The 62,816-nt window shown below is 41.3% G+C and overlaps 1 protein-coding gene across 2 annotated transcripts; it reads right to left on the bottom strand.

Moving 5' to 3' along the window:
• Positions 1-6,504: 6,504 nt before the first annotated feature.
• BAK1 (BCL2 antagonist/killer 1) lies at positions 6,505-60,565 on the bottom strand. 2 transcript variants are annotated; one of them, XM_072137164.1, is made up of 6 exons: positions 60,443-60,565; positions 26,836-26,952; positions 25,855-25,972; positions 23,267-23,410; positions 8,952-9,132; positions 6,505-6,944 (listed from the first exon to the last, which is right to left on the bottom strand). In XM_072137164.1, the coding sequence occupies exons 2-6, from the start codon at positions 26,900-26,902 to the stop codon at positions 6,834-6,836; spliced, it is 621 nt and encodes a 206-aa protein (XP_071993265.1). In that variant the 5' UTR covers positions 26,903-26,952; positions 60,443-60,565; the 3' UTR covers positions 6,505-6,833. The 2 variants fall into 2 exon arrangements, with proteins under 2 accessions (XP_071993265.1, XP_071993266.1); XM_072137165.1 differs by having other exon boundaries at positions 25,855-25,967; positions 60,443-60,466.
• Positions 60,566-62,816: the final 2,251 nt, after the last annotated feature.

A 62,816-nucleotide genomic window follows, 5' to 3' on the forward strand; every position in this document is an offset into this window, starting at 1 on the left:
TGAGGCGTACTTACTAGAATGTCAAAAGAGACAGATCTTTCTGCTTCTATCAGATCTCTGACCCTTGCTTTACTGGTCTCCATTATTTGAGAAAACTGCAAGTGTTGTGCAATACCCAGGCTATATTTGTCATTGAATTCCTGCCAGGTGAGCCACCTGGGTTCTGGCTCATGTAGAAGATGCCCAACCTTCTTTATCCCTTTTTCTTCCCACTCCCTAAATAGTCTTATCTCTGACTTGTCTGTATAACGGGGTTCTGTTGTATAGGGGCATATTTTGAAAGGCAGAACGGTTTCCCATACATTTTTCTAATTGCTTTCCATGCCCCCTCTGCATCCTTTAAAAAATAGTTTTTTTTTGATAAGAGAGCGGAGTTCCGACCACTTAAGGTGTAGCAGACCAAAGGGGCATAATTCAAATTATACGTCTGTGATGGGAGCCTGCTCATTTTAATGCCCAGATAAGTTATTTTAGAATGGCTCTCCTCCACTCCCTGCAACCAACTTTCCCCTGTCTGTATTCTTGGTGCTCGTGTGCTCATGGGCAAGAGCTGACTTTTTGAAACATTTATTTTGTACCCTGAGAAGGATCCAAAGTGGTCCAGAGTCTGTAGTATGTGCTGCAATTGGGTCCTGGGGGTTTTAGAAATAAGAGGATATAATCTGCAAAACATGCTAGTCAGACCTCTTTCGCTCCTACCTTTATGCCCGAGAAACGGTTCTAGTGTGAGATCAAATAAAAGGGGCGACAACGGGCACCCTTGCCTCATACCCTTCTGCAATTCTATTGTAGGAGATAGGAACCTTGAATTAAAAACCCTAGCCTTGGGTCTTTTGTATGCTGCCACAATATAACTGTGAAAAGCACCTTCAACTCTGAAAGTGTCCAGCACTGCTTCCATCCATCTCCAGTTCACATTATCGAACACTTTTTCGGCATTAAGTGTCAGCGGTGCTGGACCTTCTTCTGAATCTCCCACCCCCTCCTGAACCGCTAAGACTGTTCTTATATTTGTTACCGCTGATCTTCCTTTAATAAACAATACTTGATGGGGCCCTATTAATCGTTGGGGGGAGCAATGCTGGCCTGTTGGCAAGAAGCTTCTATAACATTTTTATGTCCTGGTTTATAAGCGATATAGGTCTATATGCCCCCGGCTGTTCTGGATCTTTTCCGGCCTTTGGTAGCACCTTCACATACACTACTTCCCCTGAGGGCAAAAAGTCGCCAGTTTGCATCACATTATGATAGTCCCCTTGTTAAGGTTGGTACTTTCTCCGGGCAGTTGGAGGCGGCGCTGCGCTGCCCTGAGAGTGGCAGCATCTGTGCTGGACTTCCTGAAATGCGCACAGATGCGGAGCAAATCAGACAGATTGGGGTATGTCTTGAGGAAACGCTGAACTATCAGATTTAACACATGGGCCAGGCATGGCACATGTGTCAGTCTGCCGAGTTGCAGAGCCGCCACCAGGTTACGGCCGTTGTCACACACAACCATGCCTGGCTTCAGGTTCAGCCACAGATCAGTCTGCGCCATGATGCCCTGTAATAGTTCTTGGGCGGTGTGCCTTTTATCGCCTAGGCTCAGCAGTTTGAGCACCGCCTGCTGTCGCTTAGCGACGGCACTGCTGCTGTGCCTAGAGCTAGCGACTGATGGCGCCATGCCCACGGATGGTAGTTCGGAGGAGGAGGTGGAGGAGGGGTGGGAGGAGGAGGAGGCATAGTAGGCCTGAAAGACCTGGACCGAGGTAGGCCCCGCAATCCTCGGCGTCGGCAGTATATGACCAGCCGCAGGGTCAGACTCGGTCCCAGCCTCCACCAAGTTAACCCAATGTGCCGTCAGCGATACATAGTGGCCCTGCCCGGCAGCACTCGTCCACGTGTCCGTGGTCAGGTGGACCTTGTCAGAAACGGCGTTGGTCAGGGCACGGATGATGTTGTCTGACACGTGCTGGTGCAGGGCTGGGACGGCACATCGGGAAAAGTAGTGGCGGCTGGGGACCGAATACCGAGGGGCGGCCGCCGCCATGAGGTTGCGAAAGGCCTCGGTCTCTACCAGCCTATAGGGCAGCATCTCCAGGCTAAGCAATCTGGAGATGTGGACATTAAGGGCTTGGGCGTGCGGGTGGGTTGCACTATATTTCCTTTTCCGCTCCAGCATCTGGGGTATGGAGAGCTGAACGCTGGTGGATGCTGTGGAGGATCGTGGAGGCGACGATGGGGTTTTTGTGCCAGGGTCCTGGGCAGGGGGCTGACTATCAGCTGAGCCAGGGGAAGGAGCAGTGGTGTGCACGGCCGGAGGTGAACGGGCTTGGTACCACTGAGTGGGGTGTTTAGCATTCATATGCCTGCGCATACTGGTGGTAGTTAAGCTAGTAGTGGTGGAACCCCTGCTGATCCTGGTTTGGCAAAGGTTGCACACCACAGTCCGTCGGTTTTCCGGTGTTTCCTTAAAGAACCTCCAGACTTCTGAAAATCTAGCCCTCGCCGCGGGAGCCCTTGCCACGGGAGCTTCACTACGTGACACATTTGGCGCTGATGCACCAGCTCTGGCCCTGCCTCTCCGTCTGGCCCCACCACTGCCTCTTCCAACCTGTTCTGGTCGAGGACTCTCCTCCGTCTCAGAAGCACTGTGTTCACCCGGCCTCTCAACCCAGCTTGGGTCTGTCACCTCATCATCCTCCGATCCCTCAGTCTGCTACCCCCTCGGACTTCCTGCCCTGACAACAACTTCACCACTGTCTGACAACCGTGTCTCCTCATCGTCGGACACCTCTTTACACACTTCTTCCACTACGTCAAGAAGGTCATCATTACCCACAGACTGCGACTGGTGGAAAACCTGGGCATCGGAAAATTGCTCAGCAGCAACCGGACAAGTGGTTTGTGACTGTGGGAAGGGTCCAGAAAACAGTTCCTCAGAGTATGCCGGTTCAAATGCCAAATTTTCCTGGGAGGGGGCAGACTGGGGGGGAGGAGGCTGAGGTGCAGGAGCTGGAGGAGTGCCGATTTCAGTGACATGGGTGGACTGCGTGGAAGACTGACTGGTGGACAAATTGCTCGAAGCATTGTCGGCAATCCACGACATCACCTGTTCGCACTGTTCTGGCCTCAACAGTGCTCTACCACGAGTCCCAGTAACTTCAGACATGAACCTAGGGAGTGTAGCTCTGCGGCGTTCCCCTGCTCCCTCATCAGCAGGTGGTGTCTCACCCCGCCCAGGACCACGGCCTCTGACCCCTGCAGTATTTGGACGCCCATGTCCACGCCCTCGTCCTCTACCCCTAGCCCTCGGGTTAAACATTTTGAAAATGAAAGTTATAACTTTTATTTTTTTTTTACTTTTTTTTGTGTTTTTTTGTGTTTTTTAGTTTTTAAAACCAAACGATGCTATCCTATTGCTAAGGCTATTTTCTAGCCAAGTATGAAAGCACACTGCTATGCCAGATGAGATGACGCTGAATTATGAAAAAATAAACGTAAAATAAAAAGTAAATGGCAGACTGTGCCTAATTGAAATCCAACCCCTAATAAATTGTCCCACTTCGGTCTTTGCAATGGATATGTGCGTCACTAAGCGCTAAACACAACGGTCGCAAGTCTCACTACAAATTCCTCACCATATGGTAGTAGATGCACTACAACAAGGACAGCCACCAGCAGATCAACCAGAAATAAAATATATAACGCTATTGTAGGCCTAAGTAAGCCGTTTGGATTCTCCTATGGCTATTTTCTAACCAAGTATGAAAGCACACTGCTATGCCAGATGAGATGATGCTGAGTTATGAAAAAATAAACGTAAAATAAAAAGTAAATGGCAGACTGTGCCTAATTGAAATCCAACCCCTAATAAATTGTCCCACTTCGGTCTTTGCGATGGATATGTGCGTCACTAAGCGCTAAACACAACGGTCGCAAGTCTCACTACAAATTCCTCACAATATGGTAGTAGATGCACTTCAGCAAGGACAGCCACCAGCAGATCAACCAGAAATAAAATATATAACGCTATTGTAGGCCTAAGTAAGCCGTTTGGATTCTCCTATGGCTATTTTCTAGCCAAGTATGAAAGCACACTGCTATGCCAGATGAGATGACGCTGAGTTATGAAAAAATAAACGTAAAATAAAAAGTAAATGGCAGACTGTGCCTAATTGAAATCAAACCCCTAATAAATTGTCCCACTTCGGTCTTTGCGATGGATATGTGCGTCACTAAGCGCTAAACACAACGGTCGCAAGTCTCACTACAAATTCCTCACAATATGGTAGTAGATGCACTACAGCAAGGACAGCCACCAGCAGATCAACCAGAAATAAAATATATAACGCTATTGTAGGCCTAAGTAAGCCGTTTGGATTCTCCTATGGCTATTTTCTAGCCAAGTATGAAAGCACACTGCTATGCCAGATGAGATGACGCTGAGTTCTGAAAAAATGAACGTAAAATAAAAAGTAAATGGCAGACTGTGCCTAATTGAAATCAAACCCCTAATAAATTGTCCCACTTTGGTCTTTGCGATGGATATGTACGTCACTAAGCGCTAAACACAACAGTCGCAAGTCTCACTACAAATTCCTCACAATATGGTAGTAGATGCACTACAGCAAGGACAGCCACCAGCAGATCAACCAGAAATAAAATATATAACGCTATTGTAGGCCTAAGTAAGCCGTTTGGATTCTCCTATGGCTATTTTCTAGCCAAGTATGAAAGCACACTGCTATGCCAGATGAGATGACGCTGAGTTATGAAAAAATAAATGTAAAATAAAAAGAAACTGGCAGACTGTGCCTAATTGAAATCAAACCCCTAATAAATTGTCCCACTTTGGTGTTTGAGGTGGATATGTGTGTCACTAAGAGCTAAACACAACGGTAGCAAGTCCCCCTGCTAATTCCTCACAATATGGTACTAGCTGCAAATAAAAAAAAAAAAATGTATAACGTTATTGTAGCCCTAAGAAGGGCTGTTGGGTTCTTGTAGAATCACTCCTGCCTAACACTATTCTAATAGAACACCCTAACGCTTTCCCTGACCAGCAGCAGCTCTCTCCCTAGCGGCATCCAGACACAGAATGATCCGAGCAGCGCAGGCAGGGGCTAGTCTATTCCAGGGTCACCTGATCTGGCCAGCCAACCACTGCTATCGACGTGTAAGGGTACCACGTCATGCTGGGTGGAGTGCAGAGTCTCCTGGCTTGTGATTGGCTCTGTTTCTGGCCGCCAAAAAGCAAAACGGCGGGAGATGCCATTTTCTCGAGCGGGCGAAGTATTTGTCCGAGCAACGAGCAGTTTCGAGTACGCTAATGCTCGAACGAGCATCAAGCTCGGACGAGTATGTTCGCTCATCTCTATGTAGGATCTAATCCGCCCTATAAAGGTAATTTTAGCTGAGTCCCAATACAGGAAAATATCCTCCTCATGCTCCACATGATCCCCACAGAATTCAGCCCACTACCCTCTCAGGAGATTTAAAAAAAAGTCTCATCTGTATATAGGTAAGATGGAAACCGCCATAAATGTCTGTCCCTCCCTTGAAAGCATTTCTTAAATCTAACACCACGGGTGCTTGGTCCGAGGTCACCAAATCTCCAATGTCTATTCTTATGTGCTCTGACATGCACTGTAATCTGTGATGTCTTATATAGACAAATGAGTGTTTTTTTCTAATCAAGTCTAATTAGTTTACTTGAACACAGCTGGACCCCAATGAAAGAGTAGACCCATCTCACGGAGGACAGAAGGAAAGGGACAGTATGTGATGGTGTATATTATTGAGCAAAAAAAACCCACCCATTTTGATCTTACCAATTGGCTGCAATGAAACAAAGAGTGAAAAGGTCTGAATATTTCCCTTGCCCACCGTGTGTATATATATTCAGCTCATTAATAGATAATTTCTCTATTGAATAGCTGAAACATTGGTGGTCATTTATTATTTGTCTGACTTTTTTTTATTGTGTCATAGTTTCTTAATAAATTGTTTCACGGCCAAAAGTGTCTGAGATTAATCCATATTCATGGTAGAGAAATAGAACTAGGTAGACTTGCTTTTTGTGGGTCTAAGTGAGCAACACAAATTGCATCATAAAAAAATAAACTAGAAACTAGAAGAGCAGGCAAGCCATTGGGCAAATCAAGCAACAAAATATACTGGCGAGAGTTTTGTTATTAATATGTGGCGCCGACAAATAATAAATAAGACACACATGGTGAAGAAGCGAGGCAAAAAAGTGGCTGCCAAAAAAATGGCAAAAAAATCCTACAATAGATGACCACTGGTGTTTTGTACACTGAATTATGAATAAAATCTTCTTTTGACTTATGGAGTGCTGCTTCCTTGTATTCCGTTTATTGGCTTGTAAGACAAGGTTATTCAGAAACGTACACCCACCTGGGACTTGGATCATTTTATCCACAGTGCTGTTTCTTTTTTGTCATATATATGCATTGATTGAATTGTACTTACACTATTGTACAATAGAAAAAACAAAAACAGTTTGTAAAAAGGAAGGTTTATTAAAAACATCAATGAATTCTAGATACACCATAACAATTTACCTCTTATTCCCTGAGACAGCAACAAAAGAAAATAACAAATTACCTTTCACGTGTTGCTTTAAGTAAAAATGTTGGTGTTTAAAATGTAAATGTTATCATTGATATTGAATAAAATTAAGTAAGTCCTTAATAACAGCCCTATAGTTTACACTGGGTTAAGAAGAAAAATGGTTTATTCACAAAATGGAGTCCTCATGGTCATAGCCAAAGACATAATTCATGCCATTCACCTGAATGATTGAGACACACACTCCACTTGTCCACTCATCAGCGGTCGAGTGATGATACACGACGCATCACAAATTGTAGGATCAGAACAATTCCCAAAGCCATAAGCACATACTTAATGCTTTCATTTGTAAGTTTAAGCACAGCATTCTGTTTAAAAAAAGAACAGAACAAAGAGAAAGGTAAGGTATAAGACAGAGATATATAGTTATTTGTTTATACTAAAAAAAAAAAAAATGAGCTTAGGGTAAAAATAACAACTCATTCCTCACCACTGCTTAAGGATAGAAAAAGCTATTTTCTTGCCATTAGTAATCATTTTTTTAGTTTATAAACCAATTTTCAAAGCCCTTATTACCGTAATCAGAGTTACAGAGAATGTTCTTGCTACTAAAAAAGGAACACTGTCCTCAGTGGATTTTGAGGAACACATTGGAAAGGTAACTTATGTTACATACAGTGGGGATTATTTACTAAAGTCCCGCGGCCGCACTTTCGTCGAGATTTATGACATTTATGGGATTTGCGCCGCTGGGACAGGCATTTAACTGGGGATTGTGTCACGACTGCGCTAGATTTCATGCAACAGAAATGGGGAGGGGGGTGGCGTGCCGTCGGATGACCCGACAGATTCGGACTGAGCGCGGGATTTAACTTTCAAATTGTGTCGCAAGATCAAGCACTTACATGCACCGGGAAGAAGAAGGTGAACTCCGGCGGACTTGAGCGGGGAAGCGACACATGCAGGATATTGGGCGCACAAAGCACTGCTCAGTCTACAAAAAACGTATTCAAATTTATGACCGATTTGCCAAGCTTTGTGTGCACTACATAAATAAAGGAATTATTACACAATAGATTTCAGTCAGGGTCTACAATTCAGTCATTCTCCATGAATATAGGTCAATGGACCTAATAAATTCAGTAAAGAAAAGCAACAGGCCTTCTTTGAAATTCATATTGGTAAAAGCTCACTCTTCAAATGCATGCAACCAAGTGATGCTATTCAGTATAAAAGAATAACACAACACAAGAACTACAACTTTACTGCCTTGTTTTAATTTTATGTTTGAGTGTTTCCTTTTGTATAGTTCCTAATTTCAGTTTGGACAGTTTGCTAGGACCATATGCATACAATAATGTACACTCACCGGCCACTTTATTAGGTACACCTGTCCAACTGCTCGTTAACACTTAATTTCTAATCAGCCAATCACATGGCGGCAACTCAGTGCATTTAGGCATGTAGACATGGTCAAGACAATCTCCTGCAGTTCAAACCGAGCATCAGTATGGGGAAGAAAGGTGATTTGAGTGCCTTTGAACGTGGCATGGTTGTTGGTGCCAGAAGGGCTGGTCTGAGTATTTCAGAAACTGCTGATCTATTGGGATTTTTTAGGAAATGCCTTGTTGATGCCAGAGGTCAGAGGAAACTGAGGCTACAATTTGCACAAGCTCATCGAAATTGGACAGTAGAAGATTGGAAAAACGTTGCCTGGTCTGATGAGTCTCGATTTCTGCTGCGACATTCGGATGGTAGGGTCAGAATTTGGCATCAACAACATGAAAGCATGGATCCATCCTGCCTTGTATCAACGGTTCAGGGTGGTGGTGGTGGTGTCATGGTGTGGGGAATATTTTCTTGGCACTCTTTGGGCCCCTTGGTACCAATTGAGCATTGTTGCGACGCCACAGCCTACCTGAGTATTGTTGCTGACCATGTCCATCCCTTTATGACCACAATGTACCCAACATCTGATGGCTACTTTCAGCAGGATAATGCGCCATGTCATAAAGCTGGAATCATCTCAGACTGGTTTCTTGAACATGACAATGAGTTCACTGTACTCAAATGGCCTCCACAGTCACCAGATCTCAATCCAATAGAGCATCTTTGTGATGTGGTGGAACGGGAGATTCACATCATGGATGTGCAGCCGACAAATCTGCGGCAACTGTGTGATGCCATCATGTCAATATGGACCAAAATCTCTGAGGAATGCTTCCAGCACCTTGTTGAATCTATTCCACAAAGAATTGAGGCAGTTCTGAAGGCAAAAGGGGGTCCAACCCGTTACTAGCATGGTGTACCTAATAAAGTGGCCGGTGAGTGTATACCCTGAGTGCCTTTAAAGCATACAATTTGTATTCACTTACCCAACCCCCTTGTTTGGCTATCCATTGAGCAATTCTACTTTCCACTATATATCTAGCAAGGCACTGAGCAATTTTCTTTAAAAATCCATGTTGTCCTTTCTTCCAAATGTAAAGCGCCATCCGATATCCAAATCCAAGTAGGGTTAAAATGCGTCCCCAGTTTACTCCTGTTTCAAAAACACTGCAAAAGAGTTTTGTTATTAAATATTGCTTTATGGGTTCTTTTAATGGACAACAAAATAACTAACAAATAGAATAATGAAAGGGGGTATACAAAACATAAGCAAGACTACATACTGATTTCATAGAAAACCAAAAGTGTTTGAACACAAATATTGTGAAAATATTAGAAAATTACATTGAAATGAAAACCAGTGCAGGTACTGCAAAGAAACTATAGAAATGAATAGAGCTTAGTTGCAATACTACACACTACCCATTGTTAGGAGGGGAGGTGCTTTGGGATGAAAGCACCTAAAATTGTAAGGAAACTTGGCTAGTGCTCATTACATGAGTTTTGCAGCTTCTCTAGCTCTTTCATGCTCTAAAACTGCAGCTGAAATAAAAGGGAATGTATCAATAAGCAGGATTCTGATAATAAGCATATAAAAAAACCCTCCTAATTGCTCCAAAACTGACAACAGATGGGCTTTTTTATACATTTTATTAGCATAGAGGATTTCTAGAAAGCTTTCCAAAGACCCCCATAAGCCAGCTTCTGACCATAGCTGCCTATGGGAATGATGGTCCTGTAAAAGCCAGTCTTTTAATAGAGCATTAATAAAGCAGCACTGCTTATCACGAATAAAAACAATGTAATTTAAAAAAGTACAATCAAAAATATTTTGAATAAAGGGTGATATTTTTCCAGGATTTCAAGTCTAACAGCATGTCTGCTGCCATATATGGTTGAAACGGTTACCCTTAATGACCTTATCAGGTGCAGGCTATCTGTTACTATGACATGATAACCTGAGAGAGGCAGAATGCAGGGTCTATAAGACAGAGATAGAGTAAAATGACAAAATATTGCAAAACAATTTTATTGGAGGATGTTATATGAGCGATCAGACTCCCTAGGGTTCAAACACCCTGAGGGGCCTAAAAATGGGAAGCACCCAATCACAACAATAAAAAGTAATAGTTTCCCAAACTGGTATCATTGTAAACATCAATTTACCCCCATCCCCCACCGCAAAGGATAGGACGATACAGAATTTATTTTTTAATTTTTTTTAATTAAAACAGAATGAAAACTATATACATTTGCCCCCTTGTTCATTCTCACACAAATAATTAACGGACATCTACCATCAGTTTATGGGTGGTAGACTCTCCTACAATGTATGCCCATTACCTCCAGGGGATGATTGAGCCATTCTCAGCTATCTCCGGAAGATCTGCATTACCCAGAAAATAAGCTTATAAAAATATGTAAATGAGACTGAGGCACTCAGGCTCAGGTCACCTAAACACCTCCTGACTCCTCCGCTAGTTATTTAAGCAGGGGCGTGAAAATGTTATTCACCACTTCCCGTCACTTGTTGGGCCCAGACAGCCAGTGAAAGATAGAGTTTCATGATTAAAACAAATGGTTAGGAGAACTTTTTTTTTTTTAGTTCTAATTAAATAGTTGTGAACGGCACATTGTAAATTGCTTGTACATGGAGGAAGGAATAGAAATTACTTTTGGAGAAATATCACAGAGATTTTAATGTTTACCTAATAAATGTTTAAAAACTCTTTCCTTTCACTGTCAGTTCTGCATGGACGTAATTACAAATTAAAAAGGGATAATTATTTTTCATTATGCAGTTAAATCAACATATTACATTTGCTTGCAGAATGCTAGTCTAGTGTATTTTTCTTTACAAACATTACTTACAGGAACAATCCCCCCTGGGTTCTGTATAAATCAACTTCAATGTTGTCACAATTAATCCAACTCTCTGCACAGCATGAAAATCAAAGAAATTCGGATGTTCTCTCATTTTAATTCTGAGGTGATGCTCACCGATACACCCCTGCTGACTACATTTTTTATAATTCCACCTTTCAGTGCTCTCGGGTTACATCACATCTTATACATGCAGTTCTTACAAATAATATGTTCCCAAAAAAGCAAAGAGCATGTAATTAAAGTAAAGATTTTTTTTTGTTTGTTAATGGAAAACAATAGCAAATATCCAAAACGAAAAATTACATTCATTTTATGTTTTAGCATGTAAGTATCAAAACTGGAAAGTTAAAGATAGCACAAAACAAGATAGCAAAGAGGATGAATAGAATTAAAGTAAAAGGCAGATATAGACAATTTTAGTATGAAATTACCTGAATGGAAAGTTCTAGCCCGTAAAGAGGGCTGGCAGGCAGAGAAAAGAAAAGAAAAGTTATACAAGCACACCCTGATGCCCTTCATATCTCTATTTTGTTGGATACAAAATTCACAATATTCCATTGCAAAAACATTTTATACAAAATTCTGTCTATTATATGCAATACAGACGGTCCCCTACTTATGAACACCCAATTTACAAACATGTGAGCCTTTTTCAAACCAAGTGACAAGTGCAAATGGTGCATATATATATATACATTAATGTGTATATATATGCACAAGTGGCAAGTGCAAATGGTGCATTTATATACACACCGTGTATATATATGCACCATTTGCACTTGTCTTGAAAAAGGCTCACATCGAGCCGAAACGTTGCTGTATTGGGATATGAAATAAATAGGACTTTTTTGATTTGTACTGGAACCCTGGAGTACGAATTTCTCCTCCCTTCTAATTTTACTGTTTTCAACCTTTCATGCCTTACATAAGGTACACAAATGGACGTCACAGTTTAAAGGGTGACCGATTGTGTCATGCATTGGATCCCTATATTAAACATATGTAGACACCGTCTTGCGACAATTTGTTGAGGCGTTGCCCTCCTGCCTATGTGACACCACAGGCCTTCTAAATCATCTGTAAGAAATTACTATTGATTAAAATATGTGGCTTGCCAGCATAGATGTAGAGGCATTATACTCCTCCATCCCACATGAAAAGGGAATACTATCTGTCCTCAAGGGGAACTCTGTTTAGGTTGCAAGGAGAACCCAAGTTCTCCTTAACTAGAAATTTCTTTCTTTTCGATGCACGCATCTACCACCAACTCAGGGGCACAGCAATGGGGAGCCCATATCCCCACCGATAAAGTATACCAAAAGGCTAATACTTGCATGCAAGGAGAAATTGTAGTTTGGAGAAGGAATTTCTGAAGGGAAGCGGATAGACTGAGAATGTGATTTAGAGAACAAGGGTACTCAGATTGTGTACTTAGAAAGGCATTCCAGAGCTGTCACAGGATCAAAAGAGAAGAATTACTTGCAAGCAAAAAGAAATCATAAGTACCAGAGGAAATTAAAGTAAGATTGATAGTGACTTTTGGTAAAAGCGCAGATAAAGCAAGACAAGTGATTAAAAAATATTGGCCCATCTTACAGATGGACAAAAATCTAAAGGATGTGATAGGGGAAAGACCCGTTATCACATTTTGGAAAAGGCGGTTGCTAAGAGACAAATTGGTAAAAAGCCATTTTGTGGCCCCCAAACCCCCAGGATCCTGGTTGGATTGGAGAATCAAGGGTTGCTACAAATGTGGAGGATGCGTGGTATACCTATATCTGACAACAGACCACATTACCACATTAAAGACTGCATCAATTGCAAGAGCACAGGGGTCATTTATAAAGCAACTTGCATATGAAGCCTCCTATATATAGGAAAAAAACATCAAGGAATTGCTGAGGAGAATAGGAGAACACATCAATGATACCACCCATAAAAAGCATAAACCAGGGCTAAACATGTAGAAATTTAACATGGTGGTGATCCGTCGGTAATGAGATTCATAGGCATGGATTTCATCCACTATCCCGGAAGAGGAGGAGATTGGGATAAAATACTGCTCTAACGAAAAGCAAGGTAAAACACAATCTCCAAAGGGATTTAATGTAAAATTACACTATGCCGCTTTTCTGTAATACGTTTTAAACCACTCTTGGCATGACGAGTCATAACCAGAGCTAAGGATATTTAATGATGATGTATGAATAAGATAGCATATACATATCGGGGTCATGAGTTAGGATAACTAAATCAGTGACAGCACTTGAACCACTGGACTCAACTGTCCCAGGCTGCAGCTCTAGCAACTGAGATATACACTTCTCTGGAAAGCTCCAGTACTGATCTTTGGCCCAGTTTCCAGTTCCTGTTTCCCTGGTTTTGCACAACAATTTCCATGATTGAACTTACTATTTAAACTCAGCCTTGCTTATCCTTCCTTGCAAGATTATTGTGCTCCCAGACTGTAATCTTGTCTCCTACTCTCCTGCAATTAAAATTCAATGTTCTACGACCACCCGCTTCGTTCTGACTATGATACCTGCCTGATCCTCTGTACTTCTAAACCTCTCCTGTGTGCTGACCTCTGGCTTCCCTGACCATGATATCTGCCTGCTCCTCTGTACTGCTAAGCCTCTCCTGTGTGCTGACCTCTGGCTTCCCTGACCATGATATCTGCCTGCTCCTCTGTACTGCTAAGCCTCTCCTGTGTGCTGACCTCTGGTGTCACTAACCACGATTCCTGCCTGCAATTACCCAAGTACGTTGTAACACCTAGACTCCAAATCAGACCCAGATCGTTACAATCTGCTTCACAAAAATAGTGCATCCTTTACAGTCAATAACGTACTGTAGGTCACTCTAACATCTAATAGAAATGTAAATGAACTGAATATGGTTTGGTTGCCCCCTGATTATGCACATGCAAGATGATGAATGATGAATAGGGTCAGTATGGTACTGCCCTTGTTTTATTGGAAGTATCATTAAAGGTTATGTTTTAATGAAATTGGTACCACCTTATCATGTTGTAATATTATTCAATATAACAGAGGTGAAGTTTTACTGAGCAGTAATAATAATAAAAACCTGCTGCTTTGCAAATTGCATTGTCCTCATTTTGGTTTATTTTGATAATTTTTTGTGAAGGAATGGCAGGATTCTTAGCTGGAAAAGTCAATATAGAAAATTGGTTGGATGATGTAAAAGAGGTGTTTTCTAAAGAGTGATCTACCTACTCAGAGTTTAAGCATATCAGTATCTATCAAAAAATTAACACATATATACAACCGAGGGAAAGTAAAATTCAAATATCCCAAAAAATCAGAGGGGTCATGGGAGTGGTGGTGGTAGAAGAGGAAGGGGACAACAAGACATCAAAACAGGACACACAAATAATTAATTTTTCACTCCCCACCTTCAAAAATCCATAACTTTTTTTTTTCCATGTAAAGAGCTGTAGGAGGGCTTGTTTTCTGCATAACAAATTGCACTTCATATTGATGGTATTTAATATTCCATGCCGGGTACTAAGAGGTGGGAAAAAACAATAACATGTCTCCTTAATTCTTTGGGTTGGTAAGATCACGGGGATACCAAATTTATATAGGTTTTATAATCCTGTCATACATTTACAAAAATTAAAACCTCCTGCTATCTTCTGATGCAAATAACTTTTTCTTACTTCAGTGCATTGAGAAATGAGATGACGTTTTCAATGCTACCATTTTGAGGACTGGACGGAGTTTTGATCACTTTTTATTACAACTTTTATATTTTGCTATATATTTTTTTTTTTTTGCTATTACCTTGTACAGTCCCACTCCTTGTGACCCTCAGTGGCGGTAAGATGGAGTCTGGAGCAGATGAGCCCACTGCACGTAGCCAAGATGGCAAGACGATGGACAGCAAGGCACACCCACCCAGGCACACCGAAGACGCCGCAATCTAGAGGTACACAACACCTGATGCCCTGGCCCTGCAAGGTACTGTGTCCTATTCCCCTTTCCCAAGACCCCTATGTTCTTCATGAAGGAAAGGATCTTGGGGCAATTGCTCACTCTCGCCACCTGGTACCTCCCCAACAGCAATCCCATCCCAGCTTGCAGATTAATGTTGGGAGCACTATCTGACTTCACAGAAGGACAATTAATAATAGGGGGCAACATTAATTTTCCTTTAGTTCCCTCATTAGATACCTTAGGGCAGTGATGGCGAACCTTTTAGAGGCCGAGTGCCCAAACTGCAATCCAAAACCCCCCTTATTAATCATATTGGCCGCCTGAGGACAACAGCACAGTAGAAAGAAGGAAAATTAGCATAATTTTAGCTTCTTTCCAGTGTCACTCTAGGGGCCAGCAGGAGGTCCTCCAAAGATAATTCGGCCCTGTTTATTCAGTCTCCCTCTTCCTAGAGTCCCAAGTAGCGAAGTAAGTATCAAAATATGACTGAAAGCAGCATCTTGAGTTTCTTTGAACTGCAGGAAGCTTCTTTGAGTCTTGTCTGGTGTGCTGGGGCTATGGCCAGGGTGCCCACAAAAAGGGCTCTGAGTGCTGCCTCTGGCACCCGTGCCATAGGTTCGCCACCACTGCCTTAGGGGGACCGAGCAGCATTTCGCTCAATCATATACGTGGTCCTAAAAAAGACCTCCATCCACTACAGTTGATCGATATCTGGTAGATACTCCACCCTCAGGATTGGGATTACCCCTATTTTTCTCCAGCAAACAGATCCTATAGCAGGATCAATTTTTTTCTCAAAATGGGAACCCACAGCCTCTCTTCTCCGACCATGCACCTGTTTTTCTAAATCTGACCATACAGTGTAACCCTCCTCACCCTTGGAAATGGAGGTTAGGGAGTCAAGGGTGCTATAAATCTTTTGTAGGTAACTCGGGGTGGGACGAACCGGCATACCTAGAGCAACGGTGAGAACAGCTCAAAGGTGATCTACAGGGTATCTTTGTCATCAGACAAACCAGTTCAGCAGTCACAACTCAGCATTACCTGATCTTACCCGTGTGTGTAAAGTGAGCTGGGGTTATATAGCCTGTACCTGATCAATGCCAGGTGATGCAGAGCTGCAGCCATGAGATGTGTTTTTGTATTTCTTACTTTGGTTACTTTTGTACATTGTAAACTCCCCTTTATTTTTATATTGCGTATTATACTGTATTGTGATGTTTTATATATTATTTATGTGACAAATGTATCTTGTGATGTTTGTTGTTAAAGGTGCAACCCGGGGGTGTATCGCTTTAAAAATCTAGGGAAATAGTTGGGTATTTAATGACACCTGTGTGTACATGGATGGTCTCTAGGTCAGAGTGTCTGATCTTACCACAGGGGAGCTACTTGTTCCAAGGTAGCTGCAACCTGACCCCTGAATTATCTGCAGTTCTGTTCTTGCCATGTTTTGTTCATTTTATTTTTTTTGTGCAAAATGTACGCCTTTTCTTTGGACCCCAAGCACAAGCATGGTCAATCCCTTTCTGCCAGTTATCCATAGACGCAGAAAAGGCCTTCGATCGGGTTCATTGGGGTTTCAAGGAGTGAGCATAGACAGATTGCGTTAGGTTAAGTTTCTAGGAAAGATACGGACATTATACTCTAGCCCTACTGCGAAGGTAAGTTTTAATGGGAACCTATCCACTTAATTCCCAATCACCTGGCTACAGCTAATTGGAAAAATCCTAATATCCACGGAATTTCCATGGGCACTAGACATTGTAAAGCAGCACTGTATGTATTCCAACCAAGTATTTCATTTCCAACGCTTATTCATGAATTTAAGAGACATAGTGCATTCAGCGACTTTAAGATCAATTACAGTAAGTCCAAAGCCCTTAACATATCCTTGCCCGCAACAGAGGTGCAACATATAAAAGACAATTTTCCCTTCCAGTGGCAGCAAACCTCTCTCAGATACTTGCGAGTCTCAATTCTGATTTATCAAAACTTTACACTTTTAACTACACGCTTCTCTTAAGGCACATATTAAAGGGGTTTTCCCACGAAACTAAATTAAAATAGAAAATTTCAATCCCTTTACCTTTATTGTTAACACAATAAAGATCATTTTAACAGCTTACGTTACAATTTGCTGTTTTAGCTCCTATCACTCCCTCGGCTGCTCAGCGTAAAATCCCAGGGTGTGGACAGGGCCTCTCTAAGCAGACATATTATGACCCATCTAGTTTTGTGGGGTGACAATTTGATTACATTATCAGGGTACAGGTGTAAATACTCTTTCATCTGCCTTCTGACATTGTACTAAAACACTCACATATAGAAAGAGAGAGGAGACATATCAGAGATGCATGATGCCTATTACACATAGGCTGAAAGAAAGAGGCCGACAGCCTTTTACACTGTTAGACTTTGAGTTCTGCTACATCTCACAGATTTGTGCCTGCCTCCCTCTTCCCCCCGGATCACTTATCTCCTTGTAGTTTGTAGCCTCTCTCTCTGCTCACAATGTGCTGACAGGAAGTGAATGTCAATGAGTGTAGTTTACGGTTTGGTTACATAGTTCATGTACCAGATTGCCCAGTGTACTATCTATATTATATCTTGGAATGTAAGGGAGTTAGGGGAACCTTGAAAGCGCCATATGGTTTTAACTACTATCATGAGACAAAACCCTTCTATCATTTGCTTCCAGGAAACACACTTGATACAAACATTAATGCATGGGGAAGGAAGGGGGGGGATTGAGCACTGCATAAAAATAGAAGCTGCATGGCCGTAGAGACAGCCAAAGATAGTGCATGCTCTATCTTTTTGTGGCTACAGCTCGGAACAGTGAGCGCCTGTTGCACTCAGCGTACCAAGCCCGTGCGCCATAGCTGTCTATGGGGGAAGCATGTACGGCCAAAAGCTTGCTTTCTATACCGTGGGTGCAGTGATCATCCCATTCCACTCACACATCATACTCCAGAGGAGTTTCTATCCTGATCCATAGATCATAACGGTGGGAGGCTGGTCAAGTAAATAGAGACCCAGATGGTAGATGTGTTCGTGCAAGCCTGGAATAATTGTAGCCCCTATGTCTTGCTAGGCCTATATATCCCGTCATCTCATTCCCTGTCTGTGCTGCATGACGCTGTTTGCTTTGCCATGCAGTTTCCCAATGCATGCATTGTGTGTATGGTAGATCTCAACTCACTATATGATCTGGAGTTAAATAAGTACCGACCTGTCCCTGACCCCTCCCTGTCCCCTCATTCCATCGCTCTGGCTCAACTGCTGGTAGAGCTGGGCTGGCACTACTTGTGGAGAACTCGCCATCCGACACACAGACAATAAACTTGTCAGACACTCTCCAGAATCGACTATATCATAGGTAATCCTAGCATCCCCTAAGTGCTTATATCTTCTCCAGCACTCTGCGGTCCCCATCCCTAAAACATTCTTTAAAGAACTGCACTCTTGTACAGGCAGATTTGTGTGGGGGAACTCCAGGTCCTAGCTCAGCCTAGCAACCCTGCAACGTTCCAAAATGCAGGCTGGCATGGCAATCCCGGACTTTTGCTCATACTACTTATAAGGGCAACTGCATAATATTTCAATGAGTCATTGGCAACTACCTAACCCAGAGCATCACTTATGTCACTACTTACAAGTACAATCCTGGTGGTCCATACTAGAGGGTTCCCCTCACCTCCTGTGCACCATGCTTTCATTACAAAGAATGGTGCTACAGGTATGGAAAGCATGTAAAATCAGTCACACACTTTAATGATATCATAGGAAATACGCCCATTTGGGCGAAATGCAGCACTACTGCAACTGGAGGAAATGGAGGGAACACAAGGATGGCAAGACGCGGGCATCCGCCTGCTATCAGATACACAGATGGGGTGCTGGCCTCCTTCAGTGACCTACAAGGAAATTATGACTTAGATGTTGGTTTTACCAATACCTTCAGCTATGGCATGTGCTGTCAGCACAATTCCCTAATAAACCCCCCTCCCCCAATATCCAAGTATCCACTCATAGGTATACATAAAAGAAAAGGCCCAAGAGGTCTGGTCACAATAGTGTACACACATCTGATATCAATGAGAGTTGAGAATACTCCACTGCGGCCAAATGGAAGAAACGCATCACTACTCTTCAGGATAAGGCGGATGAGGATATTCTTTCCTCCCATCTTTAGGTATCTCCATCTGTAAACAATAGGATGACAACTCTTTGTAGTGTACCCGGCTTATCTAACCCCAATACAATTGCACAGAATGTGACGCGCACCCAACACAACCTGTCTTCCCTGGAAGCCGACTTCTGGCACATATACTGGGTGTGCCCTCCTATAGCATTTTTTGGGAAAGGGTAACAACCTTCCCATCGGACTTGCTCTCACTGCAAGTGCCTTGCACACTTGAAATATGTTTACTAGGGCTACTGCCTGAAGAAACCTGGTCTCACTACCATAGAATAGTTTTACTAGAATCATATTTATGGTCAGGAAATGTATCACTCTTAGGTGGAACAACCCCTTTTCGCCCTTGCTGAGGATGTGGAAGTCCAATATTAATCAGATGTTACCTTACCAAACTCTGATATTCAAACACAGAAATTGCCCGGACAAGTTTAATTATAAAAAGGGAGCCTGGTGCCAGTTTACACGAACCAACTATTCTTCTTGAAGGTACCTAGACTCTCTAACCTTTTTGTCTCAGATATCGCCGTGACCAAATGTACACTTAATGCCCCGCTCACATACTCCTTGGGGCCAAACAGAATTTCTGGCTGTGGGGAGGGGGGAAGGATATACCTCTAATTACTCTGGGTAGTTTTCATGAGGACATGCGATACAGCACAATTGAATAGAAGGGAAGACGTCGGAAGGTCTACAGGCTACAGGCATTGGGAGCAGGGGCTTGCAGTCTATATACTACAGGGGGCTGGCAGTCTATATACTACTGGGGGCTGGCAGTCTATATACTACTGGGGGCTGGCAGTCTATATACTACTGGGGGCTGGCAGTCTATATACTACTGGGGGCTGGCAGTCTATATACTACTGGGGGCTGGCAGTCTATATACTACTGGGGGCTGGCAGTCTATATACTACTGGGGGCTGGCAGTCTATATACTACTGGGGGCTGGCAGTCTATATACTACTGGGGGCTGGCAGTCTATATACTACTGGGGGCTGCAGGCTACATATTACAGTGGCAGAAGGCTATATACTACAGGGGCGGCAGGGTATATACTACAGGAGCTGGCAGGCCATATACTACAGGAGCAGGCAGGCTATATACTACAGGAGCAGGCAGGCTATATACTACAGGAGCAGGCAGGCTATATACTACAGGAACTGGCAGGCTATATACTACAGGAGCTGGCAGGCTATATACTACAGGAGCTGGCAGGCTATATACTACAGGAGCTGGCAGGCTATATACTACAGGAGCTGGCAGGCTATATACTACAGGAGCTGGCAGGCTATATACTACAGGAGCTGGCAGGCTATATTCTACAGGAGCTGGCAGGCTATATTCTACAGGAGCTGGCAAGCTATATACTACAGGAGCTGGCAAGATATATACTACAGGAGCTGGTAAGCTATATACTACAGGAGCTGGCAAGCTATATACTACATGGGGCTGGCTGGCTATATACTACTGGGGGCTGGCAGAGTATATACTACTGGGGGCGGCAAGCTTTATACTACAGGGGCAGCAGGCTATATACTACAGGGGCTGGCAGGCTATATTCTACAGGGGCTGGCAGGCTATATACTACAGGGGGCTGTCTGGCTATATACTAGAGGGGTGGCAGGCTATATACTACAGGGGCTGGCAGGCTATATACTACAGGGGCTGGCAGGCTATACACTATAGGGGTTGGCAGGCTATATACCACAGGGGCTTGCAGGCTATATACTACAGAGGGCTGGCAGGCTATATACTGGAGCTGTGACCAATGCATTTCCCACCCTAGGCTTATACTTGAGTCAATAGGTTTTTCCAGTTTTTTGTGTTAAAATTAGGGGTCTTGGCTTATACTTTGGTTGGCTTATACTCAAGTATATACGGTAATAATTTGGAACTGTGCATTTTGATTTTATCTTTATTTTGAAGAATATGCTGTTATCATTGAGAGGTTTGTTCAATAAAATGTATATTCTAACGGGTAATTATTATTATACTGACTGTCAGGAAAATCAGATAAAAATTTGCATAATAATTTGGAGCATGGTGTTTTTGCAGTTTCACAGAAATTGTAAAACTATTTGTGAATCTCTAAAGGCTGCCAATGATTTCAAATTCCACTTCAAAAGATAGGGGATACTAAAAGGAGGCACACCCTGGGCCTTGAATAAACGAAGAGTTTTTGGTTCTCATTAAAAAGTGATGATCAACAGTGCATATCTTGGGTGTCTATGATGAATGTCATAGAGAGAGATGATTAATGAAAAGCCATCTACTACATTTAAAAACCAAAGGGTACCTTTAAATGTGGAACATGTAAAGCCTATAAATATATCTTGACAAGCAAATCGTTTCGCAGATCGCTGACTGGTAACCAATATTAGATGAGATCTTTTGCCAATTGCAAAACAGTGGGACTTGTTTATCTTTTAACCTATATCTGTCAAATTCAATTTGTGGGAAAGACCTTCAGGGAGACACAAAGAAGATTCAGTGACTACATTAATGACATAAAATTCTAAGGATACTACAATCACTCGCCATGTTTGGGAGCATCACGAGACCGTATGGTTATATGCTTTCAAATTATCGAAGTGGTTGAACCCTCCCCGAGAGGCAGACTTTGATTGTAAGGTTTCACAAGGAGAATAGAGATGGATATTCACCCTACGTACATTGCAACCTGATGGTCTCAATGAACATATACAATATTCAGGTTTTCTTTGATTACCTTTACATATTGTACGTAGGATGCACATAATAGATTCTGACATTCTTACTGAAATCCTTACTTCTTTTGTCCCAGGTATTCAATCTGATATACTATGATATTCTTACAACGCTATCAATATACTGTGATGTGTCACACCGATTTCATTGATGTTTCATAGTCTATAGTTTTGTATTGGTGCTGTATTATCTGATATACTCATTATTATACATAATCACTGTACATCTGGATGATTACTTCCTTAATCTTTCTTGTGGACACTTCAAGAGATCTCTGAATAAATCCCCACATTATTTCTTAAATTGACAAATCCAGCATAAGATATACGCAAGTATATTCTCAGCTAATTACGAGTATCTGCAATCAGCTGTTGTTTTAGGAGGTGTGGCTCCATCAGTTGTACCGGCCCTAACTTCTTTGCGAGCAGGGGTTATCCAATGATGCAATACCATACCGATCCACTTCCTTCTTTGGTTGGAGCTTAGCTTTTATATAGGCGTGATTCCACTAGGAATGTACAGCCATACTGGTGTGGGCGTCCTGAGCAGCAATAGCTAGCATAGTCGATAGCTGAAGATAAAGAGCTGAGAATGTCAATACGATATGATAAAACACGCTTCTTTTTCATGTTATCAAATCTATGCAGTTTATAAAGGAATCAGTTTGTGTATAAAGCACCTCTGATGAAATACCATTTGATGGGGAAACACAATAGGTGTGAACACTCTGCTAACATGTGACATAGTTAACCTTATGCTAGTGTCAGATATTTTTGGATGTTGATGTAGTGTCTATGTTATTGGTATTTGAATAGTTATTGCATATATATATCTATATCTATATATATATATCTATATATATATATATATATATATATATATATATATATATATATATATCTATATCTATATATATATCTATATATATATATATACAGGCAGTCCCCGGGTTACGTACAAGATAGGGTCTGGAGGTTTGTTCTTAAGTTGAATTTGTATGTAAGTCGAAACTGTATATTTTATAATTGTAGATCCAGAGAAAAAAAAAATTGGCCCCAGTGACAATTGCAATTTAAACATTTTTTGCTGTAATGGGAACAAGGATTATCAATAAAGCTTCATTACAGACACCTTACAGCTGTTTATTGCAATCTGGGACTATAGTAAAGCATCCAGAGAGCTTCACTAGAGGTCAGAGGGGTCTGTCTGTAACTATGGGTTGTCTGTAAGTCGGGTGTCCTTAAGTAGGGGACCGCCTGTATATATATATATATATATATATATATATATATATATATATATATATGCATAGTTATTGCCCTAGAAATTAAAGAGGTTACTGTGAGAAACACACTGTGAATAGCATATTATAGCCATAATACATGGATCTCCTAAGCCTGTAGTGTTGGGCTTTAAAGATTTAGCAGCCTGATTTTTGATACTTACCAATTAAGATTGTTTTTCCCTACTACAGGCAGTAAAGAACAACAAAGAAGTTAACAATACATATTTCAGCTTTTATTACCTGGAAGCTATTTTTTTGAAGATTTCATAAGCATTTTCGAGGTTGGGGTCCAGGTCTTTAAGGAAATTATCAAAAGTTGTCTCATACCGCTTATATATATCATCACCAATTGTAGCTAACTGCCTTCCCACTTTGTCATATTCACTGTTAAAAGAGGAAATAGTTTTTTATATGAATGTCAGATTTTTTTTTCATTTGTTACTTATCAATTTATACCTAAAATTAAACATGGATGATTGGTTTCTTAAAAAAATGTTGCATCATGACAAATATAGGTGGGATATGACTAGGAATAGTCTGCTTGCTGTGTGCTTAGAGAACAGTATGTGAAGCAAAACTAGTGACAGTCTAGTGATCAGTGACTTCTAGTGTCTGAAAGTGGTATTCTAGCAATGCCCATACACATTTTTGCAAAGAATATTTCAGAGCCTTAATACTTTTCAGGTGCTGTACAATACCAGCTGAGCACCTGTGTGTCCATCAAATGACAATGGACAGACTTGTGTACAACTAGAAGTAAACTATGGAGCTTCATTCTTAAGGGGGTTTTCCCACAAACTCAAGTTAGGCCCTATCAGTGATGAGACCCCCACAGATCACGAAAACGAGGGGTCCGATGGGGTCCCACATCGCTCCGTCAGAGTAGTGGAGCAGATGGCCAAGCTTGACCGCTCTGCTCCATTTATCTCTATGGAGCTGACGGAGATCGCCAAAGCGATCCCCGAGACCCCCATCGATCAGCATGTTAGGCCCTTTCCACAGGATAGGGCATAACTTGTATTGGTGGGAAAACCCCTTTAATGGGAACAAGAAAAAATTCAGGGGTTACAGGGGTTATCCTGTAAAAAAAATACATTGGTGGCTTACGTGGCCCTGTTTGTTTACATGGGGCACTGACCATAGAGATCGCAGCGATGGAGGCTGGGAGGGCGCTGGGAGGTAAGTACATGTTTATTTTATTTACACAGCCCCATCTCAGCCAACAATGCATTTTTATACCCTCATATAGCCCCTTTAATTCTATAAACAATAACATATATGTTGAAGCTGGACAACCCCTTTAATACTTGTGCCTACACTTGTATACATTTTGACAACCATATATACATTATTAGATCCCACTATCCCACTCCTAAAAATCCCACACCTATACACTACATACCTTATTTTCCCACTTCTATATGCAACATCCCCCACCGGGGCCTAGCCTGCTATGCCATGCTTGGTATGGGGACCAGAGGACTCCAGCAGGTGGTGTGTGCAAGAAATATGGAGGGAGAGGCTGATGCAGTGGTTTCTCCCTTGGGCAACCCCTGAGTTCTCTGTAAGATGAGTCCCTGGGGGATGGATGGGGAAGCTCCGTGGTGGTAAACAGCCGTATCCAGGGATCAGACGGAGGCAACGTTGTGCAAATCAACTTACAGTTCTTTATTGAACGGCAGACAACGGCCAAAACGATGAACAGCCTACCCATGCATCGGCAGGGGTGTTGCATATATACTATGACTCACTAGGCTCCCGCTCTTCTAATTTAGAACACAATGTCAATTGGTGACAGACTAGCCAAGATTAGAAAAAATATTTTTAGAAAATAAATCATGCTTCTTAGGACAGCCCCTGTACAAATGTATGTCCTAAGCAAAGGCGTTTAAGTGCCTGATACTTAATGGGGAACTGACTGTAGCTATTCCTCATAGTCAGACCCCTTCAAAATATGGCATGTTCCTTCAATATGGTAATATCACTTTCTGTAATTGGAAAACCCCTTTTGGAGTCAGCTCACATTTGTTGTGTTATGACCCATATGTTCAGCATGTTTCCTGATTTTGATCTACATGCCTTTTATTACAAGCAACAAGCGGGAATATATGGCATTATGTGGCAGCCTCCAAGGGAATTTCATGTAACTTTGCTATTAAAGGGGGTTATAATTACGAATAGGGGATATATATGCATAACACATGTACATGTAACATTTATTATTGAAAATAATATAAATTATGGCTCGGTTCACAGCTGTTGCCATATGTTGTGGGGACACAACTGAGGGGATTCTGCGGTTTCCTTACAACACATGGCACAGATGTATCCTACTGTAACTATACAGTGAGATACGTCCCTCAGTACCCCTCCTCCCCTCTGAATGCGGGGGGAGGAGTGTATACAAGCTGGCGATTGGCTGATGCTAATTTATGGGGTGTTTCCCATAGTGAAATCATATAAGGACACTGACATGACTTGGGAACCACCCCATACATTGGCAGCTGCCAATCTGCTTAGCGAGCTTGAGGGAAGGATGCAATAAGCTGCATCCACTCCTTTTAGGCTTATATTGCCTCCCCTGAGTGTAAACGTCGCTAAGTAAGAGGGAGCAAGGTGGAAAGAGGTAGCTTGCTACGTCTTTCCATCCTACCTTTTTCAGGGGATGCAACATATACTTGTCAGACAAAGGCAACAATTATGCCTCTGTCTGCCAGAATAAGTCCATGTATAGATTCTTTTCCAGCGTATATGCTCATTGTAAACAAAAAACGAGATGTGAACACAGCCTAATCATATAACTTAAAATTTTTACAGCAGACTGGTACCGATTTGTTTGCCTTGCATCTTCTATTTCACCATTAAGAGGTCTTGAATCTCCATTTTCACTTCTCATTGCACTCATATGGAATGTGTAACTGAGAAAAACAGCCTCTGCTTGCTGCTCTATAGAAGAAAAATGTTATGAAAACGTATCTGCTACCAATGAAGCAAAAATGAAAGACTACATTACGTTTGAGTAAATTGTCTACACTAAAAAGGTTTTCTGGAATGGGGCTGTTTGGACCTCTGGTTTGACCTCTACCTACAGTAGGCCTGTGACCAGGACAAGGGGGCATCCTCTACGCCTAGAGGAGAGGCCATTCTACCATCGCGATAAACAAAGGTTTTTTACTGTGAGAGCAGTGAGACTCTGGAGCTCTCTGACGCAGAAGGTTGTTATGGCGGACTCTATGTACATGTTCAAGAGAGACCTGGATGCCTTTGTGGGGAGCAGAGATATCAGATGTTATGGGGAAAAACATTTGTTTTATTCTTAAAGGTTGGACTTGAAGAACTTGTGTCTTTTTCCAACCTTATATACCATGATTTACTATGACACTATGAATTTTTTAAATTGTTTCAGGTTATTTTTGCTTTTTTTCCCCACCTAGAATTTTAAAAACAGTAAGGGAAAGGTAAAATAAAGGCTTGTAAAATGCTTTGTGGCAAAGACTTGTAGCATAAAAATGTCTTTGATGTGATCTCATCTCACAAATTTTCAATCTAGTTTGTAACAATAAAAGCATGAGTACATTTTCTATGGAATTACAACTCTACATAGTGTATAGATCATCTCACATTTTTTAACTTTATTTTAGTATACAACACTTTTAGTATACAGTGATTGTGCTCGAGAACCAACAATTTTTCTTGTTCCTGGTTTTTTGTGAGCACTTAATGTTGACCTTCTAATGAAAGTTATTTTCTTTAAATGGATGTACAGTATACATTTAGCTATTTTTCAACATGTTTCTTAGATAACTCACCTTCTTTCTCAACTACATCTGGACGTATAGCTACATCAGGACTGTCTTCTCCACCTCCAGTTGCCATGATTGATAGATAGAACAAGGCAGACAAAGCTTCAATATCCTTCAAAGATCCTGTAATTCATAACTTGTGTAAGACACAAAAGTAAAATGGCATGGTCTAAATATAACCTTTTTTTAAACAAATGACCTTAACTGAAATACAGTATATTTACAGCACTTATTGAATGAATCAATTTGGTTTATATAACTTTAAAAATAATATACTTTATTACTTTTGGTAAACTATTTGGGACTAAGAAGTCACACCCCACAATAAGTCTTAAAAGTGAGACTAAAGAGGCAACTCATCACATGTATCACAAAGGAGAAAAACTTAAGATACTTTGCAATGATTAAGTAGGCCATCTTCAGGAAACTTGAAAAAGTGTCAGTCGAAAAACTATGATACATGTGCCCCAAAGAGTAACAGTACACAGGGGACCCACCAGTAGATTCCCAGTCCACCTGAAAATGTGTGGGTTTCCTTCTACACACAAAAAAATGCTCCATTATTGAGGATCATAATGAAAACTAAATACAGAAGTTCCTCTATTCAACGTCCGTTTTCCATAGTGATTACCTTTATGTATGAGAGATTCCCTTCTTAACGCTGAAGCCACTTTTCACCTTCCTGACATGGCCCATTTTAAAAAATCTGATATGTGTCTATTTAAGTGGTTATAACTTTGGAACGCTTTAACATATCCAGTTGATTTTGAGATTATTTTTTGTGTCACACTGTACTTCATGTTGGTTGAGGAATTTAAGCAATATGTTTAGTATTTATTAATGAAATAAATGGAAATTTGGTGAAAATTTAGAAAAAAACGTATTCCAAATTCAAAATGTTCTACTTTTTGGAAAGTTGGTCATATCACTAAAATAACTTGATAACTAACATTTTCCATATGTCTTTAACTTGAAATGTACAGATGTATTGCACTGTGTAATGTAAGACATTGAGCTGCTGCGCATGCTAGGGGTGCATGTTAGGGGTTAACAGCCGCCATCAGAAAAATCTCCGACCACGGGTGTTAGAGGCGGGTGTCAGCTATAATATATAGCCGACACCCGCAGCTTCTGGTGCCAGAAGCTTGACGTAATAGTACTGCAAATTGCGGGAACGCACCTCCCGCGATGCAGTACTATTACTTCAAATGTCGGGAAGGGGTTAACATTAATTGTAATAGAAATAAATAGGCTGATAATCCTGATGTGAACTTAGCCTTATTTTAATTTCAATCAAATTGGCCCCAGAGTATGGATTTTTAAATGAGGGGATCAGATTGGAAACCCAGGGGAGACAATGACAGAGCATAGGACATCACTAGCAGTGGTCTCTATTTTGTTACATATAATAAAGGACACCTAGAACTAATGGTAAATGGAAAATCTTTGTTTTACCATCCAGTCCCGTTGTCTTGCATGTATACATAATAACAGCAAAAATAACTTTTTACATTTTACCAGCTTTGCCTCTGTAGGACAAGCTATATTTTTTTAGCTTTCACTGGATTTTGATTGTTATATCCAGAAGAAGAAAATCACCCCAATGGCAACAGTGGCATCAGCATTTGTCACAGTCACCAACAATAACAATAACGGGACAATAACAATATTGTTTTCAAAACATAATAAAAATGAGGGTCACATTAAGGGAAAAAGGGTAGGACCAGAAGAAAAGGGATAAAGAGGGAGAGGAAAAGAGTGATATCCACCTCTCGTTCCCGAAAGACAATACGGTCATGCAGGATGTCTTGATGCAACTACCATGTGCCTCATATCTTATTGAATTTTCCCATAGAGTCAGACAAAATATGGGATATTTTCTCGTTTATCATTTACTTAATATATTGGAAGAGAAGATCTTATTAAGTAAGGAATATAGATGCTTTCTATTCAAGCTGTGTGCGACAGTTGAGAGAATGTGAACTATATATGTGCGAAGGTGATGTAATAAACGTAAAAAATATAACAATATTGGACTTGGACTTTTGGACTAGAATCTAGTGATGCGTTGGCTCCATGCTTGCTTTGTCTTCTAGAAGTAAAAGGAAATATAAAAATTATAACAGATAACAATTTGAAATGGGAAATGGGTCCCACTGACCTTGAACTTCGTATGGCTGATTGTGTATTCAAGCAGCAACATCTTTATTCATGTATTAAATTATTTTATTCTGTTCCCTTTTACTGTACCATTATATAAGCTCTTATATCTCTTGTGTCACCCCCTTCTTTTTCATATACTGTAAGCTCTTGTGAACAAGGACCTCACTCCTATTGTTCCATATGACTCTTTGTACTCTATTATGTCTTATTTTATTTGTATACGTCACTTATGAGTTGTAAAGAGCTACAGAATAAGAAGAATAAAATTAGATACTGTGCTTTGTGGTATGATGGTGCGTACCACACTGAACAAGGACTAAAGAAAGAGAAGGAGAAAGTTGTCTTATGAATTCAGAAAGAACATTATATACAAACCTACTAAAGATATACACTCACCGGCCACTTTATTAGATACACCTGTCCAACTGCTCGTTAACACTTAATTACTAATCAGCCAATCACATGGCAGCAACTCAGTGCATTTAGGCATGTAGACATGGTCAAGACAATCTCCTGCAGTTCAAACCGAGCATCAGTATGGGGAAGAAAGGTAATTTGAGTGTCTTTGAACGTGGCATGGTTGTTGGTGCCAGAAGGGCTGGTCTGAGTATTTCAGAAACTGCTGATCTACTGGGATTTTCACACACAACCATCTCTAGAGAACGGTCCGAAAAAGAAAAAACATCCAGTGAGCGGCAGTTCTGTGGGCGGAAATGCCTTGTTGATGCCAGAGGTCAGAGGAGAATGGGCAGACTGGTTCGAGCTGAAAGAAAAGCAACAGTGACTCAAATCGCTACCCGTTACAACCAAGGTAGGCAGAACAGCATCTCTGAACGCACAGTACATCGAACTTTGAGGCAGATGGGCTACAGCAGCAGAAGACCACACCGGGTGCCACTCCTTTCAGCTAAGAACAGGAAACTGAGGCTACAATTTGCACAAGCTCATCGAAATTGGACAGTAGAAGATTGGAAAAACGTTGCCTGGTCTGATGAGTCTCGATTTCTGCTGCGACATTCGGATGGTAGGGTCAGAATTTGGCATCAACAACATGAAAGCATGGATCCATCCTGCCTTGTATCAACGGTTCAGGCTGGTGGTGGTGGTGTCATGGTGTGGGGAATATTTCCTTGGCACTCTTTGGGCCCCTTGGTACCAATTGAGCATCGTTGCAACGCCACAGCCTACCTGAGTATTGTTGCTGACCATGTCCATCCCTTTATGACCACAATGTACCCAACATCTGATGGCTACTTTCAGCAGGATAATGCGCCATGTCATAAAGCTGGAATCATCTCAGACTGGTTTCTTGAACATGACAATGAGTTCACTGTACTCAAATGGCCTCCACAGTCACCAGATCTCAATCCAATAGAGCATCTTTGGGATGTGGTGGAACGGGAGATTAGCATCATGGATGTGCAGCCGACAAATCTGCGGCAACTGTGTGATGCCATCATGTCAATATGGACCAAAATCTCTGAGGAATGCTTCCAGCACCTTGTTGAATCTATGCCATGAAGAATTGAGGCAGTTCTGAAGGCAAAAGGGGGTCCAACCCGTTACTAGCATGGTGTACCTAATAAAGTGGCCGGTGAGTGTATGTTAAAAGACCACTTGCAAGCTGGTTGATGTTCCTGTTACTACAGTAGCAAATATTATCCAGAAGATTTATGGGACTCTAGCCAAACTAACTGGACGTGGCCACAAGATTATATAAATAGTAACTAAAGAGCCAAGAACAATTTCCAAGAGATTAAAGTGTCAGATAGCACTACCCATCACTGACTTTGCCAAAGAGAACTTAAAGAAAACCTACCATCAAAATCAAGCATTATAAACCAAATTCATTTACAGTGACCATGGTAATCGTCTTATATTATTTGTCATACATGGCCTCCTTTCTTCTAAAATCAATTAAAAAAATTATGCTAATAAGCCAGAAGGGTTCTGCGGGGCATCACCACAGACCCCCTCTTTCTTGCTTCACAGGCTGTTACACTCACCGTCTGTCTTACGGTCATCCCTGTACCCTCAGCACTTTCTCCTTCCTGTTTAGTAAACAGTGGGCGGGGGATAAGTGCTCTTCCACAGTGTAAAAGTATCTCTTTAGCACTTTTAGTTTGTTGGAATAATTTTAAAAATTGATTTTAGAAGGACCATGGATAACAAATATAATACGATTAGCACAGTCACAGTGTGTATATTTATGAATAAGTGCATCTGGTTTATCTTGCTTGATTTTGATGGTAAATTTCCTTTAACAGAGGATTATAAAAGGACAAAACCACCACTCATAACAAATCATACAAATAGAAAAACTGGAATTTGCCAAAATGAATAAAGTCAATAATTTTAATAAGAAATAGAGGAGTGTCACATGGTGCCTTGGCAGTGGTGTAACAAGAACCCAGTGGGCCCCGATGCAAACTTAGAAACAGGGGGCCCCCAAAACCCTTGTTGCCGGCCTCATACCAGATGTTATTCATCATAATACACATATACCATATATACTTTGCGCAGACATAAGCACACATAGACTACCTACGCATAACACACATATATAAACTCTACACACACTATATACACGTTAATACAAATACACACTCACCCAAAGGTGAGCTGGGAATTTAAAGTGACCCTGGAAAAAATGTAAAAGTGGCCCAATTCTGTGGGCAGGGTCAAAACAAGTAGGGAAGACCATGTGATGTGGGTGGAGTTACTAAACTCCACAGGAACTGTTTAAAGATGGTCTAAATCAACATAAGCAGCGCAGTGAAAGAGACTCATACTGCTTCTTTTTTGAAAGAACACAACTTAATGCTGACTTATATATACACAAAAAACTACTACAATACCTTCTCCGATAAACAAGAATGTAACTACGATAATACTGCCCCTATGTGCAAGAATGTACTGTATTTACATAATACTGCCCCCTATGTACAAGACTATAACTACTATAATACTCCCCCCTATGTACAAGAATACAACTACTACAATACTGCCCCCTGTGTACAAGAATATAACTACTATAATACTGCCCCTATGTACAAGAATATAACTACTATAATACTGCCCCTATGTACAAGAATATAACTACTATAATACTGTCCCCTATGTAGAATATAGCTACTACTACAGCCAGCCGATCTCCCCCCAGTATACAGCCAGCCCCCCAGTATACAGCCAGCCTCCCCACCAGTATACTGCCAGCCTCCCCGCCAGTATACATATACAGCCAGCCTACCCCCCCAGTATACAGTCAGCCAGCCTGCCCCCCATATGCAGCCAGCCGCCCTTCCCCCATGTATGCAGCAAGCCTGCCCCTCCAGTATACAGTCGGAAAGCCTGCCCCACCCAGTATACAGCCTGCCTGCCCCCCTGTATACAGCCATCCAGCCTGCCCCCGTATACAGCCAGCCAGCCCCCCGTATACAGCCAGCCAGCCCGCCCTCCCCTGTATACAGCCAGCCAGCCTGCCCTCCCCTGTATACAGCCAGCCAGCCTGCCGCCCCCCTGTATACAGCCAGGGGGCAACTTAAATTGTATACACCAGGACTGATAGAGACACGTTGGAATTATATTTGTGAAATGCTGTACTTTTGTTAATAACAGTGAATTAGAGTATGTGTTATTTTGTTATAATGAGTGAATATAAGAAACTTGTCTTCATAGGAATACCCCTTTAACCCCTTCCCGACATTTGACGTAATAGTACTGCATGGCGGGAGGTGCGTTCCCGCAAAATGCAGTATTATTACGTCAAGCTTCTGGCGCCGGCTCCTGAACGGAGCCGGCGCCAGAAGCTGCGGGTGTCGGCTATATATTATAGCCGACACCTGCCTCTAACACCCGCGATCGGAGATTTCTCCGATCGCGGGTGTTAACCCCTAACACGCCAGAGGCATTTAAATGTAATGTGAGGGGAATCGGACCCCCCCGCGGCGCTTACCGGGGGGGTCCGCTGCTCCGATCGCAGCCCCGGGACTGCCGGTGCCCGGGGCTGCGAGATCTTCATCCCGGTGCCGGGTCCCTGCCTTCTGGCAGGACCCGGCTGTAAGACACTGGGCATGCGCAGCATGCTCAGTGTCTTACATTACACAGTGCAATACATCTGTATTGCACTGTGTAACCTGTAAAAAAGCTTGAACAAGTGATCAGAAGATCACTTGTTCAAGCTTAGATGTCATTAACTGTAAAAAAAAGTTAAAACAATAAAGGTTTTTTAAAATAAAAATAAATAATAAAAGAAAGTGAAAGTCCCCCCAAACACCACATTTCCCTTTACACAAGTAATAAAGTATAAAATACACTAAATCACAAAAAACCCCCACTTATTTGGTATCGCCGCGTCCGTAACAATCTGTACAATAAATCCTAATCATAATTGGACCCTCTAGGTGAACGTGGTAAAAAAAAAAACCCAAAAACTTGCCAAAAATTAAAACTTTTTATCAAATTGCTTTACAAAAAATGTTCTAAAAAGTGATCCGAAAAAGTTACAAGCGCCAAAATGATACCACTGAAAAGAACAACTTGTCACGCAAAAAATAAGCTCACAACCAGCTCCGTCAACCAAAAAATACTATAGTTATGCCACTATAAAGATGGCAATACTAAAACAAATGCAATTTTTTCTATTCTAGTTTTCCTTCAATAAAATTGGACAAATAAAAATAAAACTATATAAATGAGGTATCACCATAATCGTAGTGATCCGTAGAATAAAGATAATATATTATTGTTATGCTACAGCGAACACCCCCCCAAAAAATGCTAAAAATCCAAAATAAGAATTGATGATTTTATTTTCCTCCACACGAAAAAAGTTAATAAAATTGCTTTGATAAGCTAAACACCCTCTAAAATAAAGTTTTTTTTACAGTGCATCGCGTCTCGCAAAAAATAAGCCCTTATTTGTCTAAATTGCTTAAAAAATAAAGATTGTATAGCCTATTCCCAACACGCGTTGTAATAGAACGGTGCGGCGGGTAGTGACTTGCCAACACCGGTCAGACACAGTGATCGGGGTAAGACTGCGGCTGTTCCTGACAGCCATCCATCCTGCCCCATGGACCAGAAGGGTTACGTCCCCCCCACACACCCCCAGTTTATTATCGCTGCTATTGGCTCATCAATTCAGACAAGCCAATAGCAGCGAATTTACTTATGACGTCAGTAATACCGATCACCATGTCTGTAGACACGGTGATCGGGGCAGGGTGGTGGCTGTTCCTGACAGCCACCGATTTTACCTTGTGGTTCAGAGGGGTTTTGTTGCCCCCCTCTGTCCATGTTTGCCGCTATTGGCTGGTCGATTTGGTCCAGCTAAAAGCAGCAGTATTCGTCACAATGGGCATTGCTAGGGTGAATAAGAGCAACACTTGGCGATAATTTCCCTACGAAAAACGAAGATATGGTACAAAAGCGCTGGCCGTGCACATTGTACAGATTACGCTGTACAACTCTCATGTGCTGTTCCAATGTGCACGCCCTGCCGTATCATTTCTCCGTTTTCAAGAGGAAGATATTAGGAAACTAATATTGGTACAAGAAGGACGGGGCCCCTGTACCTCTGGTTTAGATGTTCCTGTATTTTGTCAGGGCAGCATTTTCACGGTAAATTCTGCTGCTTCTAAAGGAAGGACTCAGAAAAGAGTTTGTTCCAAAAGAGGAGTTAGGATGGACACTATATACTAAGGATGGACACTATATACTAAGGATGGACACTATATACTAAGGATGGACACTACAAACTACTAAGAGACCTGCGACAACTCCAAGTGTGACAAAAGTTTAGATGGTCCCCTGGTCTATTCTACCTCCTTATACGCAACACATTCACAATTCACGCCCAACCTATTGTGAATTCAGTAAAATGAATAATTTAACAACTGGTAGGTCACGTTGCTCCCTATACCCCTCCATTATTTCATAAGGGGCGCCACATAACGGGCACTGAACGTTCCAGAAATAATTGCAATTTCCATCTTGGACTCCATCGCACATCGTATTTGGAAACCACCTGTATGTTCAAATGCTCATTTCACGACGTGTATTACACTACACCACATATTACACCTTGCTAAATTCCCCAAGGGGTGTACATTCAACAATAGGGTCACTTTTCGGGTTTTCCTCTGTTTTGGTACCACTACGGCTCTCCAAATGTATCCTGACACATGTGAAGGATTTCTTGCAAATTTGGCCTCTAAAAGACAAACATCCCTCTTTTCCTCTACTGTGCGCCCATAAAGCATTTTATATGCACATGTGGGGTACTTCTACACTCAGGAGAAATAGTTTTACACCTTTTTCGGGGTTATTTAATATATTATCCCTTGTGGCTTACAAAAATTAGGAGTAAAGTGACATTTATAGGAAAATTTTCACCTTTTTAATGATTCGGGCCTAATTGGATCATTCACCTGTAGGGTCAAATACATATATTACACATTGCAAAATTCTCTAAGGGGTGTGTGTTCAAAAATTAGGGTCACTTTTCGGATTCTTATCTGTTTTATACCACTAGGGTTCTCCAAATGCATGTCAAACATTTCTGTCAAATTTGGCTTCTAAAAGGCAAACATTCCCCTTCCCTTTTACTGTGCGCCCATACAACATTTTATATACACATGTGGGGTACTTCTACACTCGAGAGAAATAGGTTTACACATTTTAAGGGGTTATTACATTTTTTTTATCCCTTGTGGCTATAAAAAATTAGGGGTACAATGACCTTCATAAGAAAATGTTCACCTTTGTTCTATTTAAGCCCTAATTAAATCAAACACCTATATGGACAAATACTCATATTACACCCTACTAAATTCTCTAAGGGGTGTGCTTTCCAAAATGGTGACACTTGTTGGGGTTCCCCTCTGTTTTGGTACCACTACGGCTCTCTAAATGCATCTTGACACATGTAAAGGATGTTTGTCAAATTTGGCTTCTAAAAGGCCAACGCCCCTCTTTCCCTTCTGAGCTTCACTGCGTACCCATACAACATTTTATTTGCATGTGTGGGGCAATTTTATACTCGGGAGAAATGCTAGTACACATTTTTTGGGGTTATTTTATCTTTAATGCCTTATGGGATACAAAAATTAGCCGTAAAAGTGACTTTTTTGGGAAAATGTTCATCTTTTTCCTTTTAGGGACCTAATTGAAGCAAACACCTGTGGGGGAAAATACACATCTTACACCTTGCTAAATTCTCCAAAGGGTGCACTTTCCAAAATGGTGACATTTGTTGGGGTTCCCCTCATTTTTGGTACCACTAGGGCTCTCCAAATGCATCCTGACACATGTATGGATGATTGTCAAATCTGGCTTCTAAAAGGCCAAAGCCCCTCCTTCCCTTCTGAGCCCTACTGTGTACCCATACAACACTTTATAAGCAAAAGTGGTGCAGTTCTGTGCTTAGGAGAAATAGTTTTACACATTTATGGGAGTTGTTTCATCTTTTATCCCTTGTGGCTTACAAAAATTTGGGGTAAAAGTGACTTTTTTGAGAATATTTTCACCTTTTTTCCCTTTTGGGGCCTAATTGAATCAAACACCTGTTTGGGCAAATACACAAATTACACGTTGCTAAACTCTCCAAGGGGTGTACTTTCCAAAATGGTGTCTCATGTTGGGGCTTTCCTCTGTTTTGGTACCACTATAGCTCTCCAAATTCATCCTGACACATGAAAACTTTTTCAGCCATATTTGCCCTGCAAAAACGAAACAACGCTCTTTCCATTCCAAGTGCCCCCCTGTGCCCGTACAGCAGGGTACAGTGACAAAATGGGCATTGGCATGCTCAGGAGGAATTGCCCTAAACATGGTAAAATGCATTTTCCTTTTTAACCCATTGTGAAGGTGCAAATTTTAGTGTTCAATGAATCTATTGTAAGATAAAATTACATTTCTGTAATTTCACTTTCATTTATCTTTCACCCTCATGAAACGCTCAAAGGGTTAACAAAATTCCCAAAGGTTGTTATGAATATTTTGAGGGGTGTAGTTTCTAAAATGGTGTCATTTGTGGGGGTTTTCTATCATGTAGGCCTTATAAAGTCACTTCTAACTAAACTGACCCTCCAAAAGTAGGTTTTGATGATTTTCGTGAAAATCTGAAAAATTGCACCTAAAGTTATAAGCCTCCTAGCATCCTAAAAAAAGGAAAAGATGTTTGAAAAATGATGCCAAGTTAAAGCAGACATATGGAAAATGTTAGTTATCAAGTTATTTTAGTGATATGACTAACTTTCCAAAAAGTAGAAAATTTTGAATTTTGAAAACATTGTTTTTTTCAAAATTTTTGGCAAATTTCCATTTATTTCATAAATAAATACTAAACATATTGATTAAATTTCTCGACCAACATGAAGTACAATGTGTCACGAAAAAACAATCTCAAAATCAACTGGATATGTTAAAGCGTTCCAAAGTTATAACCACTTAAATAGACACATGTCAGATTTTAAAAAATGGGCCGTGTCAGGAAGGTGAAAAGTGGCTTCAGCGTTAAGGGGTTAAAGACTGGAGAAGAAATAAATGAAGCATTTATTGTGAGAACTACTCGTTTGGAGGATGAACTGTCCTCTTCGTCCGGTCCAATTTGTAATGTATACTGGGTGCAGTCTAGGAGTGAGAATAAATAAGGCACAGATTGATAACCGGAGAGCCGTTTACTGTGATGGGTAGAGCTAGGAGTCCTGGCGCATCCCGTATGGTGTACTTTTTTTAATAAGGCCAATGTCCCAATGTCAGATATGGTCATATATTTATACTAATGTTAAATGGACCATTAAATGTATACTTTGTCATAATAATTCTAAATCTATTCCTACAGGTAACAAGTATAGAAGTGCCAGATTATTGGAAAATATACTAGAAGAGTACAAAAAAAGAGTATGTGACATCAAACAGTAAAAGTGTTAGACAGCAAGGGTTTAATAAGGATAGAAGTTACCAGACTAACCTGATCAGATTTTATGAAGAGGAGAACAGATGCCTGGACAGAGGAGCTGCTGTGGATATTGTATTTCTGGACTTTGCAAATGCATTCGATATGTTCCTTAAATATGCCTACTGACTAAAATAAGGTCTATTGGTTCACCAGGAATCTTTTTCAAAAACTGTTGGTACACTGTCCTCACTTATAGGACGAGGGGGGATATTGAGTGGCTGGGGGCATGAATAAATTATAGGACTGCGTAACCAAGAGGAGCTCCAATGACGTTGACTGGAGCACCTTAGGCTTATTAGCATATTTATGTAAATCCAGCCATTGCCGAGTAAAAGGACAGACTACCATCAGTAAAGCATGTACTTTAAAAGAGGTATGGACTCTCGGCACAGAGATGTAATATTACCACTGTACAAAGCATTTATTTGGAATATGCCATTCAGTTTTTGCCACTAGTCCATAAAATGGATGTCCTGGAGATGGAGAAGGTACAACGAAGAGCCAAAAAATTGATAAGGGGTATAAAGCGTCTCAGAAAATGAGGAAAGATTAAAGAATTCAATTTATTTAGCCTCGAGTCCAAATAGAGGACTAAAGGAAACATTATTAATTGTATAACTATACAAATGATCCGTACAAAAAATTAGGAGGAAACGTGTTTCAGATTAAATTTCAGCAAAAAGAAAAGGGGCTTTGTCTCTAATCACAATAGGCCACAATTGCTTAAGAACTGTGAATCGGTGGAATAGTCTGCCTCAGGAGCTGGTCACGGCAAGGCAAACAGAGAGTTTCAAGAAGGGTCTAGATATCTTTTAACATTGATGAAACATTGATTAACCATCTATATTATTATAAAGAATTGTGTTGCCTTACATTACTTCCTCATCCCTTTCCTATATTGGTTGAACTTGCGGGATATATGTATTTTTTTTAAAGTCATGTTAACTATGTAACAAGGCATAAAGCATCTGTGAACATATGCTTTGGACAGATGAGGACAAAAATGTAGCTTTTTGGCAAATCACATGAGCTCTTTGATGATGTAGGTTTGCTCACATTATGGTTCTTGAATCTGGACAGGTTTAATGAAATCTAAAAACTATGAGAGCAAAATGTGGTGTCTGGTGTCAAAAGCTTGGTCTAGGGAACAGGCCATGAGCCTTCCAACCACATTAATGACTCAAAATAGTGGCTCCACACAAAAACACTATGAGAACTGCAAACTTGAGATACTAGGATACTTATAAAATATAGGTAATGTTATGAATACCAAAAATCATTTGTGAAGATGTTACATGGAAATAATGATTACACTTTCTTTTCCCACGAATACCCTTTCATTGTTGTGTTTTGTTTTTTTGCTCCCCTTCTTTAAAATCCATAACTTTTTTATTTTTCAATGTACAGAGTTTTTTTAAGAGCTTTTTTTCTGCAGAACTTCCCAGTGGTGGCATTTAACTCTTTTACACAATTTTTTGTGGGTTCTCTTTTTAAAGCTTTCGCTGAGTTCTGCAAATGACACTTCCACTTTATTCTTTGGGTAAGTGAAATTACGGAGATACCAAGTTTATATAGGTTTTAAAACAGTAAAACCTTTTGCATTAAAAAAAAATCTTAATTTTGTCATATTCCGTTGCTTATAACTTTTTCATTTTTTGTAGCAAGGAAGTTGTGTAAGAATGTGGGACATGAAGACATTGTCATTGCTACCATTTTTGGAATTGAAGGACCTATTGATCACTTGATAACATTTTAATGTGTTGCAAAATGACAAAAAAGTGGTGTTTCGGTCATTTGGTTGCTATTTTCTGTTACGGGGTTCACTGTCGGTAATAACCGGATTTATATATTGATAGATTGGGATTTTTGCTATGTTTATTTTTATTGTTAATTCAGAGCAGTTCTATGGAAAGGGGGGTCATTAGAACTTTTAAAATATTTTTTAGAACTCCTAGGGTTCTTTAAACCTAGATGGTCTTATCGATCCTGCCATACTACAGTTATAAAATTAGAGAACACCACAAACCATTTTCTAAATGTTATGTCACTGTGTAGTCCTATGTGAATATATCCAAACATGAGCAGAATAGCAGTATTTTAACACCCTTTCTAACCAGGCCTTTAAAGGCTTTAACCACTTAATGAACAGGCCCTTTTTCATTTTTGTGTTTCCATTTTTCACTCCCCACCTTCAAAAACCTATTCTTTTATTTTTCTGTGTTTGGGCTTGTTTTTTGCATAACGAATGCACGTTATACTGATGGTATTTAATATTGCATTGTGTCTACTGGGGAAGCAGGAAAAAAAAAATACAGTGAAATTAGTGAAACACATTTGAGCCATTTTCTTGTGAACTTGGTTTTTATGGCTTCACATTCCCCAAATGATACGTGTCCTTTCTTGAGATCACAAAAATACCAAATTTATATAGGTTTTATTGTGTTTTACTGCATTTAAAAAAATTCTGTGCAAAAAAAATATGACGCTTATAACTTTTTCCTACCAGTGTGAACTGGTCTCAATACTTTACATGTCCAGGTGTACGTCAGGGAAGTCTCAGTCGGCATCCCATGTCAGCCTTCTACCCCTGAGGAAGTCCCACATTTAGGGGACAGAACGCGTGGGGAGCCCTCCACCTCCTTCACACCGATCATTGCACCCTAAGGCTATCTGACATGGGATGCCGACTGAGACTTCCCTGACGTACACTTGGACATGTGAAGTATTGAGACCAGTTCACACTTAGGACTTACCTCTGTTGACCTTTTATTTTTTCTACATCAGGTTCTGTGTATTGTTCAGGTTTCTACTCAGCATTCACTCTCATTACTAGGGATTATGGGTGCTTTTGGAGTAGTGTTATAGTGCAGGAGGTGTTTTGCCAGTTATCCTCACAGGGAATTCTGGCCAATGAATTTACTAATGTACTTGGTACAATTTTAATTGTTTTTAATCTGTCTTTCTTGTCTGTGTCTGGATACAAATGAATTTTCATGTTTGCCTTTTTGTTACTTCAATAAAATGATTTTGTACATTGTCAGAGGACACATCTCTTGCTCTTTTTGTATATATTGATTCTAGTTTTGATGTGTTGACAGATACTGCTTGTGACAGAATTTGATATGTAACTGGTGGTTGTACACGGTCCATTTTTTGAATTTCATCGATGATACCCAACTATATACTTCTTGTAACATGCATTATTCATAACCCCTGCATCAGACTTAATGTCATTATACAGGTCAGCAAGCCCATGTCACATTGATTTTGTAAATATTGATAGCAGTTGGTGACTGGCATACATAGTAATGTACAAACACTGTCACTTCCTGTGTCACCCATTCTTCCTCATAACACACACACACTCTAAATTTATTTCAATTATTTTTGGGAGGATGAGGGCATAACACTTTTTTTTGTTTATTTTTTACTAAAGTGTATCGGGAGATAAACCTTCTGACCAATGCACTTGCGTTCGGCTGCGATAAAGTTGCTACTTACTGAGCACAAGCGTTTTGGTTCGGGGAGGATTTTGTTCAATAGAATGAGTTTGAATACAATGTGAACACAGCCTTTGGGTCTCTGGGGTATTTATTTTATCCCTTACATGAAATACCTGGACCACTATAAGGGCACTGCTGTGTCTCCTCTTCCTCATAGATTGTAAGCTCTTGTGACTATTGTACAAGCACTGTCACTTCCTGTGTCGTCCTCCTCCTCATAGATTGTAAACTCTTGTGACCATTGTACAAGCACTTGTATCAATAGTAGATTAATTTTTGGCACACACAATAGTTTCTTTGCTTGTGTCAATTTTTATTAACCAGCGGATAAAGGGGGGGCTATTGTGGTGATAGACAAAAGCGATTATATTAATGAAATTAAATCGCAATTGAATGATACCTCCACATACAAAAAACTTAGTAAGGATCCTACTCCACATATAACGTCCATTATCCAGAAGTTGATTTCCAAATATCTTTCTCTTAATACTATTGATAATAAGACTGCACAATTTTTGGTGAACCACTACCCCATTACTCCGTTTTTTTACGTTCTCCCTAAAATTCATAAGAAGTTGGATAAACCCCCAGGGAGACCCATTGTGGCCTCAACTGACTCAATATTAGCCCCTCTTTCAATTTTTTTTAGAGAAAATTCTTACCCCTATGGTGAAAAAAACACCTTCCTTTCTGTTGGATACAACTCATTTTATTGATACCATTAAAACATTGTCACCGTTACCCCAACCATCTATCCTGGTCACATGGGATGTGTGCAGTCTTTATACTTCCATTTTACATAATAAAGGGATCGAATCTGTCAGACGACTATTGGAACTTAATCAGTTCACTGGACATGAAAAAGAACTTGTCTTGGAATTCTGGCATACAATCCTGTTACTAGAGAGAACTACAATAATTTTTTTCTTTTTGGCGATCAATTGTTTTTACAGATCCAAGGCACGGAGATGGGGTCCAATTTAGCCCCCCCTTACGCGAACACTTATATGGCTTTTTTCGAAGAAGACTACATCTACCAGAACACTCTTTTCCAACAAAATTCCAGATATTGGCATTGTTATATATATGACGTGTTCTGCGTGTGGGAGGGCACATTGGACTCCCTCCAGTCGTTCCACCAATATTTGAACTCAATCACACTGGAACTTCAATTTATGTTGCATTTCGACGCTGTTAAAATGAATATTTTGAATACCCTAATATTACAGGATTCACAAGGATATATCTCAGTAGATCTATATGATAAACCTACAGACCGCAATACACTATTGCATTATAACAGCTCTCATCCGACTCAAACAAAAAAATCTCTTCCGTTCTCACAATACAGTTGCATTAACAGGATTGTAAGTAATCCAGAGAAAAAAATTCTAAGACTATCTGAGATGACTGATAAATTTCAAAAACAAGGATATCCATCCAAACATTACAAGAATCCCAGGATAAACTCATGACACAAACAACTTCTACTTCCCCCAAGAAAATGGAAGCAATAAAACGCATACCATTTATACATCATTTCCATCAAACCTCTCCCTTGATATCGAGAGTCAACAAGAAACACTGGCCCCTACTGAAGCAAGCCTACCCCAAAATACCAGAATTCCAAAAACCACCTATGATATGTCATAAAAGAACCAAAAATCTACAAGACAAATTGGTGAAAGCCGATATAGGCAGTTTTCTGAAGAAACCTAGACAAACATTTCTTCCCCAAAGAAGGGGACATTTCCATGTTTGAATTGCAGTCAATGTTCCTCAGTAATCCGTGGAGAATTTTTTTGTCATCCCAGGACAGGACAACAATATGCTATTTCTGATTACTTCACATGCAATTCTTGCTACGTGATTTGCTTACTAAAATGTCCATGCGGCCTACTCTATGTAGGAGAGACTACCACCCCTATTAAGGATAGAGTGAGTAAACATAAATCTACTATAAGAACGAATCAAAATCTACTCCCGGTTCCAACACACTTCAATTCTCACCAACATCATTCCTCACAGTTAAAGGGGTATTCCAGGAATCAGCATAATTCATATAAAAGTGGGCACTCAAAATATAAGCTAATGTGTAATTAGTTGTTATTTAAAATTTTGCTCCCCTTAGCAGAAAATGCTGGTGACATAGACTGTAATGAAGAATTAAAATGCTACCAGCCCTTTAATCAGTCCGTTAATTTCCTCCGCGCGGTCCGTCGCAGAAAAGAAGATGGCCGCTGGTCACATGTCCACATCACATGTCCTGTACCTACCTGGGCAGGGTCATGTGATCACCACTACGTTTGGCTGTACTCGGTTGGTTGCAGTGCATCCAGTATGGTCAGTGTTGTGGTGATGGCAGTTACACTTCATTACTATGGTAACAAAGCAAGAATACCTGTTACATCATCACTGGGAGCAGAGCCTAAAAGGTAGGAGGAGTTACTGAGAACTAAAGGATCATGGAACTTGTAGTTTCCAGTGGCGGCCATCTTAGTGATGACTCCACCTACTTTAGAGAGGCCATAAATTTTGTAAATCATAAAATCAAACTATTTAAGCTCCGTTTTGTGACTAATGACATTGAGTATTGTTGTATCCATTTATTTATATCATCAAGGGTTTTTGTGTCAGACGTTCATATTCCCGGAATACCCCTTTAAGATTTCAAATAATCGAGACAGTCGAGACACCAAGAAGAGGGGGCAACAGAACAAAACTTCTGCGCAATAGGGAAGCGTACTAGATTCACATGTTGCAAACTATTGAGCCATTAGGCTTAAATCGAGCTTACGATCGGACTTTTACATAAAATTACATATTCTAAGGACTTATATACTTTAAGGATTTGTATTTGTCTAAGATACATGCCTTAATATTGTTTTCTTTTTCTTCAGAAAAAATAGAAATACCGAAATAGGGTATGTCCCTACAACTCCAATATGGATGGTAAAATAATTATTTTCAAGCTACATATACTAATTTGTTCGTGTGTTTACTTACCATGCATTGTTTACTAACATTGTCCATTAACCCCATAGCGCAATAAGACGTACCTGTACGTTTTATTGCGCATGGGGTAGTATGAAGAGGGTTCACGGGCTGAGCCCTCTTCATACACGCCGGGTGCTTGCTTCACAATGAAGCAAGCACCCGTTGCTAACACCCGCGATCGGTGCTTGTACCGATCGGGGGTGTTAACCCTTTCATCGCCGCCGGCAAAGCTGCCGGCAGCATTAACGAGCGCGCGGGCGCCGCCATCTTGGCTCCGATCGCCGATCCCCATGACGTCATCGGGGAGCGGCGATCCGTTGCCATGACAGCCTCGGATCACACAATGATCCGAGGCTATCATGTTTTAGGCCATCTATTACAATGTGCGATCTGCACATTGAAATAGATGGTGTGCAAAATCCCCATATACTGCCATACTGTAGTATGGAAGTATATGGTAGGATCAATCAGACAACCTAGGGTTAAAGTACCCTAGGGAGTCTGAAAAATAGCAAAAAATTTTAATAAAAAAAAATAAAAAATTATATTAAAAAAACCTAAAAATTCAAATCACCCCCCTTTCCCTAGAACTGATATAAATATAAATAAACAGTAAAAATCATAAACACATTAGGTATCGCCGCGTCCGAAAATGCCCGATCTATCAAAATATAAGAATGTTTTTTTTACTGCGTTTAACCCCGTAACGGACAATATTGCTCAAAGTCGCAAATGGCATTTTTTTGCCATTTTGAAAAATATAAACAATTCAATAAAAAGTGATCAAAAGGTCGTACAATTTTAAAAATAAAAGCATTGAAAACGTCATCAAAAGTCGCAAAAAATGACACCACCCACAGCTCTGTACACCAAAGTATGAAAAAGTTATTAGCGCAAGAAGACGGCAAAATGAAGAATTTTTTTTGTACAGGAGGTTTTAATTTTTGTAAATGTATGAAAACATTATAAAACCTATACAAATTTGGTATCCATGTGATCGTATTGACCCAATGAATAAATTAGACATGTCATTTGGAGCGCACAGTGAAAGACGTAAAATCCACGCCCACAAGAAAACGGCACAAATGCGTTTTTTCACCATTTTCACTGCATTCAGAATTTTTTTCCCGCTTCCCAGTATATGGCATAGACAATTAAATGCCATCACTATGAAGTGCAATTTGTTACGCAGAAAACAAGCCATCACACAGCTCTCTACATGGAAAAATAAAAAAGTTATAGATTTTTGAAGGTGGGGTGTGAAAAATAAAGACGCAAAAACGAATAAGGGCCTGGTCCTTAAGGGGTTAATATTGTCTATGTGCCATGCTTAACATTATTGTACTATATACAAAAGTTACCTTATACATAGATGTATTATTTTTCCTAAGCTTTTCTTTTTTTTTTAAAACATTTTTTATTAGTTTTATAACCATAAGAAAATTAACAGACAATATATGCCCCGTGGGCACCTATTACAACCTTTTAAGTGACAAATGAACAGAAGGCTCAAAGAATATCACTGCGTTTCCCGACATCACACTTCTTGCTCATTTAGTTCTGGACATTTGTATCTAAGTTCTGCAGTAGATCCCTAAGCTTTTCTATATGCACATTTTTGCATTTTTTTAGTTACAATATTCTTGACATGGCCCTTATACCAGTACGATCATTTACCTTCACATTACAGCATTTTCAATCCAGCACGATCTTCACACTTAGAATCTAAGAATCCTGATATGCGCAGTAGCGCTCACAGCCGACGCTTCACATAGCGTTTTCCCTCTCCATGACAACTCACAGCTCCTTCCGCTCATGCGCAGCTGACTCCACAAGACGCCGAATCAGTATATAAATAGCGAGCGCACACACAGTCTCCTGCCTCACCGAAGCCTCATAGGCCTCTATGATACAGTAAGTCGCTTACTACTGCTTATATCCACTTTTACCTTAACACTTTCTATATTCATGAGACGGTCTTCTCCTGTTGCCTGTGATTCTCCTCCACTCTGACACTAGAGCTTGCTTACAAACTATCATATTTGTCACTATTTAGAGTTCATTATCATGAATTGCAATATTTCTTCCTTGTATCTTTTTATTATCTGCCAACTCCTTTTAGTCTCACTATACTCATTTTTGACAGATTGTTTAAAACAGATTTTATACTTACCATTGTGTACTTTTCCTATTACGCCTATTTTTTCCTGTGTATACTACCATTTAGCCTACTGTAATTTGAAGACTGATATATCTTTGTACAATTTTGTATATATTATGTTGTAAAGGCCCTCCCTTATGATGATTTATTGTTTATTCTTTACAGATTAGATCATACTTGACAAAGGTCGAGATGACTGAAACGTCGTATATTTGATCAAATTCATTTATGATGTTAAAATAACAAAGCTACTACATGGCTACATGGTGAAGGCCAAATGTTTTGAACTTTTTCTGAAAAAATAAAAATTGACACAAGCAAAGAAACTATTGTGTGTGCCAAAAATTCATCTACTATTGATAAAAGTGGACTGAGAATCCATTTTTTGAGCACCACACAAGGAGAGTGCGGTACCTCTGCTACTGACATTGTACAAGCACTGTCACTTCCTGTGTCCTCTCCTCCTCATAGATTGTAAGCTGTTGTGATCATTGTGCAAGCACTGCCACCTACTGTGTCCTCTTCCTCCTCATAGATTGTAAGCTCTTGTGACCATTGTCCACCTGTAAGCTCTTGTGACCATTGTCCACCTTGCAGTCCACCCATGCATAGAATCTCAAACATCTTAACTATTCTGTACCTTATTAAATACATCTTATGTCAGGCTCAGGTAACCGCTATTAATCAATTGAACTCCCTAGGAATAGGTCAGTCACACAACCTGTGAAAACATCAAAGCAGGCACAGGACCACCACAGCAGGCACAGGACCACTAGCACAGATGACAACAGATGACAACTCTCCTTCTTTCTCTCATACTCTGCTATGTCTGCTAGGGTGCATGTGCAGTTGTATCTATTAGAACTAGAGAGACAGGTCAGGAGGGGAGGAGGAGCAGAGACCCAAGTAATGGTCACATGTCCTGTACTCCTGCCTGTGCCTTGTCTGGCCCCTCTTTAGTGTAATGTGATTCCCCTGCTCCTCCCTATATGTGATATGACACAAAGCAGCTGAGAGAAGACAGTGACGGCAGCAGGAAGTGCTCAGGGGGCATTGCTTGAGCCTGCCTTCTGCCAGCAGAAGCAGAGACTTCTCTGCAGTGCAGTGGGTGAGCGTGCACATGACTACTCTGTGTCTGTGCGCTCTGCTGTCCGCTCTATTCCTTACAAACTAGCAGGCGGCAGCTACACATCACTACTGCCGAGAGCCAGCGCTTAAACAAGAAAATCATCAAGCATCTTTACGCTTGGTGTTTTTTTTTAGTGTAAATCAGCCTCTGCATGCATTCGAAAAGCTTGTAGAGGCGTTATCACGATCTGAGTGGACGCTTTAAAAATCAATTCATAGGTGGGTACAACAAGGTACCATATATACTCGTGTATAAGACGAGTTTTACAGCACAAAAAAAAATGTATAAAAAAAATAAACTTAAATACTCACCTTCCAATGCTCCCCACAGCTCATCTTCCTTCTTATCTTCACTTGTCGCAGAGCAGGCTCAGACATGTCCATGCCCTCTCCCGGCTGGTGCACACTTTGATGTCAGCAGCAACACATCATAATGTGCATCAGGGGGCAGAGCATATGAACATTTCTCTGTTCACTCTGTGACAAGAGAATGTAAGAAAGCAGAGGAGCCGCAGTGAGCATCAGAAGTCAAGTACATTAGTTTATTTATTTTTTTTACACCGTGGGATTGCAGAGCATTTCATTATTTTTGGAAGTGCTGCAGGGCATCTCCTTAATAATTTCATTTAAATTTTATTACTCAATAGTCCGAAATCAACTGTATTTAGGAGGCTGTGTTGAAGGGAACCTGTCACCAGGGACCTCATTTTCACTAAAGACAGGCTGCAGAAGCCCATTACACCTGGAGTGCAAATATGCCTCTCTGCCTTTTATAAGCATCTGTATTACAATATAATTTTGTGTTATAACTTACCTTGCACCCTGATGAAATCCAGGGGTAGTCACAGGGGCTGTGCTTTGGATGCATTTAAAAAAAAAACATGTGCCTTGTTTGTGTTACTCACTCCTCAGAGCTTGGCCCCCACCTTTGTGCTCCTGTACAGTTCCTCCTTCCTGCTCCTACTCAGAGGTCACAGCCTGGTGATCTGACATCAGTGGGGGAGGGAGGAGCTGTACAGGGGCAGAAAGGTGGAGGCAGCCTGCAGCTCAGACAAGTCACATATTTTTTGAAATGCATCAAAATCTAGGCCCAGCCCGTGACTACCCCAGGATTTTGTCAGGATGCAAGAGTAAGTTATAACACGCAATTATATTGTAATGAAATGATTAGAAAAGGCATAGAGGCATTTTTGCACTGCAGGTGTCATGGGCTTTTACAATCTGTCTTTAGTGAAAATGAGGTCCCTGGTGACAGGTTCCCTTTAACAGTATAGTATATACAGTACTTAGTGTTCACTAAGTCCCCTCATCTGACATACGTGTCATTCCAGTAATCACAGTTTTAGGGGAAGTCACACTCATATCCTTAAGGCACACTTGCCCTTTAGGGAGATCTAATTTTGTATTCAAGTGAAGTTTAGATCCTGATTTAGATCGCTTAGTCCTAGAGTCTATTCCTGAATAAGTTTATCCTGGAGTCATTTTCCCTGTAGTTTACTTACCATGTTTTTTTTCATTTTTTTTTTGCCCCCAGAAACTGCAGTGGATTACCCACACATGGATTAACTACAATGGATGGTAATAAATGTCTGTGGACCTACATCTGAAAATCCACAACAGAATTACCTGAGTGAAGTTGTCCCCCCACCTTGTTCAAATATAATAAAATTGGTGTCAAACGTTTGTGCTGGTTTGTGCAGCAGAAATCTTCTTTGTGCCGCTATTGTTTCTAAGATATTAATAAAAGTCTCCAGAGATCAACCAGCCCCTCCACATTACCCAAATCAAACAAAACTTATGGCAATCAATTGTGCTACGTTTGTGCTGCTCAAATTTTAGTTTGTGCCACTTTTGTTTTGAAGATATTAACAAAATTGTAAAGGTCAAAAGGTCAGACAGCCCAATCCCCCCCACATTAACAGATTCAAACAAAACTGGTGTCCAACATTTGTGCAAAATTTTCATTTGTGCTGCTATCATTTGTAACCACTTAAGGACGTAGCGTGTTTGTACGTTAAGGCTCAGCCCTTTTTTAAAAAAATTTCACCAGTGTCACTCCCCGTGGTAATAACTTTTCAACACTTTAAGAAATTCCTGTGATTTTTAGATTGTAGTTTATGTTAGTAGTATAATTTCTCTGATCAGTTACTTTTTTGGGAGGTATATACCTGGGAAAACTTGGCACTAAAATGGTCTAACATGAGCCTGACCTTAAATTTTGATATTAAGATGAAAATTTTTTTTTTAGATTTTTTTTCATTCTGACTGTAATGCAGTGTTACCCTAAAACAGACATTATAATAGTGTTTAGCATTTTATGCTCGAAATTTTGATATAGCATATATGTCTGTGTTAGGGTAACTAGGTTGTAATTAAGGGGTGAAACCTTTTTGGGGATATATTTTTTTCTGCAAGTTTTTTTTGCTTTATTTTTTTTTTTTATTTTATGCTCATCAAAGTTTAGAACAGAACATTCAAAAAATAAGGACAGATGGATAGCATTTAGAGGCTCCAAGATAGAATGTTCTTTATTTTTAAGATTTTGGATTTTTGGATTCGGACTACAGTTGCAAAAATGGCATAACATTAATAGTGACAAACATACATTTTACAGAAACAATTTCTAATTCTTTTCATTAGCAGCAATTCAGTGTTTGTAGGAAAGTAATCAATTTTCACTAGGTTGGGTTCCTTTAGGAATCCATTATAGATTTCTTACAGCCACAATGTATAATGACTTAATGATAGATCCATTATATCTAAGGTCCCCATAGAAATGTGTGCTTCACAGACATAAACCATCAACATGCACAGACAAGCTTACCATAATAATTATTGCTACTAAAGCAGATAGAACTAAAGCAGATAAACCTGTTCTATATTTCTACTACATGCTAAAGTTCTTCTAATCAGTTTTTAAATGCAAAACCAAAATGCTTGCAGAAAAGTTATGTTAGCTTGCAGGAAAGTTATGTTAGGGGGTTACCTTATTGCACAGTTTTGTTCTGAATCACAGAGAAAGGGCTTTCCATGGCTTAAGACTGTATTGGTGACATCATTCATGATGTCATTAACCCCTTAAGGACATGGTGGTGGTCCTTGTGGACTTGCCCTTGCCTATCGGCAGACCCTGACTCGAGATCTCCTCCTGGAGAACCAATGGCACTTATAAAAAATAGAATGATGGACACATTTCCCATGAGGCCCTCTAAATAATGCTGGAGACAACCCCCCCCCCATGGGGCCCCTTAACAAAACTGGAACCCCCTCCCCCCCATTGGGCCACCTTATCAATGCTGGAGACCCATTGGGGGCCCCATTAAGGATGCTGGAGACCCCCCTTTGGGGCCCCCTTAACATATGTTCAATGCTACCCAGCCTTCTGCACGAATGAGCGCTTCCATCACTGATCATCGCTGATTGTTCTCTGCCGGACAGTGAGTTTAGGCAACAACCCGTGTGCCATGGTTGTGCACCCCTGGTATAGAAGATTCAGGCCCTCAACAATTGCATCCATATAGAAGAGCCCTCAAATCCTGCCAACCACATGTACAATCCCCATCTTCAACTGTTGCCAGCTACTTGTAGAGCTGGAGCCTGGAAAACTGAGTAACCACTGGATACCAGGTACTCGATCAATAAATATGCCCATTAACCATGACTATCTCAGACTTTTAATGAGGTTACCATTAACCCCTTTCTGCACCCTGATGACGTCTGTTCCTGCAAACAGACTTCCCATTATGTCAGGCGATTCAACCCTGTCACTAGCGGAGCTGATGCCAGAGGCAGCAAAGCATGGCTGGTTTAAGTCCAAATCTATATGTAGCAAATATTTTTTTATTAAAAAAAATTGCACATACAATGTATAAAAAAAAAACAAAACAAGAAAAACCCCCCACATATTTGGTATCACCATGTCCTTAAAAATGTGCACAATAAAGGACCAGGACCAGTATTGGACCAGCACGGTGAACGCTGTGAAAAAATACAACATTTCCGATATTTCATCAATACCCTTCACAAAACATTCACTAAAAACTGATCAAAAAAATGTTATATGTCCCAAAATATGACAGCTAAAAAAGAACAACTCTTCTTGCAAGAATTAAGCCCTTAATTATATTGGTCTCCACATGAGTTTTTATTTAGTAAAGTTAGGCAAAAAAAAAAAAAAAAAAATAATGCATTGCTATAATCACAGTGACCTATACAATAAAAAGATGGATTTCCTCCTCAGCCTCCACAGCCTCCCTGGAACAAGAAGCAAGTGTAGTTTTAATTCCCCCCGCCTCCAAGGCGCCATACAAGAAGGAATGCCAGAGGATTTTAGGGTGGGACAACAGCTGACAGGACATTGCATCCAAAACACAAGTCCTGGTTTGATACAATGTCCAGTTTATAATGCTTCAAGAATGTATTGGGACTTGACCAAGTACCTGCCTTTGAGATTTGGGCAAGAGACACAGCAGCCTGTTTAGCCTGCGATGCAGCCATAGTCTTAGTCGAGTAGGCCTTAAAGGACACCTGTCATCAGGTCTGTGTCACTAGTCTTGTCACTACTACCTGTTGGAGCAGCTCACAAGGATCCCATCCCAGCATTTATCTAGTCATTTCATACATTATTCATTGTCATGTAAATGAGGCTGATCACAGGGTCAGAGGCAGTGATGTCACCCCTGTTACCCCTCCCTTTTCCTCCCCCTGCTCATGTCTGTGTGTAATGTATAGTAAAGCATTGCTAGTGTGTCTGCTGTATCTGCTGACATGCTGAATCCTCCTAATATACAGGTGAGAGACACAGACATCAGCTACACATGAATCTGACATGTTCTGCTGTAACATGGCTGCCTGGAGCTGCTGTGTCTCTCCTAAACACACACATGCACACACAGGCTGCAGGGGGTGTGGCCACCAGCAAGCACATCATTATACAGGCTGTCAGACATGCATTGGGGGTGTGGCTGTGCCTCCCACTCATGATCAAGGTGGACAGCTTGAATATGCTAATGCTTCATTGGACATTTCACAGGTCATTTGCATACAGCTTTAGGACCTCATTGCTTAGGTTTACAGGCATGTAGAGGGACAATGAAGGGATAGAGGCAATGCTCTCTAATGGTAGTTTATGAAAATATATTTAATTTAGGGGGGTTATTTTGCATGACGGGTTCTCTTTAAGCCCTGTTGGTACAGGAATGTCATAGCCATTTTTATCCAGCAAGCAATGGTAGCTTTACTTGCTGCCCTGCCCTTATTTGCCCCCTGAAATCATACAATTGTCTACATATGCAGCAAATAGATTAAAAGAAGAAACACAATTTCCCTTTTCTGATTTCGGGCTTGGAAAGAAGGAGGGAAGACATACCTCTTGTTGACTATGGAACTTCAAGACAACCTTATGCAGAAAAGACCTTAAAATATGGGGATATAGACGAGAAAGCTTAAATTTACCAACTCTATGGGCTGTAGAGATGGCTAAAAGGAAAACCTACTTAGTGTTAAGGTGGTGAAGGGACACTTGAGATAAAGGTTCAAACAGAGGACTGGCTAAACACATTAACACTACATTAAGATCCCAGGATGGAAGCGAAGCATGTAAAGACGGACAGATTCCAGAAGTAAACTTTTTTACAAGGGGGCAATCAGCTAATTTATAGTCTAGAAATACACTAAGGGTTGAAATATGAAACCTTCAAAGTAGAGACCCTGAGACCCATATTAAGTCCATTCTGCAAAAATTCCAAAACGAAAATCATCTCCGGCATAATGGCCTGGTCCCATTAATTCTTAGAACACATTGAGGAAAATATTCTAAACCCTGTGATAAATCTTGAAAGTCACTATTTTACTATTTGACAAAAACTAATGGACCGCCAGTTGATGTACTGGACCCTGAAACAGGAGATCTTGGCAATGTGGAATCTCTATGTAGTCCCCTTTCTCCATTAGAAGAGGGAACCAGGATCTTTTTGGCCAGAATGAAGTAATCCGGATGACCTGCGAGGAGGACTCCATGATTCTGGATACTACAATGGAAACAAGAGAAAAAAGGGAGAAATACATACAATAGGCCTTGAGGCCATTAATGACACAAATCATATACTCCACATGAGGAGTCTGCTCTAGAAAAGTAGAGAGCCACTTGCTGATTTTCTCCAGAAGCAAATAAGCAAATTACTTTCATTTCTCCTTTGTCCACTAAGGTCTGGAAACTTTCCTTCTCCAGACCCCATTTTCCTTTGGTCAAAAACTTTCTGTTTAGAAAATCTGCTAATGTTTAGATGAACGGCTAAGATGGAACTTAACTTCTTTTATGCCCAACCAAATCGATCATTTTAAATCTGCTTCAATACATTGCTTTTTGTATCTCCCTGCTTGTTGTGTTACATCACAGTACATTGCCAGATAAAATTTTCACATTACTGTCTTTAGTTCTTCACTAGTTAGGGAATCTAAACCTTCTTGCCCAGAGACTGGCTTGACTTGTCCCAGGAAGATAGAAAGAAATCCTGCAGGTCCCTGTTATGTGGTTGTGCCCATTGAACTGTCAGAATTGTTTATTTTAGTAGACACAACAGCTACATGACTTCTCGTAAGAAACAGAGGTCCTGTGAACAAAAACAGAAGCCGATTCTGAAATTAAAATTTATTCTTCCTAAAGGAAAGACTTCATTGCAACAATATCCAAGGCAATGCCCCAAAACGTCTTCTTGGAGATAGACTTGATTTTTCTTGATTGATAAATCACCCTAGATATTATCAAGGTGTCGGAAATGAAATCTGAAATCTGCTTATGAATATGAGCCATGAGCATATGCTCTGATGGAGCAGAAATTTGTAAATCGTCCAAGTAAGGAATTATTTTGATTCCTTTCAGATGAAAGAAAGCAGAGCCTTTAGCAATAATTGTGGTGAAGATCCTTGGGTCAGACCAAAGTGTAATGCTTGGAACTGAAAATGGTTCAAAACAACCTTCTAAACCGCAATTCTTAAATACCTCTGGGAATTCCTGGGAATTGGCACATTGGAAAATACATCACTGAGATTCAGGGTTTCCAAGAAATGATCCTTTTCTAAGATGTTCACTGTTGATCGAATCTTCTGCTGGTCTGATGGAACAGAAATCAGGGCCTCCTTTTGGACCAACTTATGGACCTTGGACTGAGTGGTTTGCTTGGTTCTGGATCATCATGAACCTGGCAGGAGGAAGTTTTTGAAAATCTAATTTGTACCCTGACTAGATCATGTCCTTTATCCATTTGTAAGGAGGATACATTTTCCCAGGCTTGATGGAACCATCTCAGTTTCCTCCCCACAGGAAGCCTGGCATCATTGCTCCTTACACTGCTGGAGTTAAACAGAAACCTATTATGTAGCTTAGGTTTCCTCTGGAGCTTCTTTTTTCTTGAAATCACCCTGAAAACTTCTGTGGTTCTTGTGAGAACCCCTTCTTCTTCGCTGATGTTTTTTCCAATATGTCATCAAAAGCGGAACCAAAAAGCCTGTCTCCTTCACAAGGCAAGGAGTATAACTTATTTTTGGATCCTGCATCACCTCTGCATGACTTTAGCCAGGTTGTTGTTTTATCTGCATTGCAGAGTTTGCCGGTTTCACTACCGGAAGGAAACCCAGAATAGTTTCACACAGAGTTCCAGCTACCAGATGATATTCCAACTGATCCAGTCAGATATCAAGGGCCCTTTCCGTAGAAGTTGCAGGGCAACTCGCTGAAGCATGTCCGTAGAAAGTTCTGACCTCTTCTTCATTAAACCTTCCACTTTTTTTTATCCATACAGTCCCAAATCTTCAAACTGGAGATAAGATATTTTAGAAATTCTCTCAGCAGCTGCATCTCATTTTTAAAATGTATCCCATGACTTTGAATATTGTTCTGCAAATGGGTATTTGCACTTGAAATTTTTTGAGACCTCAGATCTCTTGGACCTTTCCATTCCTTTTTTGATTAAGGTGTCAATATTCTTAGGGACCAGAAATTCTGACGTCTTTTTTTTCTCCATGGTCCTGAAACATCTGGTCTTGAATAGATAAGATCTCCTTCATATCTTCTAGGCACATAATTGCCCTAAGTGCTTTAAAAGACATCTACCACCAGGATGAAATACTTTATGCAAATGAGTGAGGGGCTTCAGGTTCCATTAACACCTATGAAGCCTGGAGCCCCTCAGACTCTGTTTTACAAATTGCGAAATTCTTGGAGGATTTGGACTCACTTTTAGGAGTAGAATCCTGAAACAAATAAAGTTTTTAAAAATATGCATGAGAGGACTTTTGTCAAAAAATCAGGTAGGGCAACTAGATCCTCCTGTCCCTGTATGGACTCCACCAGCAGAACACAGAGGGGATCCCCTGTAGCCATACAGCAGAAGGAAGTCACACCTAGAGCGTTCCTCAGAATCCCCGAGAGACAGATAACAAAAGTGAAGAGGTAAGAGGAGGGGCTCATTTTAAGGCTTTACTGTGCTGTGGAGGCACTGGGGGTGGGGAGATGGAGGGGAATAACTTATTTATATGATATAGTTTACAGACAAAAAAAAACCCCAAAACAACAACTCGGTAAAATGTATATATGCAAGAGTTGGACGTGGGGATTCATGGATCGAGATAAAATAGCAACACAGATTAGATTTTATATTTCATTTCCTTAAGGCCACACTAGACAAAACAATATATACAGTTGGAGTATATACAGTTACACAGATTACACAATACAGGGTAGCACTATAAGTAACAGCAGTTCAGTAAGTTGTATATGGTGGGCCTAATGGAACCCAGACTAAAGACTATGTGGCTGTAGAGGTGCCTGATTATATCAGGTGCAGACACACCCTTGCCCACCCAACAGGAGGAGTCATGGGTCCCACCTACCTGGTACTACAACAACAGCCCTGGAGAAGCCATAGCTTCTCAAGGAGAAGTTGTAGGGTCATGGTTCTGGTATCATTGGATCCAGGTGAATCCCTGGATTGCATTGATACCATTTGCTATGGTCCTATCCAGAAGTATTGATATCCAAGTGTGCTAGAGCCCCAGATATTGGACAATTGGGATCTCCTGAAAATAACAATCCAAAATTGTATTTGTTCTTCTGGTGAGATGGACCATAACTACATAACTGTACCTATTCAACCTATTGGTTTAAGAATTTTTATGCAGCTTTGTCTGTTTGAGACTTGGAGCTGGGGGGAGATGCATGTAGACGATGAGGCTGCAGAAGCTTGGACACATGCTTTGTTATAGTAAACAACCTAGCTCAACTAAACCAATTAAGCTGAAGCTGTGGGAAAGTATAGAATTTACGTACTATAAGGCCTCCCCTCCCCCTGGTCACATTTAACACAATGGGGCACATTTACTTTCCTGGTCCCTCGGAGTTCCCGAAAGTGCATTGTCTGACGACAATGCACTGTGGGGGAACAGGTTGACTGGCTGGCTGGCTACATCCTGGGGGAACAGGCCGGCTGGCTGGCTACATCCTGGGGGAAAAGGCCGGCTGGCTGGCTGGCTGGCTACATCCTGGGGGAACAGGCCGGCTGGCTGGCTACATCCTGGGGGAACAGGCCGGCTGGCTGGCTACATCCTGGGGGAACAGGCCGGCTGGCTGGCTGGCTACATCCTGGGGGAACAGGCCGGCTGGCTGGCTGGCTACATCCTGGGGGAACAGGCCGGCTGGCTGGCTACATCCTGGGGGAACAGGCCGGCTGGCTGGCTACATCCTGGGGGAACAGGCCGGCTGGCTGGCTGGCTACATCCTGGGGGAACAGGCCGGCTGGCTGGCTAAATCCTGGCTGGCTGGCTACATCCTGGGGGAACAGGCCGGCTGGCTGGCTGGCTGCATCCTGGGGGAACAGGCCGGCTGGCTGGCTACATCCTGGGGGAACAGGCCGGCTGGCTGGCTACATCCTGGGGGAACAGGCCGGCTGGCTGGCTACATCCTGGGGGAACAGGTCGGCTGGCTGGCTACATCCTGGGGGAACACGCCGGCTGGCTGGCTACATCCTGGGGGAACACGCCGGCTGGCTGGCTACATCCTGGGGGAACACGCCGGCTGGCTGGCTACATCCTGGGGGAACACGCCGGCTGGCTGGCTACATCCTGGGGGAACACGCCGGCTGGCTGGCTACATCCTGGGGGAACACGCCGGCTGGCTGGCTACATCCTGGGGGAACACGCCGGCTGGCTGGCTACATCCTGGGGGAACACGCCGGCTGGCTGGCTACATCCTGGGGGAACACGCCGGCTGGCTGGCTACATCCTGGGGGAACACGCCGGCTGGCTGGCTACATCCTGGGGGAACACGCCGGCTGGCTGGCTACATCCTGGGGGAACACGCCGGCTGGCTGGCTACATCCTGGGGGAACAGGCCGGCTGGCTGGCTGGCTACATCCTGGGGAACAGGCCGGCTGGCTGGCTACATCCTGGGGGAACAGGCCAGCTGGCTGGCTGGCTACATCCTGGGGGAACAGGTCGTCTGGCTGGCTACATCCTAGGGGAAACGGGCTTGCTGGCTGGCTACATCCTGTGGGGCACGCTGGGTGGCCTGGGGTTATTTCAGGTCAATAGGTTTTCCCAGTCTTTTGGTGTAAAATTAGGAACCTCGGCTTATATTCGAGTCGGCTTATACTCGGGTAAGTACATTATAGTAAGTGAGGATGGCAGATGGGGTGTTACAATATTTAGAGGATCGAGGCCACAATATAAGGGAGGCCGCAATATGAGGGAGGACAGGAGGCCGCAATATGAGGGAGGACAGGAGGCCGCAATATGAGGGAGGACAGGGGGCCGCAATATGAGGGAGGACAGGGGGCCGCAATATGAGGGAGAACAGGGGGCCGCAATATGAGGGAGGACAGGGGGCCGCAATATGAGGGAGAAGAGAGAACAGGAGACCAAAATATGAGGATGAAGGACAGAAGGTCACAATATGAAGTAGGATGGAAGACCGGAAGCCACAATATGAAAGGAATGGAGAGCATGGTGGCACAAATGTAAGGGAAGTAAGAGAGTGGCCACAATATTAGATTAGATTAACTTCATTTATGCAAAAAAAGGGAAAAATTTTGCGCTGTAGTTCACAAAAAGACATAAAAAAAATAAAACAATATACATATTATAATAATACAAACAAATTATAAAAAGCACCCCAGGGTTATGCCAGATGGAATAAAAGACCTATGATAACCTTCCCTACGTCCCTACATTGTAATTAATGAGTTAAAATCAGACCATTTTAACCATTCGCCAACCCTGATAACTTAGCAGGGGGTGGCAATTAAATCTAGATGGTGTTGGGATTTAAATTCCTCCAACAGCTTTGCCGGAAGCATTCACAGGGTTAACACTCGTGATCAGTGCCAGCACCGGCCATGGATGTTACCGATGGGTGTTTGCTGCAATTTGTCCATGAGCCCTCTACATACAGGGGGACCGACATGTGACGTACTGATACATTACACGTCGTTAAGAGGTTGAAAATTAACTTTTTTTACACTTCTGTAACAAAAAAAGACTGTAAAACCAGTTTAGCACAGCAGTAATCTGCTGAACATTCTCTACAAGTTTTGGAAAAAGTTAAAGGGGTATTATATGCCTTTTTCAGCAAATAAATGTTATTGTTTGTATAATGAAAAGTTATACAATTTTCCAATATACTTTCTGTATCCATTCCTCGCAGTGTTCTACTTCTCTCTCTACTTTCTGTCATTCTATAGAAAGCTTCTATATTTACTTCCAGTGGACAGAAATCTGACCAGGGTCACACAGGTGCACGGCTTGGTATAACATACAGCTCTGATTAATTTATGTGATACTAACGAGCCGTGCACCTGTATGATATCACAAGACCAGGGATAAATATCGAGCCATGCACCTGTGTGACTTTGGTCAGAATTCTGTCCATTGGAAGTAAACAATGAGGCTTTCTATAAAATGACAGCAAGCAGTGATCTAGAAAACCGTGAGGAATTTATACAAAAAGTACATTAGAAAATTATATAATTTGTCATGCAAACAAAAACATTAATTTGCCAAAATGAGAATACCACTTTAATCCTTAATACAGATTTGCAAATCTTTCTCACTGTAGGATCCATTTCTGTTTTTTTCTTACTGATAAAGGTAGCCTTAATGTAGTCTTAAGCACACTTTTTGTTGCCATGTTCTCCTTGAATCACCCTTCACAAGTCATAAAATGTTGACGCTTCTTAAATATGCACTAAACATCAGGTGCATTTTATGTTATTTTCTTTTATTATTTTATCTAATTTTCATAAAAGTCTAGCTCTGAACGAATTCCATTAAAACAATTATATACTAGATTTATCAGTGCTTGCACAATCACCAGGGCTTTTACTGTAGCCAGATGATTTCCAAAAGGTTATCATGAATTTTGTTGAACAAAACACTAATCAGTCTCTGTTGTGGTTTTCAATAGGGCAGAAAAAGCAGCCTGGATCTTTTGTGTATCCTGTTTTAATAACACATTTCAGTAAAAAGAATGTAGTATTTAGAACAGGATAAAAAGAGCAGCTGTATAAGCTTGTACTGGAAGTCATTCACATGATACAGTGATTCACAGTTCAGATACATACTAAACCTTTGCTGAACACAGCAGACGTTTCAAATGAATAATAAAATCTAAAAGTTAACACTTTTATATATTTTGACAAACTAACTCACCCTGAAGATCTTTCTCTCCTTTTACTTGCTGTGCTTATGCTGAGGGCTGAGTCTGCTAGACCTAGCTGTGACTCCTTCCTGGAGGATGGGAAAGGGCTGGGCCCAAAGTTAACTAGTTGAGGTCAGTGTCAACATAACAGCTGTAGTTAGGAGTGTCTGCTACTGGAAAATCCTTATTCTGCTCTGACACTAGGGTGCCTTGACACACAGCAGATTGAGTTGCAGAAATGTCTGCGCCTGAAAATCAAGCCAATATATATTAATTGTGTTGTTTTAACAGGCCTTTTCATAGACATTTGCATTAATTTTTACTTGTTGAAATCTGTAAACCAAATTTGCTGCATATGAAGGTTCCTAAACTAGCATAGCACAATATGTGAAATAATAAAGAGAATGAATGACTAAAGTAAACATTATTTTAAAAGTTTTTTTTATACCCACTCATAGAACCTAACTATATTTTTCACATTTGACATTGGTCACTTTAGCAAAGCACACAGCTTTCACTGTGGGGTGGTAAGAGTACAAGGACACAAAAATTTATCCTAGTGGGGCCTGTGGGTGAATCTCCTCGTCAATGCCCCGTCGGAGCTAAGGGGCAGCAGGGGGCCATCTACAGGCTGCGGCCTACTTGAGGCATACTCAAGGCCTGAATCCCCCGCCTCGTGTGCAGGCGACCTCTGGCCCCCCAGCGTGACACAGGTCTGCAGACTGCCTGGGGCCTATAGATCTGGTGCAGCCTACTAAACCTCAGAAGCCCCGGACTGTAGTGAGATCTCTGTCTGACCTCAAGGCACCACAGCTTAGGAAGGCACCACAGCTTAGGAGGTCACCTGAAAAACACAGCCTGGAACTGAAGTGGGCCTGAAGGTACTATTGCATTAGGAAGGAGCAGTGAGCTCTTAAAGGACACCTGTCATCAGGTCTGTGTCACTTGTCCTGTCACCTCTACCTGTTGGAGCAGCTCACAAGGATCCCATCCCAGCCTTTATCTAGTTATTTCATACATTAATCATTGTAAAATCATCTATTCTTTATCATGTAAATGAGGCTGGTCACATGGTCAGAGGCAGTGATGTCACCACTGTCACCCCTCCCCTCTCCTCCCCCTGCTCATGTCTGTGTGTAATGTATAGTAAGCCATGGCTGCTGTGTGCTGCATCTGCTGACATGCTGCATCCTAATACACAGGTGAGAGACACAGACATGAGCTACACATGAATCTGACATGTTCTGCTGTAACATGGCTGCCTGGAGCTGCTGTATCTCTCCTATATACACACACATGCACACACAGGCTGCAGGGGGCGCCAGCACCAGGAAGCACATCATTATACAGCCTCACACCATTATACAGGCTGTCAGTCATGCACTGGGGGTGTGGCTGTGCCTCCCACTCATGAATAGAGTGGACAGCTTGAATATGCTAATGCTTCATTGGACATTTCACAGGTCATTTGCATACAGCTTTAGGACCTCATTGCTTAGGTTTACAGGCATGTAGAGGGACAATGAAGTGATAGAGGCAATGCTCTCTAATGGCAGTTTATGAAAATATATTTAGTTTAGGGGGGTTATTTTGCATGACGGGTTCTCTTTAAAGGCGTAAAAAGTGTTATACTATTGATGTGCCCTGGAAGCGGCAGCTCATATGTCATCGAGTGTGGTGTGATGGCAGAATAGGGTGCTCCTTACACCCACCCCCACACGATCCATGATTTTTCTTTTTTATACATAGCACACTGCTGATTGTTTTACACTTTGTCTGGTGCATATGAAACCCAGGTTTCACAAAAAGGGACAGAAGCCACCTACATCCTACATTTGGATATTTAAGGAGTTCATGTGCCACATCTCCGACTGCCTCCCAACCTTACATGGCGCCACCTCATCTGCCGTCTTCTCCATCAGTCAGCCAAAGTCCAGTGCTACCGCCCGCATCCCTGGCCATGTCCACGGTTTCAGATGCGGCTTTATCTGGCGGCCAGTTCTCCCCCAGCGCCAAGGGGGCAGATGAAAGCTGGGACTGGAAAGATCATCTGTAGGCGATCCCGAAATGGCAAGACCTGGAGGGCCTTATCCAATGTATAGAAGACTCTCACAAAAAGGTAGTGGAGGAGGTAAGGCTAGATGTGGCTCATAATGGAGGTCGGGTGGAAGATTTAGAACAGGCCGCAGACACGCATGGATGAACATCATTTAGTACTTCAGGAACATGCGGCGCAGCTCGTCAATATTCAAGCGCATCTTGAAGATATTGAAAACCGTCTTAGGTTGAACAACCTGTGAAGGATGTGCCTCCTCAGAAGTTGGATTCAGTTATTACCCAGTTATTTCAGGAGCTCTTGAGGCCCTCTACCTCCCATAGATTGGA

Source organism: Engystomops pustulosus, chromosome 2 (genome assembly GCF_040894005.1).
Source record: "Engystomops pustulosus chromosome 2, aEngPut4.maternal, whole genome shotgun sequence".
Classification (NCBI taxonomy): Eukaryota; Metazoa; Chordata; class Amphibia; order Anura; family Leptodactylidae; genus Engystomops; species Engystomops pustulosus.

Coding starts and splice junctions, on each gene's coding strand:
- BAK1 (XM_072137164.1), bottom strand. CDS start 26,902: ATGGCAACTGGAGGTGGAGAAGACAGTCCTGATGTAGCTATACGTCCA. Junction 25,973..26,835: donor AGATGTAGTTGAGAAAGAAG/GTGAGTTATCTA, acceptor TTTCTTCTATAG/AGCAGCAAGCAGAGGCTGTT. Junction 6,945..8,951: donor TAGCCAAACAAGGGGGTTGG/GTAAGTGAATAC, acceptor TTTTTTAAACAG/AATGCTGTGCTTAAACTTAC.